Consider the following 54,809-nt stretch of genomic DNA (forward strand, 5'->3'; position numbering starts at 1 on the left):
AGGGATGGGTGTGGGGTGGGTGGATGGATAGATGGATGGGTGGGGTTATGGTGATAGATAGATAGATAGATAGATAGATAGATAGATAGATAGATAGATAGATAGATAGATAGATAGATAAACTGTCTTTGGAAGAAGGGAGGGAGAGGCAGATGGCTGGATTGGGGTTATGGCAATGGAAGGCTAGCTTAAGGGCGATATTTGGAGAGGGATGGATGACTGATTTTCATTCTGTCTGTGGGAGAAGGGATGGAGGGTGGATGGATACGAGATTGGTAGGTGGAGACGGGTGGGTGGATAAAGGGGCTGCCGGGAGGTGGGTGGATGCACAGGTAGGCCTGTGCCCAGTCCCGCATCTGTGCCGGCGCGGGCTGTCCGGTGACGGAAGCCGACAGCGCTCCCCGGGCCGCGGGCGGGCAGGCACCGGGCGCGCTGGGCAGGATGTGGCCCGGAGGTGGCTGAGTCAGCGGGCCGGCCGTGCTGAGCCAGGAGCAGGCAGGGAATCCCAGGCAGCCTGGCCCGCGGCCACCCCGACCCCCCGCCCCGCTCTAACCACTACCCCCGCCCCGCTCCCCTCCCCTCTCAGCACTGGGAAAGAGCCCAGGCGTCCCGGCTGCTCTAAGCACTACCCGCCGCCTCCCTCCCACGGCTGAGAAGGAACCCAGGCGGGCAGGCGGCGGCCCCGCAAACCGCACCGGCTCCCCACGTGGGAGGGAGAGGGGGAGGCGGGGCCACGGGTAGCCCCGCCCCCGGTAGCCCCCCCCCCCCGCGTTCTTCACTGAACCACAAGGTGGCAGCAAAGTCTGTGACGTGGAAGGTCGGGGGGCGGGCGTGGCCTAGGTATTCTTAAAGTGACCGCGTCATTGTGGGTGGACACCCCCCCCATGGGCTTTTAAAGGGGCGGCGCCCCCAATTCTATGACATCCCCCTTCACGCTTAAAGAAACAACGTCTATCTGGGACGCCCCCCGGGGTTCTTAAAGGGACACCACTCCAACTCTGAGACCCTCCCCCCACCCACACAATCTTAAAGGGAAAACTTCCCGATTCTGCAACGCCCTCTGGCGTTCTTAATAGGGCAGGATCGGGATTCTGGAAACCCTCCACTGCGGGACTCTTAAAGGGGCAGAGCCTCGATTCTGAATCCCCCCCACCAACACAGGCAGACAAGGTTCCTTGGATGAATACCTGAGAAGTCAGATGTCAGGCAGGTATAATGTGTCATAAATCCAATGTCTATATTTAGCCCCCCCCCCATTTGGTGATGAGGTTGGCAAGGTTCGGTGCTTGTTTGAAGGCTAGGATGGGTGGCTCTGGGAAGATCTTTTTATTGTATATTGTTAGGGAAGATGATTGGATTTCTGTCTTTTAAGTTGTTGTAGTTCATCCTCACACACAACAATTTCACTTTTAATAATCAACACTTCCTCCAGATGATGGGAACAGCTATGGGCACTAAAATGGCCCCACAGTATGCCAACCTTTTTATGAGCCACCTGAAGAAGACTTCCTCAAGAACTGCACCATCAAACCCTTGCTGTACTTACATCGATGACATCTTCATCATTTGGACTGAAAACCTGCAATCTCTGACTGAGTTCCACCAGAAATTCAACAATCACCATCCCTCCATCGGACTATCTCTTGAATACTCCAGCACCAACATCTCCGTTTTAGACACGATGATCAGTATCCAGAAGGGTAAAATACAGACCACAGTATACAAGAAACCCACAGACCAACATACATATCTGCACAGAACCAGCAATCACCCTAAACACACGAAAAAACCTGTGATATACAGCCAAGCCCTCAGATACCACCGCATTTGCACTGAAGAGAACACCCGGGATCGCCACCTCGCCAATCTTAAAAAGGCTTTCGCCCAGCAAGGACACTCGTCCAGAGAGGTAGATCGCACGTTTGAAAGAGCCACCCGAATACCACGTGAAGAACTGCTGCAGTAGAGAAGAAATGCCTCACAAGTCGCACACCGCTGGTGATGATGTATCACCCCTCCCTCGAACTTGTACGGAAAATCCTCAAACAACTGCAACCCATACTAGAAAGAGACGCTATTCTTAAAAAGATCTTCTCAGAGCCACCCATCCTAGCCTTCAAACAAGCACCGAACCTCTCTAACCTCATCACCAGAAGCAAACTTCCTCCAGCCCAGAACACACCAAAAGGATCCAGACAGTGCCAGGACAAGAGATGCAAAACCTGCCAACCCATCTCCACCACCCCCACTATGACTACACCCCACAACAGAGCCATCAGCATCCCTGGATCTCACAGCTGCACCTCCAGAAATGTAATATACCTCATCCAATGCACCAAATGCCCTGATGGAAGATACGTAGGAGAGACCAAACAACAACTGCGCACCAGAATGAACGCACACCGGAAATCCATCAAAGACAGAAATACCCAGTTACCGGTGGGGGCACATTTTTCCAAGAAAACCACTCTCTCTCCAATCTCTCAGTCCTGATCCTCAAAGGAAACATACAAACGACTTCCCAGAGACGAGCCTATGAACTCCACGTCATCAACCTCCTGGATACTAAAAATCATGGACTAAATATAGACATTGGATTTATGACACATTATAACCTGCCTGACATCTGACTCCCCAGGTATCTCTCCACTATTCATCCCCCTTCTCCCTCTTCCCCCCCCCCCAGCCTGTCTCTCACCCATTGACTCCTCAATCTACATCTTCACTGCCCACCTGTCTTGTGTGCACACCAGCCCGGCCGCTGGCTTCTTTACTTGTCACTCCATGCAGGAAGAGCACACACCGACTGCTGACACTGCCTCAGCCTGACAAAGGGTTTTTGAACCCAAAAGCTTACCTAATTACTATTTTCCAGCTATTTAAGTTGGTCTAATAAAAGATACCAGGTTCACCCAAGGAACCTTGTCTGCCTGTGTCCTTAGACCAACAGCGCTACAACCTACACACCCCCCAACACACATACTTTTAAAGGAGCAGCGCCTCATTTCTGAACCACGCCTGCCCGCCCCGCCCGCCCCGACTCTCTTAAAAGGGCAGCGACACCCGGTTGGGGGCACCGCCTCCCCCAGGCTCTAGAAGAGATGATGGCATAATGCCGGGAATCCCCACCCCCACCCCCACCGGGGTGTTCTTAACACGCGGGCGGAGGGACACACGCACACCCCGGAAGCCTCTTAAAAGGGGCCGCACTCCCTTCCCCGGGCTGTGACGTCACCACGATGGGCGTGGCGCTGGGCGGGGTTAGCAGGGGCGGGGCCACCTGACGGCCCAGAGCCGGAAGTGGAGCCGGGGCTGGCATCGGGACCCGCGGCGGGGTCGAGGTCCGCGATGGCGGCGCTGGGGCTGCTCTTGCTCTTGCTGCTGCCGGGGCCGGGGCCGGGGCCGGGGCCGGCCGGGGCGGAGGAGGCGGGGGGCGAGGCGTGCCGGGACAGCCCGGAGGTGCTGGTGGCGCCGCAGGGCCGGATCCGCAGCCCGCCCCACGGGCGCCCCCCGCCCGCTGTCTGCGCCTGGCACATCCCGGCCGCGCCCGGCGACGTCGTCACGCTCCGGTGAGACCCCCGGAAATGGGGGTGTGGGCCCTTTAAGGGCTTCCAGGGGGAGGACAAAGCCCCAATCTGGGACACTGGCCCTTTAAGAGTCCTGAGCGACAGACAGGGAGGGTCCCGGAATGGTGGTGCGGGCCCTTTAAGAGCTGGCAGGGTGAGGTTGGGGCAGGAAAGGCCCCAAATAGGGGCATTGGCCTCCTGAGAGTCCTGAGGTGCTGGGTACCAGAATGAGTGTGGGACCTTTAGCAGCTCACTGGGGGGGCGCTTAGGAAGTGTTGTGGGAGACCCCCAGTTTGCGGTACTGGCCCTTTAAGAGTCTTGAAAGACAGGGTGTCCCAGATTGAAAATGTAGCCCCTTTAAGAACTCGTGGGGAGGGGGGCTTAGGCCCCAAATTGGGGTACTGGCCCTTAAAGTGTCCCTGGGAACAGGAGGGATCCCAGGATAGTGGTGCTTCCCCTATAAGGGCTCATGGGGTGGAGTGTATTGGCAGGGGATTAAGGCTCCAAATTGGGGTACTGGCCCTTTAAGAGCCATAAGGGACAGGAAGGGGACCAGAAACACCCCGCCCCTGCATGGGAGTGAAATGTGTCACCCTTATTAGCCCCGCGGGGATCAGGGCTGGGATCCAGGCCAGGGTTGGGTCACTGGACTGGGCGAGGATACATCTGCGCCCTCCGCAGGTTCAAGCGCCTGGTGGTGCCATGTGGGGCAGAGCTGTTGACCGTGCGGGCGCGAGGACAGCTCCCCCGGCCGCTGTGTGGAACCCACCCGCCACCCCCCCTGCACTACCGGGGCACCAACATCACCCTGACCTACCTCCACCCCTACCATCCGAGCACCGGCTTCCAGCTCACCTACGACCGAGGTAGGGGACACGTGTCAGTCTTTCCGCCACCTCCCCGGCCCTCTGTCTGGCCATCCCCCACGCCTCCCTCTGTCTGTCCCTGTGTCCATTCAGCCCCCCAGCATGGCCCGCCATCTCTTTGTCCGTCTGTCCATCCCTTCCCTGCCGCACACGCACACTGCCCCTTGTGTCCATCTTGCCCCCCACCCCCCCCATTCATGCCAGCGTTTGTTCATCCATCTATCTCTCCCCCATCATCAACCACTGTCCATCCAGCCGTCCCCCTCTGCCAGGCCCTTTGCTCTGCCATGTCTGTCCATCCCGGTCACTCAGCCTGATCACACCAGCCTGATCACACACTCTGTCTGCCCTCACCAGGCCCATTCACGCTTCCCTTTGTCCATCTGTGCAACCATTCTCGGCCCCATTCATGCTGCCTTCCAGGCAGACGTCTGCCCAGAGCTCCCCCACCCCATTCATGCATCTGTCCGGTCAACCCTCCTCTAACCTGTTCCCACCTCTCTCTGTCCGTCTATCTGTCCAACTGTCCCCTGCCCCATTTGCACTGCCCTCTGTCTGTCTGTCTGTGCAGCCTTCCTCCCCCCAGTCACACCTCCTGTCTGTTTGTCTGTCCAACCCTCACCCTTCCCTCCATCCGTCTATCCAACCCTCCCACTCCCCATCCACACTGCCTTGTCCGTCCATCTGTTTGACCCTTGCCCACTCCATTCATGCCACCCTTTGTCCATTCATCCAGTTCTCCCACTCCCCATACCCATCTGTCTGTCCAACCCTCCCCTGCCTGCTTCTCACCTCCTTCCATCAGTCCAGCTCCCTCCCATTCCCTTCATACCTTCCTTCAGCTCCTCCTCCCCCCATATCCGTCTGTCTGTCCATCCCTCTCATTCCTGCTACCCGCCCCCCAGGTCGCCAGCCCCCCCCGGCCTGCAATGTCACCCTGGATGACTTCTATGGCGTCTTTGGGCCACCGCCCACCCCTGCCCGCTGCCGCTGGGCCCTGGACCCCCACGCCAGCCGCCCACTCACCGTGGCCTTCACCTGGCTGGACCTGGCACCGGGCGATGCCCTGACAGTCTATGAGGGGCACCCAGGGGTGCCAGCTCAGCCCCTGCGACACCTGGACTCCACCTCCAACGGGCGCCGGGTGACAGTGGAGGCATCTTCCAGCCGGGCCTGGGTGTCCTGGGCTGGACTGGGTTCCTTCAATGCAACCTACCACGTGCGTGGCTTCTGTGTGCCCTGGACGCGGCCCTGCGGTGATGGCGGCGGCTGCTACAGCGACACTCAGCGCTGTGATGGCACCTGGGACTGTGCCGACGGTGCTGACGAGGCGGGCTGTCCTGGGTGCCCGCCTGGGCATTACCCCTGCAGCGGAACTGGTGGCGAGCCCTGCTACAGCCCCAGCGACCGCTGCAACTACCAGACGCTGTGCCCAGGCGGGGCGGATGAGCGGGGCTGCTGGCGCTGCCAGCCAGGGCACTTCCGCTGTGGCGATGGGCGCTGCGTGTACGAGGCCTGGCGCTGCGACGGGCAGCCCGACTGTGCGGATGCCTCTGATGAGGCCGCCTGCCCTGCCACCCCACCCCGCAAGGTGGTGGCTGCTGCTGCCATCGGCAGCCTGGTCTGCGGCCTCCTGCTGGTTGTGGCACTTGGCTGCACCTGCCGCCTCTACGCTGTCCGCGCCCGAGAATACAGGTGCGAGGGGGCGAGGCCTGGGGAGGGAATTATGGGCGGGGCTTGCGGATGGGGGGCAGGAGCTGCTCCACTGTCTCCATGCTCTCTGGGACAAGGGGTAGAGGCTAGGGCAGGGCATATTATACAGCCTACATGCTCACTCCCCCTGACTTGTATGCCTGGGGATGAGGTGGGGCCAATGGTTTGTGGGTGGGGCCCAGGAGCACAGGTGAGAGCAGGGTTGGAGGATAAGGTGCAGAGCCCATGGGACTGGGGCGGGGCAAAGGGGTTTGAGAGGCAGGGCCTCTCTGTTGCCCTGGGCAGCCCCTGTTGCCCCTGTGCATCCAGGGGTGGGGCTACCGGGAAGTGAGGTTTGTTGCGGAGGGGCTAGGGTATGCGGGTGAGGCTAAGCGCTGAAGGTAGGCCTCTAACACCTGCTGCCATCCCTCCCTGGCAGCCTGTTTGCACCCCTGTCGCGGGGCGATGCACGGCTGGTGCGGCAGGAGGCGCCTCCATCCTACGGGCAGCTTATCGCACAAGGCGCCATCCCGCCCCTTGACGACTTCCCCACTGAAAGCCCTGGGCAGGTGAGACCTCCCCGCACCCACCACAGAAACCCTCCCCCCCTCCTTTTTCGGACCCCCTCAGCCCTCCAACCTGCCTTTTCTCCTTCCTCTCCCCACAGACGTCGCTGCTGGCCAACCTGCGCTCGGTGCTGCACGTGCTGCGCCAGGATGCCGCGGGCACTGGGGGCCGCCGTGCCCGCCGCCCGCCCCGTCCACTGCGCCGCCTCCTGCGCCGCCTTCGCCGCTGGGGGCTTCTGCCCCGTCCCAGTCCTGCACCTCGGGCTCCTGCTGCTGCCCCCTCACCTCCAGAAGGGGGTGCGGCTACCGCAGATGCTGACACCACCACCGCCAGCCAAGCTGAGGAGCAGGCCCCGCCCCTGCCACAGAAAGCACCGCCCCCTGGGGCCGAATCAACAGCAGCTCCACCCCAGGCTCTGCCCCCAGCCCCACAGCCTTCTGGGGGGGTGCTGCGGGCTCTGCGGGGCCGGCTCTTCCCTGTCGGAGATGCCCCAGGCCCATCACCCTCAGTGGAGGAGGAGGACGACGTGCTGCTGCTGCCCCTGGCTGAGCCCCGGCCTTGCCTCTCCCTCCCCACCTCAGATGCTGATGATGAACCCCTACTCACCTGACCAAATCTGCCACAGGAATTTTTATATCGGCCCTGCTTCATTGCCTTTAAGAGCCCATCAGGAGCAGCAAAGGAATGTTTATGTGGCAGTCAAAAACAAAAGAAAAGCCCAGACATCTCTTAAAGGGATTGGTATGGCATAGCTTTCTCTTTAAAGTCCTAGTGCTGGCAGAAAGGGAGGTGTATATAGCTGGCAATCTTAAAAGGATGGCACTGTCACACATTTCCTTTAAGGATCTGCCTCTAGTAGAGGGGGAATATTGGTGTGGCTGTTAACAGTGGTTCTTAAAGGGGTGTGTATATGTTTTTCAAAACCTAGCAGCTAATGGGCGAGCAGGATTGAGCCCACTGTGACACCACATTCCTCCAGGCGTTACCAGAGATGACCTTTGGCTTGGCATGAAAGAGATCTTTTGTATGGAAGTTGACAAAAGAGTCTTGATGCATTAGTTGGCCATACCTTTATAGCGGTTTAAAGGTACCGGCTCAAGATCACAGCAGAAAATAAATAATTGCATGGCAGTCAAAAAGGCTCTTAAAGGCAAACGCCAGAGTTGTTCCTCAGTTAAAGAAACCTTAAGGGCAGTGGCCCAATTGAAATTGTTTCTAGGGGCATTAAAATGATTCTTTAGGGCAGTGGCTTTGTTAGAGATAGGAGGTGCAAAGAGGCCTCTTAAAGGCAATGGCTTGGTTGACAATATTTTTTTCTATTTTGGCTGATTTTTTTGATTTTTTTTTTGTAAATAATGTATTTTTCCAATGGCAAGTAAGGGAAGCATTCAAAGCCCTTTGCATTTCTTGCAGCGCCTGATGCAGACAAGCCTCTGCAGCCATTTTGTGCATGGAGGATTTTTATATGGTGGTTTCTTAAAGGTGAGGCAAATAAAATTAAAAAAAAAAAATTAGTTGCCCGTTGGCCATGCTTAGGGCTCATTCGAATAAATAACACATGCAAAATCTCCATGCCTGGACAAGATTCTCTGTGCCAAATATTGGCATGGCTGGGTCAGAAACCCAAGACAACTTTCTTAAAGCAATACCTGCCTTATTTCCTCCTTGAGACTGTTGCAAAGGATTCTCATGCTTAAGGGCAAATTAGCAGGGGTGATTTAATATGTGTGTTTGTACTTGCTTGGCAAGTTTTATTCTTGATAACAAAGCCTATGTATGTTAGTTAAATAGAGAGAGATGTATATTCTTATAGGCAGTGGCCAAATCTAAAAGACTTAGCTATTTTTGGAGAAACCTTTAATATATATGTATGTGTGTGCGTGCACACGTGTGTACCTTTTGTTAAAAAAGTGAGAGATTGATGTATGACTCACTGTATATAGGGAATTAAGTGGGAATTGGCCTCAAACATTTGTGTTTTATGGTGTTTTAAAGGTACCCTGGAAATAAAACCTGAAGTACTAAAGTAACAAAAGTACTTATCCAGCTCTAAATAGAGGGGAGGTTATAATTATAGAGGGAAGGTGGAGGGTATAATTTTCTGGGTTTTATTTAAATATATAGGCACCATAAAATTGTACAAGTCAGGTGGAACAGTAGGTCATAAACTTAACCTAGAATATTTGCGTGGCTGGCTTCCCCTGCCCCTTTCGGAAACCTCTTAAAGGAGAAGGTGAGACCAAGAAAACATTCCCCAGCTTTTTCCTTCACCGTCATTGGTAGTGTTATCTGGTGTGGGGCAGGGGGAGAAAACTCCATTTGGAAAGCTGTCTCCCTCCACAAAAAAAAAAAAATAGTGGGGGTGTGCAGCCTTGAATATTTATCTGACAAAAAATAATAAAAGGCTTTTCAAATCAAGGACCAAATGCTAAAATTCCTGTTCACGCCACCAATCCCCACTTTACAGAAATCTTTCCTTATTATTTTTTTTTTTAATGATATTGGTGATTCTTGATGGAAAAGAAGTGTTTGTATGGCAGTTAAAAATGTTCTTCAATGCAATGGCAATTTTGAAACATAATTGATAGTTATCGGTCAGGGAGTCATTTTTAATTCCTTTAAGGTCCAAAGTAAGAAGATGATATGATTTATCTGTCTACAAAACCAAGCCACCATAAAACAACCCCAAAATAATTGTGGCAGTCAAAAAATAAATAAAAGCTTCTTAAAGGCAGCTTTTTTATTGGAAAAATGTAACCCAATTAAGGGAGGTGTGGGGGGTGTTGGATATTCTGGGTTTTGTTTTGCTTTGAAAATGCTGAAAGGCAAGGTAGAAGAAGCAGGGGCAGCTACTTTAGACAAGGCTCAGAATATTTATGTGACTGTCAAAAATGTGGGTTCTTTAAAGGAAATGGCCAAGTGGAAAAATGAAACCAATGTTGGTTTTGGAAGTTGTTGGGGAGAGGGTTGATCTTTTAGTTTGTGTGGCCGGCTCTTGAAGGCCATTGACAAGACCCTTGAGCAGTAACTTAAAGGAGCAAAATATATTAGCCTGGCTGTCAAAAAAGCCTGAAAGGTTCTTAAAGGCAATGGCCAGGTGGAAGATTTTAGCTGCCTTTTACTGGCAAGTGGCATGTTTCACTGGGTGGTTTCTAGGCTATGACATGGTGGAGGGGGAGCGTTTTGGGGTTGCATTGGCTCTTGGGTTCTCTGCTCTGTGACCTATTTCCTGTTGAACTCTTCGTTGCCTCTTTCTCAAATTGACGTGGGAAATTAAAGCAATTTTTAAGGGACAAAAAGGCAGAAAATGGTTGGTTTTTTCCTCCCCCCTCCACTTCTCCCCACCCTGACCCAAACTCTGGGGCCCTGGGTGGAGGGGGAAAGGTAGCTCCGATGAGCCTTTGCAGCTCTGGTCCTGGTGGGTTGGCCTTCCTTGGCTCTGCCCATTCCCCCCCCCCCCCCCGAGACAGGTGAATTCACATTCTCCTGCTTCCCCATCACCAACAGCCCCTGACCAGAGCGGGGGTCTACTGTTGCTGCTGGCAGGAGGGAGCCTCCCCCTGGAGGTGGCTGGGCCCCTGGGCAGTGCAGGGCAAGTGTGGGTTCAAGTCCTGTTCCTGGCAGGGGCCGAGGGTGGGGGGCAGGAGCAGCTCCCTGGGCCTTAGCATCTTCCCTTCCCCCTCCCTCTTCACCGCAGCAGGCGGTAATTACAGCCTGGAGCTGTGACTAATGGGATAATGGGCCCCTTGGCAGCGCCAGGCGGGTGACTTATTAGCAGAGATGAGGGGGAAAACCGCCCCATCCAACCCCCATCCCCACAGCCCCCCATGCATTAATGCCCCAGCTGGGCTGGCTGGTCCCGTGGCCCTTTCATCCACCCATCAATCTGTCCTTCCCCAGACAGTCCGTCTCTCTCCTTTTATCCTTCATCCATCCCCACCCCCTCTATTCATGTATACCCTCCTACTCTCTGCTTTCTGTCTGCACATCTCCCCTATCCATCCCTCCCTGCATCCCACCCCCCAGCTCTCTACCTTCTGCCAACCTATTGCTTGCACTCTCCTTTCCTTCACCCACCATCCATCCATCCATCCATCCACCCATCCATCCAGCTGTCTGCATATTCTGTCTCTATCTATCTATCTATCTATCTATCTATCTATCTATCTATCTATCTATCTATCCTCATACACTTCCTCTCTCTATCCATTCTCAGATCAGCCCATTTCTCGCTCTCATTTCTTTCATCCATCCTCCACCCCCATACACCATCTATTGGTCCCGCTGTCTATCCACACATTCCTCCTCTGTCCATCCCACACCCCTTGAGTTCCCCATCCGCAGATAAACCATCTTGCTGTCTTCTTTCTTTCTTCATCCATCTGTCTGTCCATCCATCCATCCACACCATCTTGTCTAGCTCTGTCTGCACATGCCCACCACTGGATGCCATGATGTCCAACCACAGATCCCAACTGTCCAGCCATCTCCACACCCTCTATCTACCCAGCCATCCATCCTTCCCTTCCTATCCTAGGACTCCTCCATGAATGGATTGATCTCCGCCTCCCATTTTCAGATAGAAAACATGAGGAAGAGAAATGGGCTTTCTTCCCTCCTTCCATCCCTGTCTCCCCATCCACCCCCTGTATCCATCCATCCGGCTCTGGGGTGCATGCGCTGTCACTGCACACACCATCCCTCTATCTGCATATTCTTCCTCCATTCATCTTGTACCTCCTCTCCCCCAGCTCTCTATCTATGCCCAGAGCCCATCACTTTCTCATTTCTTTCTTTCTCCACCCGTCCGTCCAGCTGCTGGAAACTCCCACCATCTCTCTATTGCAGTCTCTAGCCACAGTCCCCATCCATCCGGCCATCCTCACACTATCTATGCAGCTATCTATCCCCATATCCCTCCATCCATTCCCTCTTGCACAAGAAGGGTCCAAGAGAGGAGTTGAAGAATTGGAGGCCCATTACCCTCCTGAATTTTTACTATAAATTGCTGGCCAAAGTCTTGGCCAAGTGATTTAAATCTGTCCTAGGTGCCATCATCAATGAGGACCAGTTGTGTGTAGAACCAGCATGACAGATCCACAGGGCCCTGCTACAACTGAGAGATGTGTTCCAGCTGGAACAAGACAGCGGACAGAAGATGGGGGTGTTGAGCCTGGACCTGGAAAAAGCCTACGACAGACTGTCACACCGGTTTCTCTTCGAGACCCTGCAGCGGATGGGTGTCCCTCTGACTTTCACCAGACAGATAAGGACGCTGTACATGGACATAAGCAGCGAGGTGCTGGTAAACGATTTCTTGAGTGAGCAGCTCATGATAGAGTCGGGGGTCCGCCAGGGCTGCCCACTTTCCCCAGTCTTCTTCATCTGCACCATCAAACCCCTGGCTCAGCACATCAGGCAGGACCCCGGGATGCACAGAGTCCAGATCCCTGGAGGAAGTAAGGAACAAGCCAAGCCTGTATGAACAGCTTGAACATCTTGTATAGGAATAAGTGTGCAGTAGAAAGAGTCCTGTGGCACAAACACATTTATGAAGTGGCAGCAGGGCAAAGCTCAATGTGAGCAAAAGCACCTGCCTGACCCTGGGCGAGCTCAGGGACCTGGAGTCTCTGGGGGGGTCTCAGTTCCCCGCAAAGGGGTCAAGATCCTTGGGGTAGAGTTTACCCAGAGCTGAGTGGAAGGAGGGTCTGGGAGAAGGAGGCCAAGGTGAAGCAAAGGTTGAGTATGTGGCACAGGCATCACTTCTCCATGGGTGGGTGCATGGCAGTCATAAAGGCAGCATTGCTTCTATACACTGTACTGGTCTCCCCCCAGTGTATCATCCACAGAAGCCAGAGAGCTGTTGAGCATCATCTTCTGGGGATCCTGAATGGAGAAGGTGGCAAGGAAGACCCTGTACAAAAAGAAACAGGATGGGGGCAGGGGGAAGCCAGACATCCACCTTTGCCTGTGGGCATAGTACATGAGTCAGATTTGCAAGCTGGTGACCAGGGCAGAGGCCAAAACAGCCTGTCTAGTAAAGTTTTTTTTGCAGGTCACCTCCTCAGATAGTGCAGGCTGTACACACCAACCAATGGGAGACCGCGGACCATGGAGCAGCCCTGGCTCTACAGGGTCCTGATTGAGTTCCAGAGCAAGTATGGGCTACAGAAGGAAAGCCCAGTGACTATGTCCGACCACAAAAAGATACAGAAGGCAGTCAGGGACAGAGATAGACTATCAACCATGGAGACGCTCCCCAATGAGGACTGCCAAGCCATCTGGAACCGGATTTTCCACAAGGACCTCCACAAGGACCACGGAGACCTGAGTTGGTTGCTAGTGCACTGAGTACTCCCAGTGAGGGTGTGGAAGTACAGGGAGGGATGAGGGAGTCAACCCAATTGCCTCAGGGAAACCTGCCAAGAAGGAACAGAGACCGTTGACTACCTCCTATGGCACTGCCCATATGTCGAGGGCGTGTGGAGAAAGGTAAGCCGGCTCCTTGAAGGAGTGACAGGAGTCGGGTTGATGACAAGGAAGGCAGTGCTGTACAGACACCTGGCTGAGCAGAAGGGGTCTCAGACAACGCGCTTCAACCAGCTTGTGTCCTGTGTCAGAAGTGCCCCGTGGCAATGCAGGAACCTCCTGTTGTACCGGCACGCCACGCTCGAGGAGCCAGACAGTGTTGGACTGTGTCTGAGTGATCTCTAGTCCTACCGCCGGAAGTCGGCGAGTGAGGACGGAGAAGACGCAGCCAACTCTACCTGGAAAAGCAACGCCTGGCACAGGTTGTTCAAAACCCCTGTGGGAGTGGAAATGGACAGGGAGAACAAAGGACAGAGATGCAACTGGACCCGGAGCCAGGGAGAAGGACTACAACAGGCTCAGCAGCAGCGGAAGTGACAGCAACCCCAACAAGGACAGTGAATGAACTGTCCTAACCCCTAACCGGGGCTTGGACTGAGGCACTGTGTTTGGGTTAGGGGAGGGTAGAGGGTGGGGGCGCAGGGGCATGGGTGCATTTATTGTAACGGGAATGCAGGCTTCTTAATGCAGTTTCAGATGTGTAATGGAAAGTTTATAATAGAAGATGTGTGTGTAAATAAATAAATCCATTCCCAGAGCAGCCTATCTCTCTCATACACATCTTTCATCCCTTCCTTCTTCTCATTGTTCAGTCACACCTTCCCTGTCCATCTATTCATCCCTACCACACTATTTATCCACCTGTCTCTCTATGCCTATGTGCCTGTCTGTCCCCACATCTCTATCTGTTCCCACATCCCACTCTCTCGCCATCCGGTCTTGACCAGTCCGTCTGTCTCACATTTTCTTTCACTCGTCCCTAAACGCTCTCTCCATCTATGTCTCCCTCATCCACCCAATTGTCCCCCCACTTTATCCATCCCTCTCTCCCCACTTGCCCCCACTCTCTGTCTCTCTCTTTCCATCCATTCTTAAGCAGCTCGCTCCTCTCTTGCTTTCTCTCACATTTTTTTTCATCCCATCCCTTCATCCCGCTGCCTGGACACATCTTCTCTGTCCATCCATCCCCCATGCCCACTATTTATCCCTCTCTCTCTCTCTTGCTCTTTCTCATGGTGGTCAGACTGTCTGTCTGTCTGTCTATCCATCCATCCGTCTATTCCTTGCCTGCCCCCCCCCATTCCCAGACACCTCATCTCTCTCTATTTCTTTGTCTGTTTTGGGGGTCATGGCTGTAGCCAGGTGGTCTCTCTCTCTCCCATATGACCTATCTCTGTATCAATCCATCCATCCCCATATTATCCCTGTCTGTCTCTCTGTCTTTCTATCTGTACATTCATCCATCCCCAAAGCACCCCTCTATTGTCTATCTATACATCTATCCATCCTCTCCCAAATTATCTATTTATCTATCTATCTATCCCCACAGCCCCATTCCCTCCCTTCTCCCTCCATTCCCAGCCAGCCCCTCTCTCTCTCCCTCTCATTTTCTCCCATCCCTCCCTCCATCCTCACATCTTCCCTCCATCCCACTGCATCCAGCCGCCCCCGTGTGTCTGCGCTACCAGGGGTTGGGGAGGGGGGGAACCCCCCGCACCCCATCGTGACCTCATGGGGGTGTGGCCTCTCCCCCCCCCCAAAGTGTGTGTGTTGGGGGGGATTTAAAGGGCGAGGCTTCGGGCTGCGGGGAGGCAGAGCCGGAGCCGGCACGCAGGAGGCAGGAGCCGGAGGACACACTGGGGGGTCCTTACCCCGCACCAGCAGGTGTGGGGGCTGATGGGGGGGTAGGGGGCATCTGAGAGGAGAGGAGAAGATGAGGAAAGGGGGGCTGATGGTGGTAGGTGCAGGGCAGTGGGGCAGGGGTCCCAGGGAATGTGGGGGGCGGGGCTGATAGGAGGTGGGGAAGATCTTGGGAGGAGGGGGGAGATGAGGGGAGGAGGTGAGGGGGAGGGAGGCTGATGAGGGGCAGGGCAGTGGGGCGGGGGTGCAGAGAGGGGGGCCGATAGGGTGAGGGAAGGGCTCAGGGTGCATAGGCTGGAGTGAGAGGTCATGGGTCAAGGGATGGGGGCAGAGTTTGGGGGCGCTGGGGTCCTGGCTCTCAGCCCCTGCCCCCATCTATGCCATGGAGCTGGTGAAGGTGTAGGGGGGTGAGGCCAGGTTTTTGGGGGGAATGAAGTTGGGGGGCTGGAGGGTGGGTCCATGGGGGGGGGGGGGCATAGTGCCTCAGGTCCCTGCTCTCAGCCCCTGCCCTGGCCTGATGATGATGGGGAGTATGCAGGGGGCCGGGGTGGGGCTGAACTGTGGCGATGATGGGGGGGCAGTGGGGCAGGGCTAGGAGATTGTGGGTGTCTTCAGGGCTTGCGGGGTGGTGTCTGACCCCAACCCCCTCCCCCCTGCCCCCAGGCAATGGCGCTGACACGGGGCCCGGGGGCGCAGGGGCGCCGGGGGAGCCTTCCACTGCCCCCCAAGCCCCAGCTGCGGCGCGAGGCAGCAGTGGAGGAGCCGGACACAGGCCCGGGACCTGGGGGCCGTGGGGGCCCCTACCGCCTGGTACTGCTGGGGGAGCGTGGCGTGGGCAAGACAGCGCTCGCCACGGCCTTTGCAGGGACCCCACCTGGGCCCCCCGCTGATGACGAGCCCCATGGTGAGTGACAGCCCTTGCCTCCCCCCCCGGCCTGGGGAACAGGGGGCAATTATGGGGGGAATTGTTGGGTGGGCAGTTTTAGTGGGGGCACTTCCCCATCTTGTTCTATTTTAGGGGCTATTGGGAGGGTATTTTGGGTGGTTTATTGTTGGGGAGGCTTTGAGGAGGACTGCTTTTGAGGGCAACTGTTGTGAGGTTGTGGGGAGAGCAATTAAGTGGGGGTAATTGAGGGGCATTTGGGGGAGTAATTGTGGGGGGACACTTTTAGGGGGGCAAATAAGGGGTGGTGATTGTAGGGGCTGCTGTCTCCTCTTAACGGGCCAGTGCTTTCCTCATTGAGGGGGACATGGGGGCAATGGTTGGGGGGGGTTGATGTGGTGGGTGGTCTGGGGGTACGGCATGGCTGCCTGATGGGGTTGGGGGTGCAAATGCAGCGGGGTGGGGGGCTTTTTCCCTATGGGTTTTGGGCACGGGATTAGTTAGGACCACATTTGGAAGACTCTGGGGGGGGGGGCGCTCCTTGGGCCCCATGATATTGGGTGAGTCCCATCTGCTGCCCCAGGACATATGGGGGGATTCGGCACCACCCTAATGCTCCTCTTGCCCCCACCAGAGGACTCCTATGAGCGGCGCCTCTCAGTGGACGACGAGGAAGTGACCCTCATCGTCTATGACATTGGGGACCAGGTGGGTGGGGATAATGAATGCAAAACAGATATGAGTAGACAGGGTCAGTGTTGGTGCAAGCAGGGAACCCATGGGGCAGCATGGAGGACATGGCATGCAGATTAATGCAAATGAAGGGGTGGGGTATGAAAATTAGCACCACAGATAATAATTAACAGGTTAACTGTTGTGGGGTGAGGGGGAGATGTTTCCTGGCCCCAGTGGGGTTAATCGCATGCAACTTTATGGAAACAGTTGCATGTTTATGCCACCCTGCTGGGGAACAGATTTCTTTTTTTTGGGGGGGGGCAAAAAAAAAATAAAAAGGGGAGTGGGTGATGGGGGGGATGTATTAAAGGCACAACCATACTATGCAAATGCACGCACACCTGCAGGCAACTTATGCAAAGGTAAGTTGTATCTGCAAGTGCTTGCAAAATGATGCAGATCTCGGGTGAAAAAAAAAATTGTGCAGGGGAGAACTGCTGAGTGAATAATGTATGCAAATGCCTGCTGCAGAGGCGGGGGAACTTATGCAAATGCACGCACATGAACAAGAGGAGGCCAAGGTGCCTGACAACACTTGGTCTGGCAATGGAGGGGATTTTGGGGGTGGTAATGACATAGCACAGGGAACATCCCCATCCCCAAGTATGCAAGTATATTTGGGGGGAGGGGGAAGGGACTGTATGCAAATGAGCATCAGGAGGCCAAGGTGCAACACTTGGTCAGGCCACGCAGGATGAGGTTGGATCCAGGGCTGGGGCAGGGGAGGATTAATGTGCACCCTAATGTATGCAAATGTGTGCAAATACAGGGCGAGGCAGGCGGGTGGCTGCAGGAGTCCTGTGTGCGCACAGGTGATGCCTTCCTCCTTGTCTTCTCCGTGACCGACCGCGGCAGCTTCTCCCGCCTGGCACCTGCCCTACGCCGTCTCCGCGCAGACAGCCCCCGGCCCGACCCGCCCATCATCCTCGTGGCCAACAAGAGTGACCTGGCTCGTGCGCGCGAGGTCTCCCTTGAGGGTAAGCCAGGACCCCCACTCCCTGCCCCTCCCCCTCCTCCCTGCAGGGGCTAGTGGGGCAGGAAGTGCCCCTTTAAGAGAGACCAGGGATGTGCAGGAACTACACCCTTTAAGAGCAAGGTGGGGCAAACAGGGACCGGCCCTTTAAGAGCAGAGGCTGGCAGAGGGTGCAGATGGGTAAACAGGAATTGATCCTTCCAGAGAGGAAGCAGGGGAAGTGCAGGAACTGCCCCTTTAAGAGTGGAGGCAAGCCCTACAAGCCCCTCCCCCTCCCCCCCATACTGCCACACATGCTCCCATCACTCCCTTTTACTTCTGCCCTGTCAAACCCACCCGGCCACCCCTACGACTCCCCCCCCCCCCACACACACATTTCCTGAGGCCCGTTAAGTCTGCATCTACTAGTACTTCCCCTTTAAGAGAGTCTTAAAGGCACAGGTGATTTTTTTTCCTGGACGAGTTAGCAGGGGGCACTGACAGGGTTTTTGCTGCTCCCCCGTCCCCCACAGAGGGCCGGAGCATGGCAGTGATGCTGAGCTGCAAGCACATCGAGACCTCAGCCGCGCTGCAGCACAACACACAGGAGCTCTTTGAGGGTGCCGTGCGCCAGATCCGCCTTCGCCGTGGCCATCTGGGGGGTGATGCTGCCGGCGGGCGCCGCGAGAGCCTCACCGAAAAGGCCAAGCGCTTCCTGTCCAGCCTAGTGCCTCGCAACGGGCGCTTCTTCAAGCAGCGCTCCAAGTCCTGCAATGACCTCTCTGTGCTGTGATGCTGGCCCTTTAAGGGCAAGCCAGCAGTTGCAGTCCCCTTTGAGAGGAGTGGGTGGATGGAAGCCACTCCTTTAAGAGAGGTGGATGGGCAGAAGCCACACCTCTGGAATGCTACCCACTGCCACTCTCTCAGGAGAGGAGTGGTGTGGGGGAAGGCACTGTCCCTTTAAGAGGTGGTCTTGCCCCAAAGCCCCTTTTGCCTCCACACCCCACCCTCCCCCTGGGCACCTGCCAGCTACTACTCGATTGTTCTCCTCCAGCGTTCTGTTTCACCTTCAACAGATCTTAACCACACCGTGGCTGCTGGATGTTAAAGACAGTAGGGCCTGCTCTGTTCAGTGTCTGCCATACCCAAGCACTTCACCTTTAAGATGTTAAAGGCACCTGGTCAATCTGGTTTGCCAGGTAATCACAGCCTTGCATTAATCTTGGACCCTTCTTTTTTGTCCTCCAGTCCTCTGCTTCTCCTCTTGGAGACTTAAGGGGGCTGTGACAGTTGGACACTCATGAAAGTCTGGGTTCATGTAACTTACCTTTAAGGGGGTCTTAAATGAACCATGGCACTTAAGAAGCCAGCGCACTGGATTTAGATGTGGCCTCTGTAGGTATGCGCTGCCCCCTTAAGGGGTCCTAAAGGCATTGCATCAGACACACTGGAAGGCCTTTTTTTGTCCTGGGTGTGTTTATTTTTAAGCTACCGTTTCACTTTTATGAGAAAGTTAAAGGAAAGCTCCAAGTTACCTACTCTTTTTCACTTTTGTATCCTTCCCCTTTAAGAGATTGCTGCTGTTTTTGTGCTGGATTAATATCCTCCTGCCTTTTTAAAGGGTTCCTTACTTTATTTTTTGTACCCCTCATCTTTAAGAGGGTTTTAAAGACACAGGGCCTATTTCATATGGGTGTTTGCAACCCCTCACCTCTGAGGGCTTTTGCACAGGACACTTACAGCCAGCTCTATGCCCCGCAACTTTAAGAGGATTTATTCTTGTCCTCTGCACTCAGACTCCCTTTTAAGGGGGCATTTAAAGGCACCGACTTCAGAATGTTTTTTGGGACACTGAAAGCTGTTTTAAACATTAGTTCTAACTCTTTACCTTGGACACTTGTGCATTTCTCCTTTAAGAGTCTTAAAGTCACTAACTTTGGTCTCCTTTATGAGGAAATTGATTACTTTTTAGCACCCGCCAGGTATGTGCGACTTCCCTTTAAAGAACCCTTTAAGGCCATCATCTTGATCCACCCTTAAGTGCCACTTTCCAATAAAGGGAGAATGGTAGATTTGTTGTTTGTGGCCCCCCACTTTAAGGCCATTCTTTAAGGCACACGGATGGGAGGAGATGGCCGTGGATGACTTCCCGCTGGACTGTTTGTCTGTTAAACTTGTGACTCTCCTTTCCGAGAGACTCTTAAAAGCACCAAACCAGGATCACCTCCTTTGACTACTTCTGCATCATCTGTCCTGGAAAACAGACCTGCCCTGCAGGAGCTCTTAAAGTCACAGACTCAAGGACGGACAGCTGTGGAAGGACAAAAAGACTTTCTGCTAATTTTGGAACTAGCTGCCTGCTGTTTTGAACATCACCTTTTAAGAGAGTCCTAAAAGGTGTGGACCTGGGAGTTTTCCTCCACAACCTGAGCAGCTCTATGCCATGCTCTTTTAAGGGACAACTCCATGGGATACCCCAGCCTTCACTCAACTCCCCTTTAGAGACTCTTAAAGTCACAGGCGCTTTTTTTCTACACGGTTCTCTGCTTTAATGTCTAACAGGTGGTGGGAGCCAGGCCAGGGCTGGCTGGACATCCCCTCACCCCAGCACCTTGGTGGGGACTTCAGTGCCCCCCACAAGCTATTGCAGGACTGGCAGCCATAATGGCTTCCTGCTCTTAATAAAAAGCCATTTTCTACAGGAGTCCTGCCTTGCCTCTTTCTAGGGCTGGGGGGGGCATAGACTTGGGAAAAAAATCGAGAGCATCCTATCACCATAGAAACAGCCTTGGAGCTGTGGTTTCCATGGAAATGGGAAGCATATCAGGCTGCCATAGCAACAGAACTGGCTCCAAAAATGGGTGGGGGTGGGGGGCGGATGGGCCCTATGGGAGCCCCAGGTCAGTGGGGCAGGGATGACTCAGGCTGACGCATGAAGATGCTATTGGGGCTGGGGGGAACACATAAAGGATGTGTCATTACTGAGGGGCAGGAGTGAGGGGCATTGGCACAACTGGCAGGGTAGCGGGGGCCACAGGTTGGCAGTAAGGGGCCCCAGCAGGGCAGAAGGAGCCCAGGGGTATGGGACATCCCAGGTGCAACAAATAGAAACAAAGAAGCCTGGGGATACCATGATCCCTGCTCCCACAGCAGTGCCCCCCCCCCTCCCCCTCCCCCCGGTCTAGTCCAATTCATGCCCCTCCCCACACAGGAGACCCCGACACCCTGGTGGGTTTTTGTGACTTTTTTTTATTATTATTTGTTTCGATAAAGAAAAAAACAAAAATAAATGAAGAAAAGATCAAAAGAAGAAAACAATTTGTCGGCAGGGGGAGGGGCATGGGGGAGGGTGGCCAGGCTGGGGTCCATACCAGCCCCTCACAGGGGGGAGGTGGGGGCAGGGCTAGGGTAGGCCCTGCCCCCTGAGGGGCAGGGCTATGATGGGCCCTGCCCCTGCCCCCCCTTAACCCCCCCCCTGCTGGCCATACCCTTAAATTCTGTCCCCTGGAGGGGAGTGGGGGAGGGCAGGACCCCGGACTGGAGAAGGGGCATCTGTCCATCTGCAGGGGAGGGGCAGCCTTACCTGAAATGGAAGAGAGGGGTTAGAGGAGAGAGCCTGTCTGCACCCACTGCCCTGGACCCTCCCCATCCCACCGCCCCTAACTCTGCTCCCACACACCCCGACCCCACATAATGGGGTCCCACCCACCACTGCCTTGGCCTTGCCCCTTCCCCCATAGTCACTAGGCTCCGCCCTAGCCCCAACCCTCACTCACATGGTCTGGGGGGTGAAGAGCCCCGAGAGCTGGAAGCACTGGGAGGCCAGCGTCTGCGAGGCCAGGTTCAGTGCTGGGCTCAGGGCTGGAGCAGAGAAGGGAGTAGTCAGACGGTCCCGCAGGGACTCCTTGTACCCTGTCACCACCCCCCAGGGCCCCCACAGCCTATACATGGCCCTTCCCCATACCCACAAGACCCCCCAGAGCACCTATACAAAGTGCCACAACCCCCTCTCCACTCCCAATGGTCCCCCAGAGCCCCCTGCCCAACCCCACAGGGGACCCCTGCATCCCCCTCCCCAGAGCCCCTACATGAAACCCTCACCAAAGCACCCATGGAACCCCCTCCCCCACCACTGCCTTGACACCCCAGAGCTGCCCCTCTCCCCCCCCCCCCCCCCAACAAGGGAACTGACTGCACTCCCCTCCCCAGTACCTGTGAGAGCAGCGGGGTTCAAGGCCCCCAGGGGGATGGCGCCATTGAGCTGCAGGGCAGCCTGGGCCGCAGCTGTGCCAGGCAGCTGGAGCCCGGAGCCTGCAGTGTTGGGGGAAGGAGAAAGAAACATCACGGACCCTCTCAGCCTACCATCCAGCTGGGGAGCTGGGACTGGCCTAACATGCTCCACCTCCAGATGCTATTGGGAGGAGCAGTCTTGCAGCAAGGCAGCACTAATACTGCAAGTCCCACCCCTGCATGCTGGGGGTGACCAGGACTCACCCTCAGCGAGCTTGGCCATGAGCTGTAGGCGGCCAGAGGCACCAGCCGGATCAGGCTCATCGGCGCCATCGGGGAAGGCGACGTCAGTGGTGCCGTCCAGCCGCTCTGTTACCTGCCCCACGCGCATCGGGCGTCCAGCCAACTCGAAGCCATGCAGCTGCTCCAGCGCCCGGCGTGCGCACTCTGCCTCTGCAAACTGGGGGGCGGGGGGGGGGGCCAGGGAGGAGGGGTTAGTGGTGATCAGCAGGGCTGCAGGGACCTGTGGCTGGGAAGGGGGGGGGCCCCACTGGCTCCCCTAAATTGGGTGTTGGTATGGCTGGAACCAGAACCATGCAAGGAACCCGCAGGCACTCAGCCCATGGGCACCCCTGGCCCAGACAGAGCTTGGGTGGGAAGGCAGAGACCCATGGGCACCCCCTGGCCCACAAATGGGGAAGTGGTAGAGCTTAGTCTGTATGGGGGCTGTCCAAGAAAGGGGTGAAGGAGCTGTAAGGACCCCACTGGTTCTTGGCCTGGGGTATAAGGGCTTAGTGGGGCTGGGCCAGAAGAGGAAGGGGCCTGTGGGGCCCCAGGTTGGGGAGGGGTGAACCCCCAGTTACCCACTGACCCCCAAGTAGGATGTTGGTGGAGCTGAAGCCACATGGGGGCTTGTTTCATGGCATGAGTGCAGAAGTGTGACATCACAGGCACCCCATGCCTGTCCCTAGATGGCAGAGCACAGGGGAACCCTGTGAGCACTTTACTTGGGGTCTGGTGTGTTGGGAATTCTAGGGCAGGCCACAGGACCTTGGCCTACAGATGGGCACTCGTGGTTCCACATGGGTTGTGGGGGCTGAGCATCTGAGGGGGCAGGGAGGGATGTAGGGACCCCACAGCTGCTTTGCCCAACACCCAGGGTGTTGCCAGTACTTGGGGGTGCCATGGTGGGGGAGGCCCTCAGGCACCTCATTTACCGTAATGAAACCGTAGCCCTTGGACTGGCCAGTGTCTGGGTCCCGCATCAGCACAATGCTGTCAATCTGGGGAGAGAAAAAACCACCTGGGTCACACCAAGGCTAAGAGCTGCACATACCCCCAGTGTCAAAAAGGCTTGGAACCCTGACCAGAGGACACCCCCCCCCCACCAGCCCAGCCTGTGAATGGTGATGATCCAGGTTGGTCCTGCACCCGAGGGATGAAGCCCCTTCCTAGCCCTCCCCACCCAAGGTCAGGCCTTGCCCCACCCTCACCCACCTTGCCAAAGGGCTCAAAGATGCCCCGCAGCATCTCCTTGGTGATATTGCAGTGCAGGGCGCCCACGTAGAGGCGCATCGGTCCCCCACTGCCTTTCTGCAGGTTATTGGCCATGGCCGCCAGCCGGTTCTTCTCCGCCTGTCGTGTTGAACGGGGCAAGAGCTTCATCAATAGCCCTCAGTGCCCCCCAGCTCCAAGCACCCCAAGGCCCAGCCCTCCACAATCCCCAGCCCCTATCATTCCAAGCCCCCACAACCCCACTGCTCCCCCTGCCCCACAGATCCAAGAACTGGGGATATGGAGGCTCCCTTGAAAGGGGACCAATCAGCTGGGAGCCCCAGGGCTGCCCCACAAAGCCCCTTGTCCCGTCTCCTCTCTGGATAGAATCGAACTGTGGATCAAGCCTTGCCCGAGTCATTCCCTCTCTCCTACCCCAATGCCCCCTGGCAGGTCAGGGCTCACCTGGGAGGCCTGGACAATGATGGGCACCCCCAGTAGGCGTTGTCCCGTGAGCCCGATGGCCAGCGGCACAGCCTGGATGTCACAGAACTCCACATAGGCGATGCCCTTGGAGCGGCGTGAGTTGCGGTCCGAGATGATGCGCACATCCCGCACCTGCAGAGAAAGGAGAAGGTATGTGAGGAGGGGGCATGGCCAGCATGGAGGGGGGAGAGTCAGCACCTGCCTCCCCAAGACTAGGGTTCCAGAAGGCAGAACCTGGACCAAAGCAGCCCCTATTGCAGGGGTGGGAGAGAGCCTAAAATCCCAATATCTTGGTGACTGGGGGCAGGGCCTGCTGCCCACAACAAAGATGTTCCTCAAGCCCAGAAAGCCAGAGGTGGACTCATGCTGCATAGGGTAGAGCCCTGGACAAAAAGCCACCATAGAAGCAATAAGGGTGAGGCCTGGGGAAAGGAAGCAAAGCCAGGCAAGGAATTCAAAGTGGGCCCTGGGACAGTGGCACCCACCCCGCCTGGGGAACTAAGCAAGGCTAATCGGGGGGGGGAGCAGCGAGGTTGGTGCCATCCTGGAGGCAGAGCCTGTGCTTACCTTGCCAACAGCAGAAAAGAAGTCCTCAAGGTCACGGGGGCGGATGCGAGCAGCCAGCTGCATGCAGAAGACTGTGCGGGCATCCCGCTCCTCAGGGCTCAGACTGCCCAGCGGCTCCCTGTGGGGGATGAAGTGGGTGTAACACACCAGGGAAACTCATCCTCCGCCCCCACCTCCTAAATCCACTACCCACCTCCCAAGCTCCTAACCACTCTTAGCTTCCCCCTTCTACTCACCGCACAGGGCTCTTCTCTCGGTACAGGGGACTCTTGCTGTGGCCAAAGCGACGCCTGAGGACAGACACAATGGGTCAGGGCCAAGGGAGGGCTGGATGATATCCAAGCAGCACAGAGTGGGCAGGGCGACGGGGGAAGGGTCACAGAAGGCACTGGGGGGGGTGGGCAAATCACACAGCAGCAGGCAATGGGTGGAGACCTACAGTCAGGACACCCACCGCACCAAGCATCCATGATAGGGGAAGCCAAACCAGCCCAGGGAATAGGCCTTGCAAGTGGGTGGGGACTGAAGAGGGTGAAGCTTCTCCAGGGGGCAGGGCAAACTCACCCCGAAGGTGGAGGGCTGCGGTAGCGGGAACGCTCCTCACGCCGGCGCTCACGGCTTCGAGACCGGCTGCCCCCCCGCCGGCGCTCCCGGCTCCGGCTCCTGTGGCGGCTCCGGCGCTCCCGGCTCCGACTGCGGCGCCGCCGTTCCCTGTCTCGGTCCCGGCTCCGGTTGGGTGGGGGCGAGGGAGGGTGTCAGAGACCTGCTGAGTACCCCGACCCAACCTCCAATTCCAGCCAATCCCGGTCCCTGCTAAACACCCACCCTAGCCAATTTCAAGCCTCCTGCTCTACCTGAGCACCCAACCCTGGCCAGTCAAAACCCACCCCAGCCAATCCTAGCTTTCTGTCCTGCCCTAATCCCCCAAACTCTAGCCAATTCCAGCTGCTTACTGAACCATAGCCAATCCCAGCCCCCTACCTGTGTCTGTGGTCACGGCTGCGGCTGCGGCTCCGACTCTTCTTCTTCTTGCTGGGGTAAAGCAGGAGAAAAAAAGCATCAGGAGGAGGGAGGGTGTCAGAGACCTGCTGAGTACCCCAACCCAACCTCCAATTCCAGCCAGTCCCAGTCCCTGCTAACACCCACCCCAGCCAATTTCAAGCCTCCTGCTCTGCTTGAGCACTCAACCCTGGCCAATCAAAACCCACCCCGCCAATCCTAGCCTGCTGTCCTGCCCTAACCCCCCAAACTCCAGCCAATTCCAGCCACATACTGAACCACAACCACAGTCAATCCCAGCCCCCTACCTGTGTCCCCCACCTCCCCCAATCATGCCTCCTTCCAGGCTGCCTCCTGTCCCCACCCAGTACCTGCTGCTGGAGCTCTCTTTCTTGGCCTCCTTGCTTGGCTCCTCCGGAGGCTGCTGCTGCCCAAGGAAGGGAAGACAGCAGAGACAAATGAGTCCTGAACCCCCCCACCCCCAGTGTCTCCCCCTCACACAAGTGCCCCCCCTCCCCAAAAGTTACCTGAGCTGCCGGGGGTTCAGCTGGTGCCTTTGAGGGTCCCGGCTGGGCCTGGGGGAAACAGGGACAGGGGAGTGGAAGGATTACCAGCAGCAGCAGATGCCGCACCCCAAAACTCTGATGCACAAATTCTTCCAGGGAAGATTACACTGATCTACTGAACCGTTAAAAATTGCCAAACCCACAACCCGGGCTGCAAAAGACCTCAAACATCCACAAACAGCACCGAAAATGACCCAAAATTCCCCAAATCCCACCCTAAAGGGAGTCCAATCACAAGCTCACTGTGCTCTGTCAGCTGAGACCATCCCAGAGGTCCAGCTGATTCTACAAGCATCTCCTGCCTTGGAGCCCAAACCCCATCTTCCTTTCCTTAGCTCGTTAGCTAACGTCCCTCATTAACCAGCAGTTCCCCTGCAAAGCCTCACCTCCTCTTTCTTGTAGGGAGCCTCCAGCATTGCCTCAATGACAATGTCAAAGTCATCTGATGACATGGCATCCACCTGGGCCTGCAAGGGGGAGACAGGATTAGTTGAGAACCCTGACCATAGTCCCAGCTCGGCCAACCCTGTCCCCACAAGCTCGGCAGAGAGAGGAATGCACTCACTGGGTCCTGCAGTGGGTTTGAGCCCCCCGGCTCCATGCTGGCCCAGCTGGGGGCGCCCCCAGAAGGGCGGGCGCTGGGTGCAAGCGGATTCCTGGCACCGACTTAACTGGGTTCCAAGTGTTTCCTGGCAGGGGAGAGAAATAGGAGAGTATGAGGCCATGGTTCTAGAGCATAGACCATGCTGTGCTCTAGAACCAGGCTGGTTCCCAGGTTCTCCCTGCAGCCGCTGTGATTCTGGGCATCCAACCAGGCTTCCGCAGGCACTGGAGACTCGAGAATCCCCCTCCTGGCCACCCTCCAACTCCAGAAAGCTCAGGTCCCTCCAAATCAAAAGCCCGTACCATCACCAGGTTGCAGACACGACCCTCTAATGTCTCCACCTCATGGCATGTACCGGACTAAGATCTAAAACAGTAACTCATTCTAGAGCCTTCGCTCCCAAAGCAGTTGCAAAAAATGATCAAGAACAAGCACCCATCCTCAGTCCAGCCCTGGCCCCAAGCTTCAGTCCCACTCTGCTCTAGATGCTTAAAGATCTGCCTCTCTTCCTGTTTGAAGTCTGTTCTAGAAAACACCTGCCTCAGACCTGTTCTAGAACAATACAACAACCTGCCCCATCATGGAGCAGCCCCACTTAGAAACTGTAATGCTTCTAGGTCACACAAGGCCTCCCTGATCTAGAACCCACCACGCTCCTGGGGCAACCCAGAACTTGGCTCCAGACTCTTGTTTGTGACCGCCGCAGACTGTGGAAGGCTCTGGTTTAGAAGCCAGATACAGCCTCAGTTTTGAATCAGCTATTCTCAGCCTTTTTTGTACCAAGACTCATTTATAAACATCAATGGCCAGTCATGGCCTAATGCCCCTCCCGACCTGCTGCCCCCCCCTCCCCCACATGTGGGGCAGGGGGCAAGTGTGTGGGGCAAAGGAGACCCCATGCAGCCCCTTGGCAAGCTGGAACTCTGCCACCTGGCAAGGGAAAAGCCACCGCTTCCCATATTTTTAAATACATTTTTAAAGTTTATTCACAACCCATATATCCTTGTGAATTCTTCCATATAGCACCCCTGCAGATACTGGCAGAGAGAGCACAGGGACAGTGGGAAGTACTGGGAAAACTAGGATCCCTCAAGGCAGGGGTATGATGACGGGCACTGATGAGGAGAAATGCTACCTGTTCATTCAGGTAGCTACTGATGGGCACCCAGTGACACTGGTTGCAACCCACAGGTTGAGAAACGCTGTTCTAGATCACACAAAGCCACCTTGCTCTAGAACCCAGGAACCCCCCCCCAGGATAATCTAGAACCACCCCTTGGCTTTAGACCCTCATTCTTGATCCACAGAGACCACCAGCCCCCTGCGCAGGGCTCCTTCTCTGGAACTAATTTAGAGCCTAATGGTTCTAGGTCACCCAAAGGATCCCAGCTCTAGAACCCACCTAACCAGAGCCCTCCTCCAGTTCTAGACTTTCATTCTGGGCCCATACAGAGGCCTGCCCTGACCAAGCACCATTGCTCTATCGAGAATCTAGAGCACCATAGGTTCTAGATCACTCAAAACCTGCCCAGTCCAGAACCCACCAGGCCCCCAGAACCCACAGACACCCCCAGGACCGAACCCCATTAGCCCCCACCCACCCTGGGCCTGTTCTAGACTCCCTCCAGGGCTGCTCTAGAACGCCCTGACCGGCCCCGCCCCCCCACGCCCATTGGCCAACTCAAGTCCCGCCCCCGGGGGCAGCCTCCCACTCGTCCCGCCCACTCCAAGCCCCGTCCACCCCCCCAACATTCTGTCTGGCCCCTGCCTCAAGCCCTGCGCGCCCCCCCTCAGTTGACGTCACCGCTCGGGCTCCGTGACGGCCCCCCCGCCGCTCTGACGTCACGGCTCGGGCCCGAGACGGGCCCGTGCTCACCCTCCCCCGCCGGCGGCGGCTCCGCGCGCGGCTCCGGGTCTCCCCGCGGCCGGACGCGGCGCTAAGATGGCGGCAGCCGCGGCTCCCTCCAGAACCTTCCCCCTCCCCCTCCCGGCGGGGCCCACTACGCACGCGCGGGTGGGGGGCGAAGTCGTGTGCTTATTGGCCCAGCCGGCGGAAAGGGGTGGAGCGTCCGCAAAGATGCGGCGCTGAATGGCGACGCGGGTGTAGGGGGAGGGGCTAGCCTTGCAGATCGGCGCTGGTTGGCGCAGAGGAAGGGAGGGCGGGATGTTTACCGCACAGCCGGCGCGGATTGGTGGAGCGCGCGGAAGAGGCGGGCTTTCGGCCCAGCCGCTGCACTGATTGGGCCGGAGCCAGGCCGCGGCGAAGCCGGTTTGCCGACATTCCAGGGAGGAGGCGGGCTCTTCCCGCAGGGGGACGACGCCCATTGGCCCACAACGCGGAACTGCGCGAGGCCTTGTTCACAACAGCGACCCCTATTGGGTGAAGAGAGATCGAGCGGCCGGCTCGCAGTCGCCGATTGGTGGATACTAACAGGGGCGGAGTAAGGCTGGCTAGGGACCCCTGGGATTGGTGGGAACGACCCACAGGCTCGGTGAGATTGGCTGAAACCCCGGAAGAGGCCAAACCCCCGTGGGCTGATTGGTCAAACGTGTTGCTATGGCCGGCGGGGGGTTCAAGGTTCAAACGGGGACCTCTGGCCCGGGCAAGCGGGGAGCGGTTACCATGACAACACCCGACCGGGGGTGTCCAAGGCCCCGCCCATCCCGGAGCTAAGATGGCTCCTCTCACCCCTCAGCTGAGGGGGCCCTGCCTCACGCCAAGCTGAGCCCAGGGGTTTCACCCCACAGCAGCCAAGCTGCCCTCCCTCCCAGCAACCCACCAAGCTGAGGATAAATGGCTGCTCTCACACCACAGTGGGCCACGACAGCTGCCCTCATATTCATCCAAGCCTGGGGAGAAGCGGGCCCTGCTCAGGTTCCAGTGACGCCAATCCAGCCGCCTCCCTTCCCCCAACCCACAGCCAAGACGGCCGCCCCCATTCGCCCGCCCAAGCCAGTTTAGCCCCCTGGAGAACGCGGAGGGAGGGGTCCCTGAAATACCGAGGGGGACGAGACGTCCCGGCATGATACCAGGATCCCTCAACCTACGCCAAAATGGCTGCCCTTTGCCCACCTGTGCCAGGGGCTCTCCTCCATCATTCCCCGTATTGGGGTGGCAGTGGCAAAGCTGCCCCCCGACCCGCCCCAGGCCACGATGTAGCCACATGGAGGGCGGAGGTGACTGAGACCCGCCTTCCCCACACACGTGGGCCCCCCAAAATGGCCAGGCAAAGCAGGGAAGCTGCTAAACTCCATTTTATTCAAATCCACAAACTGGGGAACAGGGAAGCGTGGGACGGGGCAGCGGGGGAGGAGGCCCCTGGCCCCCGAGAAGGCTCAGAGGCCGATGGTGTAGGAGCGCCCAGTCGGGTTGTGCAGGGCCGAACAGGCAGGCGCCGTCACGGCCCACTCATACCACACCTTCTTGGCGTTGGTGCAGCGCCAGAAGGACACGCGCACCCGCTCGCCCGCCTGCACGGCCAGCGGCTGCTGTGAGGAGACAGGGGCGGAGGACAGGTTAGCTCCAGGGACCCGAGATCCACCCCCCCACGACCCCAGTGCCGGGGGCAGCAAGGGGAAGAGATGATGCCATGAACCAGCCCTGCCCCTCGGCATCTCCCCACACCCCCTGGAGCAACATGGCCAGAAGGAGGGGCGCTGGCAGTGAACAGAACCCAGGCATCATAAGTGTGGGATTTGCCCCTCCATGATTCAGTGGGGACCCAGGCATCCTAAGTACTGGGATGTGCTCCCCCATGACTGAACAGGAACCCAGGCATCCTAGATATGGGATATGCCCCCCCATGATTGAATGGAGGACCTCCATGACTGAATGGGAACCCAGGTGTCCCATATATAGGAGTGACCCCTTTGCTAACAAGGGCTCGGGTGGAACCCAGGCATCCAGGAGCCTTACCTTGATGGGGAAGAAGATGGGGAACCAGGAGAACATGCCTGGGGAATGCGTCTCAGGGCGGATGCCTGCAGGAAGCAGGGAGAGGGGTAAGTGGCACGTGGGGTCCCTGCCCCCCATCCATTCCCCACCCTGCCCCTGGCACTGACTGAGCATGATGTCGCCATAGAGGGTGGTCTCGAAGTAGCCGGCAAAGCCATGTAGCACCGTGTTCACCTCCACACTGAACTCCAGCATCCGGTACCTGCTGTTGTCCCGCTCTGTATCTGCCCATGAAGCATAGTTAGGGGTATGGCCAAGGCAGGCCCTGCCCCCTGTCTTGGGAGGCGGGGTCAGCACAAATCCCACCCGTTTTGCCGCTGGGGGAGCGGCCTGCTCAAGCCCTGCCCACTGCAATGCCCAATCAGGTGGTTGACTTGAGAGGGTGGGGCTAATATAGGCCCCACCCACTGTGCTGCAGGTAGGTGGGGCTAACCCAGGCCACACCCCCTCCCCATAGGGAGGGAACACTGCCCTGGGGAGGGGCAGGGCCAGGCCAGGCCACACCCTCTTCTAGGAGGAGCGGGGCTGGGGGGACCTACCTGAGTTAGGGTGGTGGAAGGAGAAGCAGGGCTGGGGCGGTGCCAGCTGGTGGAAGTTGTGGAGCCGCACGACATAGGGCATCTCAAACTGTGCCTGTGTGGACAGACGAGAAGACGGACAGGGGACAGATCTGGTCAGCAATCCGCCCATCCCGCAGCGCCCCATGTGCACCCCAAGGTGGCTCCCCTAGGCCCGGGCCAGGGTGCAGTGGGTAGGGCTATGTGGCAGCGGCCAAGGCTCACCTCAGGGTCACGGTCCTTCTCGCGGCAGGCCCGCACCTCGTTGTAGAGCTTGGAGGAGCTGATGGGTGCCAGGAAGGACGTGTAGTCACAAGGGATGCTCACACCACCCTCTGGAAGGGGTCAGGAGGGGGTCAGATGGAGGGCAGGGGGCATCCCATGGCTGCTGCCCTCCCCCACAGCCTCCCCCTCATACCTCTCAACCCTATAGCCACACCATACCTAGCCCCCTCCATGACCTCTGACCCAGTCAGCCCCAACTATACCCCAATCGCCTCCCATATGCCACCCCCCTCTCAAACTCTAAACCCCCTGACCCCTGCTATAGCCTTGCCCCACCATATCCCACCCTCCTCCAAAACCCTAACTCACCCAGGCCTCTGCTGTAGGTTCCCCAACCCCCAATGCTGAGCTCTGCCCCACCTCATCTCCCCCCTGCCGCCCCGCACCCTTGAGGCAGTGCTGGGCCCCGTCCAGGCACTCCGGCGACAGCTCGTTGTCAGCGAAGGAGCCCAGCAGCTCCGAGACCACCACGTCGGCCTGCTCGGGCGCCGCCCACTCCCGCATGTCCCGCGACACCACTGTCACCTGCGAGCCCCACTCCTCATATTGCCAGCTCTCCAGCCTGCGGCACAGCATGCCAGAGGTTAACCCAGCAGCCCCATCAACTGGTAGCCCACTCCCCACCCCCCAAGCTCGCAGCACCCAAGGGGTTAACCTGGGGAACCTGCCCCCCTCCCTCAGCTTGCCAGTCCATGGAAGAGTAATTTCCGACAGCTCCCCAGCCCATGGCACACAAGGGGTTAACCATGCCCCCTCCACCCCACCACCAGGCCTATGGCACTCAAGGGGTTAATCCAAGAAGCCCCCACCCCCTACCTGGTCTCCAAGGGGGGGGGAATTAAACCAAGAGCCCTGCCCCCCAACATCTGCAGCACATGGCACCCAAGGGGTTAACACAGGGCTGAGGACACTGGCACAGGGAGTATGGAGACACTGGGAAGTACTGGGAGACCTCGAGGCAGGGGGATGGAAGCACTGATGGGAGAAAACACTACCCATTTATTCTGGTACCTGCTGATGGGCACCCAGTGACACTCCACCACAGGGCTGAGGGTTCTGGGGGAGAGTGTATCATCACTGGGATGTACTGGGAGAACTGGGCCACTCCAGGATATGGAGATAGGGATACTGATGGGAGGAAACCCACCATCTGATCACTCCGGTCCCTACTGATGGACGCTCAGCCAAACCCAGCCACCGAGCAGAGACTACAGGAGTACAGAGTCACTGGGATGTACTAGGAAAACTGGGGCAACCCCGGACATGAAGACAGGCACTGATGCAGGACCAATACTGTCCATATAACTCTAGTTCCTACTGATGGACGCATGGCAACATGCCCCCATGGGGCTGGGGATTCTGAGGCAGGGGATACTGGGATACTGGGATGTTCTGGGAGAACTAGGACACCCCAGGGTAGCAAGACAGAAACACCGATAGGGGAAAATTAACTGCTCGTTCGCTCTACTCCCTACTAATAGACACTTTTTGACACTCCATCACAGGTCTGGGGCAGGAAGCTGGGGGTCACTGGTATGTACCGGAGCACCCCAGGGCAGTGGAAAAAGGGCACTGATGGGGGAAAGCCATGGCCTATTCATTCTGGCCCCTACTGACGGACACAAAGGCAGAGAGCGCAGGGTTTCCTGCAGACACTCACGTGACGATGGCATTGGGATTCTTCTCAACAGCGTAGACACGGACCCGGCGAGCAGCCTGGCGCGAGGCCCGGAGCGTGGCATGCACCAGGGGCCCCCGCCCTGCTCCCAGAACCATCACCACCCTGTGTGCACATGGGGAGGCACCGCTCAGGGACTGAGCAAAACAGGATGGCACTGGGGTCCTGCACCAGGTGGATGGGGGCACAAGAGACATGTTTACTCTGGCCCCTACCGATGAACCCTCAGCTAGACTCTGGCTGAGCTAAGGATACTGAAGCAGGGGGGGAAAGAGGGAGGCACACTGGAGCTGGGAGATGAGAGGCACCAGGGTACCTCAGGGTACGGGCACTGCTGAGGGGAGACTATGTCTGTTCACTCTGGTCCCTACTGAGGGACACTTGACTGCATTCTGCCTCAGGGCTGGGGATAATGGGGCAGGAAGCAGGGGGAAACTGGGGAGGTACTGGGTCTAGCAGGCGCAAAGCATAGTGATATCCCAAGGCAGAAGTTTCATTGGCAGGGAAAACGTTATCCGTTCACTCTGGTCCCCTACTGAGGGACACTCGGCTGCACTCTGCTGGGGACAGTGAGGCAGGCAGCAGGGGGAAGGTAGAGAGATACTGGGAAAAGGAAGAGGGCACTGGCAGAAGGAACTGGGTAGCACTGGGATGGCCCAGGGCATGAGGCACTGGGAGGCACTCACTGCACATTAGTGTCCTTCTCTTCCTCGGGTACCCGGTCCAGCAAGCATCTGTAGATAGCCTGAGGAGTGACAAGTGAGGGTGAGATGCAACTGAAGCCCCACCCCTTTCTAAAAGCCCCTCCTACCCCATACCTCCCATTCTGTCTTGGCCAATACCAACCCCATACCAGGTAGATCCCCTATTCCTCAGGCCCCACCCAGCTCCTAAAGACTGGCCCTCTTTTTGCACCCCGCCCCTTACCCTGCCCCCTCCTTGCAGGCCACACCCACCTGCTGGTACTGTGAGTATTTGATAGGGTCCTTCTCAAAGACCTCATAAGTCTGTGACTCCAGGTTGTCCATCAGGGGCTGGGGGTAGAGCACAGAGTCAGCATGGCCCTGCCCCTGCCTCCCACCGTTCACTCTGGTCCCTACTGATGGCTGCTGAGTTGTGATCTGGCCCAGAGCAAGAGCATGCAAAAGGGGGGAGGGGAAGATGAGCCCACAAGAGCCCCCAGCACAGATCCAATTCATCTCCTCCTCCCCTGGGCTAGGGTAATAACACCCCCCAGCCCAACTGCCCCACAACAAGCTCCCCAATTAAGTCGATGGACCCCCACCCCAGCTCCATGATACCCCTTGCCTGCCACCCAACACCCCATCCAAGCCACAATGCCCCTCCCCCACCACCCAATGTCCCTTCCCTGCCTCAAAGCCCCCTGGCCGCCCCCCCTCCCCCCCCACCTGGAGGGGAGACTGGAGGTAGTCCTCGTAGCCCTTGGCAAAGAGCTCGTAGGCGGAGGGCGGGGGCCGGTTCTGGCTCAGGTACTCCAAGTACTGCAGGTAGGAGCAAAACTCCTTCTCCGGATGGTGGTGGGCGCCCCACACGATGAACTGCACCTCCAGCTGAGGGAAGGGCCAAGAGGGAGGCTCAGCATGCCCCAGGCAGCCCCCACCTCCCTGGGGGAAGGGTGGGCAGGACCTGGGAGGAGAGGGCAAGGCAGCTGGGCCCAGCTCAGAGGCTTGTGGGTAGGACTCAGTGCCAGCGGGCCAGGCCAGGCCAGGGGGAAATCAGGAGGCAGGGCGAAAATTAAGGGGCAGGACCAGGTTCCTGGGAATAGGCAGAGCCAGGGCCAGTGGCTGTGGCTCCTGAGCCTGTATGTGGAGCCAGGACAGGGGGCAAGGTCTGCAGGAGGAGCTGACCTTGAGGAGGCGGAAGATGAGGCGCTGGTGCCCCTTGGAGAGCACGGGGAAGCCCTTCTTGTTGGTGAGGAAGATGGAAGTCGGCAAGATGGCGGCCTTGACTGGCTCCCCCAGCCAGCGGTCGATGACGTGACCGGAAGGCAGGTCGGCCCCCACCTCCAGCGCTGCGGGGGCAAGGGGTCAGTAGGGCTACCAGCGCTCCGAGAGGAGGGGGCGGGGCCTACAAGGCTGCAAGCTTCTTGCAGCAGTGCCCCTGGCTGAGGGAGCAGAGCCAATAGGGCTGTGAGCTTCTCCCAGCAGTGCCCCCCCCCCCCGGGTGAGGGGGAGGGGCCTACTGGGCCGCAAGCTTCCCCAACAATGCCCTCAGCTGAGGGGGTGGCACCTACTGGGCTTCAAGCTTCCCTCCGGCAGCAGCCCCAGCTACAGGGTGAGGCCAACCAGGCTGCAAGCTTCCCCCATCAGTGCCCCCAGCTGAGTGGCTGGAGACTATTGCTGCAAGCTTCCCCAGCAGTGCCCCTGTACTCACCCACACCAATGCGCTTGTTGTAGTCACACAGGGTGCGGAAGTTGTGCCACCTGCCAAGAGATGAGGGGAGGGGATGGTGAGCCAAAGGGGTAGGGCTCTGGGATTGCTCCCCCACCCAGACTCTGAAGCTCAGGTGGGGAACGGGGATACATGCTGTGAACTTTCTGCTGGCAGTGCCGCCCCTCACCAGGTCCAGGTTTTCTCCTCACCAGCCTCATTGGGCTGCTCATCCAGTGGCTCGTTAGTGATGAGGTCGTCCCGCAGGTCTTCGGGGGCCAATAGGGGCACCCGCATCCATACCTGGAGGAAGGGGGCGGAGATCAGGCTGGGGGGGAGGGGAGGGGAGGGATGAAAGGGCCCACCCTTCCCGTCCCGCTCAGCTCACCATGGCGCTGTGGTGCCCGGTGTGCAGGTGGGTGCTCAGCACCCGTGCCAGGTTCGGGTTCTCAGCCTGCGTCAGTGGCACCAGGAAGGCGGGAAGGCCCAGGTAGGCCCCGAACGTAAGTTCCTGCAGCATTGCCTAGGGGGCAGGGAGGAGAGCGGGGTCAGCCTGACTTCTTGGGCCTGTCCAAAGCCCCTTCCCAGGCTCCAGGTCATGCCCACAGCCCCAGGCCTTGCAACCTGGGCCCTGCCCAAGCTGGCAACTACACCCTGTCCCCACCCCATTCCAGGCCCCACCCCCAGCCCCTACCTGGGCACACAGACCCCACTCCCAGCCCCATTCTTGGGTTCCAGGCTCCGCCCACAGCCCCCTCCTGCCCCCAACCCCCAGGGTCTGCCCCACCTTTTGCCCCCACAGGAATGGCCGAGCCCCACCTGCCCCCGCTCACCGCCTCTGAGTTGCGGCGGATGGTCTCCACCGCAGAGTCAGGGCGGATCCAGGGCGAGAGCTTCCCCACGATCAGTGTGTTCCAGTCTGGGGGATGCAGAGCTGGTGAGGGGGGAGGAGGGTCCAGCAGCGGGTACTGTGCCCAAGGCAGAGATGCCATTGGGGGTCAGAGGGTGGGGGGTCTGGCAGAGGGTAGAGATGGGGGGTGAGGAGTTCAGCAGGGAGCAACAGTGGGCGGGGGGCACAGTTTGGCTGGGGGGGCAGCAACAGCTGCGGAGAGGCGGGCAGGCCATGCTGTGCCCAGGGCATGAGGAACAATGGTAGGGCAAGGTGCTGAGGCAGCAATGGGGCAGGGAGGTCCAGCAGAGACCATTCGTAGCAGTGGGTAGGAGGTCCAGCAGGCCCTGGGGGGTGGCAGTGTGATGGGAGTGGGCACCCAGCAGGGAGTGCCATGTCCAGTGAAGGGGGCAGCAATGGTGGGGGGGGGTCCAGTAGGGAACAGCGATGGAGGTGGGGGGCTCCAGCAGGCAGCGTGGTGCCCTGGGCAGGGGGCTGTGATGGGTGTAGGTTGGAGTGGGGACAGTAGGGGGCAGCCACTGCAGATGGGGGGGTGGGGCAGAGCGTCCAGCAGGCCACGCTGGGCCAGAGGCCAGGGACAGCAAGGGGGGCTTGGCAGAGACAGCAAAGGAGGAAGAGGCTAGCAGGGTACAGGGGCAGCAGTAGAGGGGGTGGGGGGTTTGGCAAGGGGCAGCCATGGAGTGCAGGTGGAGATGCAGGGGGTTGCCCCCAGGGGCAGCGATGGGGGTGGGGCCCGTCTCACCTCTCCCGGAGAGCAGCAGGTCGGAACGGGTCTGGGGACCTGGGCGGCTCCGCGCCGGCTCTCTCGTGAACTCCCGTTTGTAGCGCGGGTGGAAGACAGGCATACAAAGGAAGTCAAACCTGCGGGATGGGGATGCAGGGCATGAGGGAGCTCTGCCTCCATCACCTCTGACCCCTGGAGACCCTCCGTGGCGCCCGCCTGCCCCTTCCCCACTGCCAGTGGGAAGGGACAATCCTGCCTTCACCACCGAGGTCAGAGGTTGTAGAGGACGGTGCCACCCCCACCCGCCAGGTCAGTCAGAGGCCATAGGTAGGCTGGGGATGGAGGCCACATGGGGTTGCAGGCCCATCTGAAGTCAGGGGCAAGGGGATTTTCTGGGGTGTCACTGCCACTTGGCAGGGTCAGAGGTTAAAGGTCATTAGAGTAAGCACCAAGCATGATGGATGACCCGAGGGAGCTCTTGCTGGAGTCAGAGATCAAGGCTAGGGTCAGAGTTCAAAGATTACACACAAAGACCAGCTCCAAACTGGAGTCAAAGGTCGACTGGATGGGCCACCAGAACCCTGGGGGGCTGATCACCTCGTTAGGGTCAGAGGTCAAAGGTCACCACGTGGCTCTGGCCCCCACTATTGCTAATGTCACCAGCCCCAGGTCAGAGATCAAAGGCCGCCTATAAGGGCTCCCAGGATCAGAGGTCAAAGGGCACCACAGGGCACTGGCCTCCACCAGCCCAGGCCCCGCTGGGGTCATCTTTCAAAGGACATGGAGACCCCTCGCTAAGGGCATGTGGGTGGGGTACACTCCCCGTCGCCAGAGGTGAAACGTCACCCACGTGGTGCCGCCCAGCGGGGTCGGAGGTGGCCCGCGGGGCAGACCGGGTCACCCACGTGGCCTCTCCCCGCCAGGCTCCCACGTGGGGCCGGGTCCCGCGACCTCACCCCTGCCGGGCCACGGCGCCCAGGGTCCCTGCCACCTCCGGCACGCAGCTCAGGTCGCGGCCGCTGGACACGCGCGCCACCCCCGCCGCGCCCGGCCCGGCAGCCGCCGCTGCCACTGCTGCCGCCGCCGCCATCGCCACCGGACCCACCCCCAACCCCGCCCGCCAATCACGGTGGAGCCCTGCGCCCCGCCCGCCAATCACGGCACACATCCGGCCCCGGCGCTGCTCTTCTGGTCGGCTGCGAGAGAGGGCGGGCCCTTCTAGTAGCAAGCCAATCAGGTCGCGGGGGCGGGAAGAAGAGGCTGAGGACAAGGAGGACAAGGACTCCAGTTCCCAGCATGCCACGCGGCGGCATTGCTACGGGGGCCGGGCCGCTTTTGTGAAGGTGTAAGTGAGAGTCAGTGGGTGAGAGAGGCTGGGCAGGGGGAATGAATATAGCTAGTAAATAGTGAAGAGGCGGGTCACATGTGTCATCAATCCACTGTCTGGAAAGGGTGTAGCTGTGTTAGGCTAAGGACAGAGGGAGACAAGAGTTTTTGAGTAAATCCTGTATTTTGTATTAGACAAGGTTCTTTGGGTAAATCCGATATCTTTTTTAGATCAACTTAAATACTTGGAAAACAAAATTTCAGCAAGCTCTTGGCTTTAAAAACATTTAATCAGGTGGAAGAAGCCTCTGCAGGTGGTGTATGATCTTCCTCGATGGAATGAACAGTGAAGAAGCCAGAGGCTGGGCGGGTATGCGTGCAAGATACGCAGTCAGTGAAGTTGTAAATTGAGGAGTCCATTTAGTAGATTTAATCCATAATTTTTTGCATCCAAGAGACTGATGAAATGAAGTTCAGAGACTCGCCTGTGAAAGGTGTTTTGTAAGTTCCCCTTGGCTATGTGAAGAGAGAAACTGGAGAGAGTGGTTTTCCTGTGAGAAATGTGCCCCCACAGGGCAGACAGCCAAGCTCTCCGATCCCACAAGTTTGCACTGAGAACACCCACGAGCTCACTTCACCCATCTCAAAAGGGCTTTTGCTCAACAAGGACACTCCGCCAGGGAGATCGATCACACTTTTGAAAGAGCCACCCGGCTACCACGTTTTGCTGCAGTACAGAAGGAAGACCCGCACGAATGGCACACCACTGATTATGACATGACTCCTCCCTCAAACAATTGCAACCCCTAGTAGAAGGAGACCCAACGCTCAAAGCGATCTTCCCAGAACCACCCATCCTCGCCTTCAAATAAGCACCGAACCTCACCAACTTCATCACCAGAAGCAAGCTTCCTGCAGCCCAAAACACCCCAGCTGGATAAAGACCATGCCAGGACAAGAAGTGCAAAACCTGCCAAAACAATCTGCACCACCCCCACAATCAACCTGACAAGGGGTATTTTATACCTGAAAGCTTGCAAAGAAGAGAGCTTTTCCAACTATTTGAGTTGTACTAATAAAAAATATGGGATTTACCTAAAGAACCTTTTCTGCCTCTGTCCTTAGACCAACACAGCTGCAACCTATACCCCAGTCCATGCATATTTATTGATTTTCCTGGACATTAGCATAAATCTGGTTCCCAAGCCAAGCTGCCTGGGCCTCCTTAACACAGGGAAGGGGAGATCTAGGTTCTCTCCCACTAGCAGACTGGGTGGAGGGCATCCCCAGATGCCTGGGGTCCCCCTGCTCTGAAAAGGAAGGGGCAGGTGCACAGCAGAGTTCCCTTGCAGCTCCAGGCAAAAGGGGGCCATAAGGTGCCCGGACCCCTAGGTTCCTTCCCAGCTCTAGGACCAGGGGAGAGCCCAGGCACCTGAGCTCCCTCCCTGCTCTAGGAACAGAAGCTGGGGACCGCCCTGGCACTCCTGTCAAGAAATAGGGAGCCTAGACACCTGGGCTCCCTCCCCGCCCGGAAGCAGGAGAGGGTAGGGTGCCCAGAGCCCTGGGTTCACAGCAGCAGGTGCCCGAGTTCCTCCCTGGCTCTGGGCCATGGGGCACCCAGACACCTGGGTTCATAGCATCAGCAAAGAAAAGGACGGAGAGATAGGATAGGTGCAGTACAAAGGTCAGAGCTGATTTATTGTGGGGAGCCCCCCGCCAGCTCACGGAGGGCCCAACGCCGGTTATCAGCTTGTGCCTGGAGCTGCGCGTACTCCTCAGCCAGGGCAGCAAAGTCAGGGCCCAGCGTCTCATAGGCAGCCAGCAGCTCTAGTGCCTGTGCCAGCTCCTTCTCCTGCCGCTCTACGGCCACCTGCAACTCTGCCCTGCAGGGAGGAAGGGATGAGGTTTAGGGGCAGGAGGGCACATGACTGGCCCCACTTGCCCCACCCCACACACCAAGCAGCAGCCCTACTTGATGGCTCGGTGCACCTCCACCTTCTCCGGAGGGTAGGTGTCCAGCAGTATGCTCAGCTCCTCCAGCCTGCAGGCACAGACACATCCAGTGACCTCTTACCCCAGAGCCACCCAGTTCCATCCCTTACCCCAAGCCCTCCTATCCTGCTGGCAAAAGGTGACCTGGGACTTCTACCCTGGTGACCTCTGAATCAGGTTCCCCCTCCTCAGAGTTGCTGTGGATGCAGCGACCTGTGACCCTCCTTCACCTTGCTTGTCCACCTTGCTCTGACCTCTGGTCCATCCCTTGGAAGAGAGAGGTGGGGGCTTGCCCAGACACCCTGGTTCTCTCCAAGCTCTGGGAAGAAGGTTGTGTGGGGAGCCTGGGATGAGCAGGGACCCCTGGTTCATCCAAGCGACCTCTCACCTCTCCCATCCAGGGCAAGGACTAGAATAACTCAAGTGACCTCTGACTCCCCACCCTGACCTGCCACTATGGGCAGAGATGCCCACCCACTACATATCCTCCATGACCTTCAACCCTGGCTTATGACCTCTGACCTCTCCCCTACTGGGGGTGGAAAAAACCCAATCCCCATGCTCTTCTGTAACCTCAGACCTGTACCTTCACAGGGGGGTGGCATGACCAGAGAAGCCCCAACCACTGCTGCCTACCCCATGCCCACACTCTGGGGCTGGCGTAATTGCCCCCAGCCCCTCCCCTGCTCACCGGGCCTTGAGCAACATGGCGCTGCACTTGGTCTCCAGGTACTGGGCATTGCTTTGGTCCAGCTCAGCCTGAGTGCCTAGGCGATACTCTTGCGCCAGCTGGCACAGCAGGCCCCGGCACTGCTCCAGCGCCTGGTGAAGGGGAACAGGGCAAGGATGAGTGGCACTAGGGCTTCCCCCCAACCCTTCCTCTACCCCATACCCGTATCTGCACTGTACCTGGCCATAGGCTGCCCGCTGCCTCTCCAGCAGGCCAATGAGGTCCCGGCGCTGGACCCGTGCCTCCCGGAGACGTCGCTGCTCAGCAGCCAGCACCTCAGCCAGCATCCCCAGCTGGGCTGCACGCTCTGCCGCTCCTGCCCCATCTGTTGGAGACATGTCAGTGCTGTGCACCCTGGACCCCCACCTTGTCACCCCCACAACCCACCCCTCACAGATCTCCCCCAACTGTCCTCCATGATTCCTTGTGCCCTTTCACCACCCTCACCTCCCCCCCCAAATCCATCCCTCATGACTCCATCACCCTATCACCCTCCACCCTCCCCTAGTCCACCTCATGATTCCCCCATCCCTTCACAACCCACCCCCAAAGTACCTCCCACAGGTCCCCCATCCACCCCCTATCCTACCCCACCACAGACCTTCTTCTCTATCCATCCCCCATGATTCCCTACCCACAGCCACCTGGGACTCCCCCAATCTGCAGCCTGCCCAGTTCTCCCCTCCCCAACCATCACCACCCTTGCGGCCTCCCTCCCATCCAAGTTTCCTCCTACCCCATCCCCTGCCCCCACCCCCCATTTCACAACCCCCACCCCCAGACCTTCCCTTCTCCACCCTGCAGCCCCCATGCCCTATAAAGCTTCTTTCAATTCAGTGACGCCCACAGGCTCCACTCCCTGAGTCCCGCCAGGGCCCCTTGACCCCTCCCTGGGCAATGGACAACTCCCAGATCTCACCGCTCTCCGGCCAGTAGTAGCTGAGCAAGGCCAGTGCCCTGTGCTGCAGCCGCTCCTCCAAGTCTGGTGGGAGGCACTCCCGCAGCAGTGCCAGATCCTGGGGGGCATGGAGGGGTGAGTCCCTGATGCCTGGGTTTCTTCCCACTTCCCCCCTCCCCCGCTAAGGGAGTGGGGGTTACCTGGCTTGGGGGCAGCAGCTCCTGCAGGTCAGAGACCTCCAGGCCGAGCAGGATGGGGCTGGCGGCACAGGGCGCAGGGCCGAGGCCCACAATAAGTCTCAGCTCCCCCAACCGCAGGCACCGCTCCAAGGTCTCCAGAAACTGGGGGGTGGAGAGGAAGAAATGATTGAGAAGGGGACTATAAGGGGACAGGGGAGCGGAGTGACCTTTAACCTGACTCCCCCCCCACACACACACACACACTCAGGATCCCCAAACTGGTTTCCCTCTAGGGGTGGCATAAGTCAAGTGACACCCCGCCACCCTCCCCCCCCCCAGGATTCCCCTACCTGCCTTCCCTCTGGGGGTTGACGTGAGGGGGAGCAACCTTTGACCTTGAGCCCCTCTCCCACTCCCCCCCGGGGTTGACCTCCAAACCCCAGTCTCACCTTCTTGTCCCGGGGGGCAGAGCCGGTGTCCGCCTTCAAGAGCGCCTCCTGCAGAAGCCGGTGTAGGCACTCCCAGCGCAGCCAGGCTACCCGCTGCAGCTGCAGCTCCCTCTGCACCTGCAAAGGAGGGACCCATGGGGTCAGCTTTACCCTTATCTTGGGCTCCCCTTCCCCCACACCCAACCCCTGTACCTGCTGTAGTTGGCGGGCCAGGCCAGTGCTGAGTCCACTGGCATCCATGTGCCCAGCCAGACCCTGCAGCAGGGTGGCCAAGCCAGGGTTGGCTGTCAGGTCCTCCTCTGTCACCTGGCATGGGGGCAAGGAGGCACCACTGTTGCCTGCAGAGAGGGAAGACAGTGACAGACAATAAGAGGAGCCCCCTGCATATCCTGTCCCCCCCAGCTCCCCTCCTGGTACCTTGCTGGGGCAGCTCACATCCTAGATCCCCCAAAGGCCCCCGATCAGATGCCATCACTGCTGGACACAACCTGGGGAGCACACAGAGGTGGGAGGTACAACGCCAGTCTAAAGCAGGGTGGGGAGCTCGTGCCATCCCTGAGCCACCTATGGGAAAGGCATGCTGCATGTCCCAGCCACAGGGGGGCACAGGAAACACTTTTTTTAGGGGGGGTCATGACAACTAGGGGGGCTATAGTCACCCTAACAGTGTTGGTGTGAGAAGAGGGACCTTTGACCTCCCCCCACAACTCACACCAATACAAGGCCAACGTCTGTCATTTCTGGGGGCGCCGAAGAGACAGGCACCCAACTCACAGCCTCCTAAGGGGTCCCAACAACTCTGGCCAGGTGCCAGCCAGCTGTGGGGGGGAGGGGGAACCCAGGGGGTGCCCCCCTGCTCCCCAACAGGCATTGGGCACCAAACTCATGCCAATTTTAGTGAACTCCCCAGCTTATGGCACACTGACCCCCACCCCGCAACCAGCCATGCCAAGCTGAGAGCAGCCTCCCCAGTCATGCCAAGCTGAAGGTGACCCCCCCAGCCAGCTATGCCAAGCTGATGGCAATGCAGCCCTCACAGAGCTTGCACCAAGCTGAGATCAGCCCCCAGCCACTCACACCACCCCCTCAGCCTCCCCAAGGCCCCTGGCTCCCAGGGCCCAGATGCCATCTTGTTCACCCCTCAGCCCAGATCCCTCAGGGCACGCACCCAAGTGGCAGGTACCCAACACAACCACCCTGAGGGGGCGGACCGCCGCGAGAACAGGCCACGCCTAGAGAGGAGCGCACGTGACGTTTGCGCCACTTCCCGCCTTTTTCACTCCTGGGGAAGGTGGTGGGCGGAGGAGGGGCGGGGCCGGGAAGCTCGAAGAGCCAATGGGAGAGGGGAGGGGGCGGGCTTTGGGCCGGGCAAGCAATGGGAAACCAGGAAGGGAAAGGCGGGACAGGGACAGAAGGGAGGAGCCGGGGGAGGGCAGCCAATGGGCAATTAAGAAAAGCGGGGCTCGGGCGGGGCTGGACAGAGGTAGACAAAAGGAGGGAAAGCGGTGGGCGGAGGAGGGGCGGGGCCGGGAAGTGCGGAGAGCCAATGGGAGAGGGGAGGGGGCGGGCAGCCAATGGGCAAACAAAAAGGCGGGGCTAGGGGAGTGGGTGGGCCTGGAAGAGAAGAAAGGAGGGGCTGGCAGCTCGGGGCCAGTGGGAGAGCTGGGGGGCGGGGCTCGCTGAGCCGCGGGAGAAGCTGGGCGGGGGCGCGCTTACTGCGGGCTGTGGGCTCGTCTGCCGGGGCGTTCACTCTGACCACGAACGACGACACCGCTAAGCCAAGAGTTCCCAGCAGCCCCAAGGCCCCTTGTCCCCCCGAACATGGGGGCAAGTTCCCACCCCAGACAGAGTCAGGGCCCAGCGCGGGCATATGTGCAAGTCCCCAATTTGTATATGTCAGATACATCCACCAGAGGGCAAGGTGAGGGGGGTCACCCCTGACACCCCCACTTACCCTGCAGCAGTGCCCAGAGCAGCCATCAGGGTACAAGTCTTGGCTAGATATGGTTCCCACGCCCGGGGCCAAGGGCAGGACTTGGGGATCTCACAGCCCCTGTCCAAAACCCAGTGGCCCCACAGCCTCTCCTCCCTGCTCCCCAGACCTCCCCCCCACAGGACTGTATCCCCCTTCCTCTGGCTCCTGGTGTCTGTGCACTAGGCCCCCAGCTCCCTCCCAGGGCGGGGGTCTGAACTGCCAGCCCTGCCCCTGCTCTCTATATCCCACTGCGCTCCCCTAGCTGGGGAGACCCCAGCCAGCCAGAGGCACCGGCCTCCTTTCCCTGAGAAGAAAAATGAGACACGAGACAGCAATGGTGAAAAACACACTGTATTGTGGGGGATCCCCCCTTGCACTTTGTCCACTGCCTGGCTCTCCAGCCCTCCCCCCCAACCCCAGGGAATGGGGTACCCTATACCCCACCCTCCCCAAAGCTTCCCAGTGTTTTCCACCTCATCTCAAAACTCCAACGGACCTGTTTTCCCTCGTCTTCAGGATGGCCGTCTGTCGTAGGAAGTGGCCGTCGTGGCTGGAGGGGGTCACCCTCGTGCCAGTGCCCTCTCTCCCTTGAGATGACAGAAGCTAATGGGGGCTGCAGTTCCTGCCCGCCCCGAGTCTCTAGGGTGAAATTCCCCATGGGGGCCATCTCGGCTATCTTGGTTCACTTGACTTCCTCATCCAGTGTGAGGGCCGTGGTGGCCCGAAGGGGCCTTCTCCATTCATGCCACCCCCCAAGCCACCTTGGAGGTGTGGTGGCCATATTGGTTCGACCTCAATCTCGCTCCTGAGCTGGGGGGTCGCTAATCCCATCTCCATCACCCCATGGCAGCCATCTTGGAGATGTAGCATCCATCTTTGGTGACCTGTTGTTTTTTTTTCCACCTTGGTCGTGGGTCCGTGGGGTGAGCCGCACGCTGTTTTCCGTCCCCCCTTCTCCCACGCCTCTCATGGGCCCTCTTAGGTGCATGGATGCAGGGCAGCCCTCTCGGCTCACTCATCCTTCTCCACTTTGATCTCAATGAAGGAGCTGAGGTTGGGGCAGAAAGCCTTATTGCTCGGGGTGTAGGGAGGGGTGCCCGTGTCCCCCTCCTCCTCATGCTCTTGGAAGTGAGGGTCGTAGAGGTGGGGGGGCAGCAGCTGGACCTCAGCTGAGGGCAGCCGCTCTGAGGGCGGCCCATACACCCTATTGGCCTTAGCGCCGTGCTTGGAGTTGATGTCCAGGCGGTAGCAGAGCTGGGTGAGGGGAGAAGCGCGGAAGCGGGGGGGCCGCGCCACCCACACCCCCGGCTCGCTGAGGCTGTCCTCCTCGTCTGACATGAGCTCCTCCGTCACCCCCTCCCACAGCCGCTGCTCCTCTGGGCCCAGCAGCCGTGCCACCCCTGAGCGGTTGGCAAAGAGCTGGGGTTGGAGGGACATAAAAGAGCCAGTCAATGTAGTTACCCCCAGAATGTCATCCAACCCCCATCACCCCTGCACTCTGCTGGAGCATCGAGGGCACCCCCTTACCCGGTAGCGCCGGCTCCGTAACTTCTTCTCCTCCTTCTCCTTCAACCCCTTGAAAGGGTTCAAGGAGTTGCGGTATTCCCGCCGCTTGGTGAGGAAGTAGGCCACACAAGCACCTGGGGGGGGGCACAAAAGGGTCAAAGGTCAATGCAGGACAGAGGTGTTACCCAGTAGGCACAGAGCGGGGTCAAGGGTCAGAGTGCAAGGCAGGAACTCCCCCGAGTGGGCACCTGGCAGGACACCGAGGTCAGGCTGCAGCCCACCACAGAGGGGCCTCACCCTTCAGCTCCTTGTCAGTGTAGTTGTGCTGACTTGTCACCAGCTCCTGCCTCAGTTTCTCCAGCAGGAATTTCACCACCGCGATGTTCCAGGAGGACTTGATGCTGGGAGAAGACACGAGGGCGGGAGTCATCCCAGAGCCCCGGCCCTGCCAACACACCCCCAGCACCAAGTGGCTTGAGCAGGAGGCAGGGATCCGGGACACCTGGGCTCTTTCCCAGCTCTCAGAAGGGGAATAAGGTCTAGTGGGTTCGAGCAGAGGAGCCAGACGCCAGGACTCCAGGGTTCTCTCCCCAGCGCCGGGAAAGAGCGTGGAGTCCAGTGGATTAGCACAGGACTCCTGGGTCCACGGGAGTGACCTCACCTCTCGGAGCCGTTGAATCTCTTCTCGTTGGTGATGTGGTTGTGAACATTATGGACAAGTTTCTGTGGGGACACAGAAACTGTGGTGACAGGACCCCCCCAGCACCCCTGCCCTGCCTCCAACCGGCCCTGGAGGCCCCAGCTTACCGACAGCACCAGGTCCCTCTTGCGCCGGGCGTTCTTGGGCCCATTGCCCCGGCTCCGGCAAGGGACACTGGCGAAGCCCAGTGAGAACCGGGGTTCCCCCCGGCTGGCAACCTCAAAGGCGGCGCTGTGGGGCAGCTCCTCAGAGTAGGAGGGCGAGGGTGAGGGCTCCCCCATCAGCTGGGCGGGAGGGGAGGGGGCGACGGAGTAGGTTGGCACCACTGCTCGCTGTGGGGGCACATCTGAAGGAGGCAGGTCATCCAGCACCTGGGAGAGAGAGGGAGAGATCAGCCCTGCTGACACCACTCAACCCTGCGCTATCCCAGCCCCCCCTGCCCCAACGCCATGCAGCCCCCGAGCCAAGCTGCGGTTGGCGTGACTCCCAGAATGCATCTCTGCTGTCCTGAGCAGCTCTTTGGCAGGGAGGCAAGAGCAGCCATCAAATATGCATGATCCATCTGCGCCTGGTCAGAGGCCAAGATGGAGCTTCATTTTCCCCTCACTTACCCCACTGAGACTGCCGTCTGCAGGCTGCGTGGGCGAGAAAGCCAGGCGTCCAGGCGGCCCTGCCGCCGCCCCCAGCTGCCTCAACTCCTCGATCACCACTTGGACGCCGTTTCGCAGGCCTTCAGCCTCCTCTTCCTCCTCCTCCTCCTCCTCCAGGAGCTCCTCGGGGGCTGGTGTGGGGCTGGCTTTGACAGCGGCAGGGGCTCCTCTCCTTAGTGCCCCCACTTCCTCCTCTAGGCGCCTCAAGGCCTCGTTGTTGGCCTTGGCCAAAGCCAGGGCTGCCTCGGCCAGCCCCACCGCCTTGTCCACACGCTGGTAGATGACATGGAGGAGCTGCTCCGAGTTCTGCACTGCCAGGCCGTGACCAGAGACGGTGATGGGGGTGCAGGGGGGTGGCGGGCCCCCCGAGGCCGCCTCCACCCCCGGCTCCTTCTTGCAAGTGCAGCAGCAGCACTTGGCCTCGTTGGCATTGGGAGGCGAGAACAAGATGGTGGCACTGAACGACATGACGGACCGGCGGGAGAGGCGCAAAGGAGCTCCTCAGCTAATGCTCCACATGTGGGCAAACCCGGACCCGGTGCCTCCTGGGAGAGGCCTGCGAAGAGAGATGGGAGGCCATGGCGCTGCCAGGAGGAAGGTGGCACTGGGGTGTTTGAGCTGGGGTTAAGGAAGGCAAGGAGCTCCAGACAACCTGCAACGAAGGGCAAACCGGGACTGCGCGGCAGGTCGCGAAGGGACTGGAGCTAGCCAGACCCATGAGACAGCTGTCATGGCAGGCCGGGGGTCAGCCTATTTAAGGGGCAGTCATGAAGCAGGGCTGGCAAGATAAAGGGCTGAATAAACCCAGGGGACAGCACAACCCAGGGGTCGCCATGACCCAGGCCCTTGTCAAGACCTGGGTGTGACCCAGCACTGCCTGGCATGGGATAGTGGTGGGCTCCAGTAGGGCCGGAGGAGGATTGCAAGGGGGCCAAGCCAAGGTGATCTGAAGGCGGGCAGTTGCGGGGCAGCAGGGGCTGGTGGGACTGGCAACAGGGCATTGGCGTGACCAAGACCACGTGACCATAGGGGTTGATGCGACCCCAGAGCAGGAAACCGCAGCACAGGCTTGGGGGAGGGCGGGGGGTCGTGCCATAACACACGGGCTGTGCCTGTTGTTAGTTTCCCGTGCGCTTCATCGAAGCGAAAACCTCCTTGTCACATATGCTAATGCGCGCCCGCGCGGGGCCAACAGCTCGGAACACCGCGCTCCCTAACGTTCCATGCCGCGTGTGCAGCGCGCGCCGCGGGGGGGGCGGAAGGGATGCGGGCACCGCGGCCGTGTACAAAGCACCCCGCCCCCTCTCCCCCCGCGCACCCATTGGCCAGCGCCTCAGGAGCCGGGGGAAGCCGATTGGCTGGAGCGGGCTGTTGCTCAGCAGGCCCTGGAGGGAGGGGGAGGAAGGAGTGAGCCAAGAGGAGGGCGGGGCGGGGCGGGGCCCCTGCCAGGGGGGACGTCGAGGCCGGGCCTTTTTCACGGCCGTCTGGCAGCCATCTTGGATGGCAGGGCTGCCCCGACGGCTCAGTGACCTCCAGGCCTGGCCTGTACCAGCCCCTGCCCTGGTTCAGTCAGGCGAGGACACGCCAACCCCATCCTGCCAACCTGTGTCCTGCTTTCCATCATGCCCTGCCAGTCCCACACTACCAATCCTTGCCCCCCACCTGCACACACCAACCCCTCTCCTCCGTCACCAGGCCACGCTGGTCTCAACACAGCCATATCTCCCCTCGCATCCGCTCCGGTGCCCCAGAGACCCTCGTGCCAGCATCTGCCATGCCCATGCCAGCCTGGCCCCTTGTACCGCTGACCTGCCCAGGTCACGCCAAACCCGCTTGTTATCTATCACCTTCCATGGTCTTCCCTTTACAAGCCACACACTCGACGCCTGCTGCCCCTTTACTCCTAGCAACCCTCCCGCTAGCCTCTGCCTGACCACACACCCTGGCCCGTCTTGCCCCTGACATGCACAGGCTCTGCCAACCCTACTCCTTGTTAACACCCTCCATGGCCTCCTGGTAGCAGGCACAGCAGTCCAAACATGGCCACACACTCCCACCACACTGACCCCTTTACCCCAGCGACCCTCATGCCAGCTTCCACCATGACCCTGCCATCCCGGCCCACTTGCCCCCAGCCTCTCAGGGTCACACCAGCCAGATCTCAGCTGCCACATCTCTCCACCATGCCATTGTGTGAGGCTTATGCAAGATACAGCCCCATTGTGGACCAGCAGGCCTGGGGGCGGGCAGTCATCACCCCCTGCCTGACTCGGGGTCATCTTTCACAGGCTCCAAAATATTCCCCCGGCTGCTAAAGACCCATGCAAGGGAGCCAGAAAAACACAATCCCAGGCAGGATCATACTAGCTGTTGGTCCTATGGCACTCAGTCTGCCCCACAGCCATCCCTCTGTCCCGACTTACCTCTCTATCCATCCCTGCACACTCCTTCACCCACCCACCCGTCCACTCCACCCATCCAAGGCCTCTTCCACATACTGGTCTATCCAGCCATCCCTATCCCCGATACGCAGCCTCCCTTCCCCATGCACCCATTCATCTATCCATCCATCTACACACTTCTCTGCTAATCCCCCTGTATTTCCAGATGCATCCCTTCATCCATCCACACAGGTAACCCTCTCTCAAGACATCCCTACTTTCTTATCTCCATGTCCCTTCCTCACTCTGTCCATCCAAATACAACCCCTGTGTGCCCACGTACGCTTGCATCTCCCTATCCACTCATCCCTCAGAGGGTTTCCTATCTCTGCTCATCCTCATGTCCATCTGTCTTCTATCCCTCCGTCACAACCACACCCCCCACACTTCCCCCCCTTGTTGTACACGCACCCCTCCAACCTCTCTGTGGCCCCAGGCAGGGCAGAACTGGGGGGGCAGGGGCAGAAGGGGCCGCCCCCCACCCCCACGCCCCTGGGTAAAGGATACGGGAAGGTCGCGCGGGTGCCTCTTTGTATTCGTGTGGCCGTGTGTGCACAAGGGGGGGGGCTAGGCCCCCGCGCTCTGCCCCACCCCCGCCTGCTCCCATTGGCCGAGGCCGTGGCACGCGGGCACACACACGCAAGCACACGCCCCAGCTGCACACGCATTCCTGAGCAGGGCCCTGCCAGGGGGCCCTGCGTCAGGCCCACGCCATAGCGCAACTTCTACCCAGGCTCCAGCCAGGGCCTTCCCCCTACCTGCCTCATACCACACGCCCCCAGCAAGGCCTGCCTTTGCCCAGTGCCCCCTCCACCCCCTCTGTCCCAGCCAAGGCCTGCTGCCGTCCCACACCTGCTCCCCCAACCTGTCAAACACCCGTTAACCTCCCCAGGTCTGCCCCAGACCCCATCTGCCCTGCCATGCCCACTCAGACACTCCCCCAGGCCTGCCCCAGCCACCTGCCTCCTGCTCAGACACCTACCCCCCCAATCCCGCCCCCACTCAGACACCCAGCACCTACCTCCCACCTGGCCCTTCCTTCCCCACCCCCTCACCAACACCCCCCAATCTAGCCCCAGCTCCCACAGACCCCTCTGAAGTCTGGCCCCAGAACCCCCTCCATCTTCAGATACCTCCAAGGTCTCTGCTCCCCTTGCACCAGATCAATGCCATGGCCTGCCTGCCACAGATAACCCCCTCCAAGGTCTACCCCAGCCCCAAGTACACCCCTCCAAGGCCTGCCCCCACCCCAGATGCACACCCAGACCTGCCCCTGCCCCTCCTCCTGGCCAAGGCCCCAATCCCCTCCACACACCCCTGCTCAGACCCCACACACTGGCCCTTTGTCCCACCACAAGTGGTCAATGGGACCCAGGGAGAGACCAGGGCTATTCTGCATCAGGCACAAGCCCCTAGCCAACCCCACGCAGGCAAGATGGAGGGGAAAAGCTAAACCCTGCTGCTCCACTGGTACTCTGCAGGAAGTTAGGAGACACCAGAGTTGCACAGGTTGGAGGGGCCTGTAGAGTGGGAATGAGGAAAGCCCGTTAGCCAACACCCGCCAACCGGCACAGTGCATCTGCAGCCAGGAACTGTGCTCTGTGGCCAGCACTCACTCTTGTCCCATGGACCCACCGTGCCTCCTGTTGGGGCTGCAGCAGGAGGGGCAACTTCTGCCTGCACCATTGCCCTATGGCCCCCCACAGCTCCCTCATGAAAGACAGGGCACAACCAGGAATAAGGAGACAAGATTTATATGTAACCCCCCATGTAACCAGTGGCGCCACAGCAGGCTGCCCCCTCCCACTCCATAGCACCCCCTACCCATCTGTAGCCCCAGGCCTTCCCCTAGTGGGTGAGGCATTATCCTAGTAGCCCTAATGTCCCACCCCTGTAGCCAATACATGTCACTTAATCTCATCCATACCCCACGCCATTCCTGTCACCAGTTAAACCACACCCACTTCCACACCAATGCCACTCCCCGTCTTGGATAAGCCACGCCCACAGTCTGTGCCCTCAGGCAGATGTGCCCTCTGTGGCACCGTGATATTGGTCATGCAGGTCAGCCACGTTGTCGCTGGAGACACGGACCCAGCCATCCTGGCGCACGTGGTAGAGGTTGACTATGCCCCCAGAGTAGGCATCACGGTACGTGGCCTGGTAGATGGCGCGCCGGGCCAGGTTGTAGGCCTCCTCCACCGTCATGTCGGGAGCATAACCACGGTCCATCACCCCATAGGCATACACCGAGCCCGAGCCGACAGAGAAGGCTGTGCCTGAGATGCGGTTCCCCTCGCTGTCTACATAGTAGAGGCCTGCGGGAGTGGTAACAGAGCAGGGGCGTCATTGCCCTGGATGCCCCCATATCCCCGTGGGCCCTCTTGCTTTCCACAGATAGGGCCTGCCACTGGACACCTCTCATCTCACCAAGGGGGAGATCACCCCTGAGGACCTGGGGCATCAGGGAGAAAGGTGGGAAGTGAGGGTGAATATGGGAGCACCAGAGCCGGGGGGGGGGACGGCAGCAAGGAAGGGGTGAATTTGGAGGTGCCAGGAGGAGTGAATGGTTTGGCCCATTCGCTCTATAGTGGCTGGCTACCAGGTTGGGTGAGAATCCCCACCAAATGGATACCTAGCATCAGCCATTTTGGGGAGGGCAGCCAGGTTTAACCCCTTATCAGATGGCTGGAGCCTGGCTACCATGTTAAGTGAGGGCAGAGCATGACTCACGGACCACAGCTGCCATCTTGGAGATGGATTCACTTTCAGTCAGATACACAAGGGTCATTTGCCCTATTTAGTGATGGGAGCACGTAGAACCACTTGGCTTCTGTGCCATTGGGACTAATGGGCCCATGTTTGATGAGGGAAAAGTAGGGGGGGGCAGCAGCTATATTGGAAAGGGGAAAGAAGCCATCACCCATCAGGGTGGTCTGCCCAAGTAAAGACTGTGTGACATATGCTTTGCTTCCTACGTTGTGCATGAGAGGGTTTTGGCCCCAGGGGGTAGAATGGGGTGAGGAGGAGTCACCTACCTGGCCCCCGCTTGTCCCAGCCACAGATCATGGTGCCCATACTGAGCCCCATGCCCTTGTACTGGTAGACCATGTTGGCCAGCAGCTTGGAGGCAGCTGCCACGGAGATGCGCTCCTTGTTGCGGAGCTCGTAGATGCGGCACTGCCGGGCCAGCAGGCGCTCCCAGAAGCTGCAGTCAGCTGCGCCACCTGCCATGGTGCCCAGCAGGTATGCATTGATCTCGATCACTTTCTTCACCGTTTGTGAGGCCACGTAGGAGCCAGCTGTGGCCCGCGAATCCACGGCCACCACCACGCCATGCTGGAACTGGAAGGGAACAGAGATGTCAGAGGCCACCCACGCCAAGCAAGAGGCAGCAGCCTCAACCACGTGGCCAGCCAACGGACCCTGGGCCAAGATGGCTGCTCAGGCTTGTGACACCAATTTCGGCTAAGGGGCAGGCCCGCAGATGCCAGCTCAAGGTGGCATCTCTTCCCGGTCTGGGAAGCTAAGGGATGCCACCCACAATGGCTTCCCACCACCTGTGCGAGAGACCGACCTCAGCCAGGCAGACACGACAATGGACGGCACGCAAGACGGCTGCAATGCCAAAAGACGTTACCGAGCGTGGGCACCCAGAACGCGAGAGATGCCAACCTCAGCCAATGCACACAGGGCCAAGACGGCTGCCCACGCCTGTCAGACACCAACTGTGGCCAATAAGAGGGCCCAGGCATTGCCAAGTCAAGGTGGCTCCTCACGCCACTTAGTAGTGATGCCAACCTCAGCCAACGGGACAGACCAGCGGACCGGGGCCAAGACGGACGCCCAGGCTGAGGCGTGAGTGACGCCAACCTCAGCCAACAGGTCGGGGCCAAGACGGCTGCCCACCCCTCAGTCCTGTCCTGCCCCACTGAGTGCCTGAGGGGCTCCCCCATGACCCTGCTCCCCGTGGGCGGGGCTCTCCCCTCCCCCACCTTGAAGCCCAGCGTGGTGGTCCCGTGGAGCAGCTCGATCCCGGCATCTTCCGCGGCAGGGACCCCGCAGGCGGCGGTGGCCAGGCCGGGAGGGCCCAGGGGCTCGCGGGGCGCCGGTACATGGAGGTCGCAGGCACCGCCGAGCCCGAAGAAGCCGGCTTGGTTAACGGGGAGCTCCGGCGGCAACAGGCTGGCCAGCGCCATCTTGGATGAGGGCGCTAGGCGAGGGGGCGGGGCTTCACCCTGCGTCATATAGCGCCGTCCGCCACGTTGGGTGAGGGCCGAGCATGACTCGGCGGCCGCGAGACGGCCATTGTTGTGGGCGGCCGGGCTTCACTGCCCATCGGGGGCTTTGAAGCCGGCTGCCATCTTATGTGAGGGCACATGTGAGAGCGTGGCGGCCATATTGGTGACGGCTGTGAAGCACATATGGGTCAGTCGCCATGTTTGGTGTTGGCAGAGCCTCGCTGCTTCTTTCCCGTTAACGTGAGCGGGGTTTGAACGGGCCATGTGTAGTGAGGGAGGAGGAGGGGCAGCTCGGCATGGGCACTGGTCCATGGGCACCGGGCCTCCATCTTTCGTAAGGGCAGGGTGCTGCTCCTCCACCCCTCCTCAGGCCAGTGCCCCATCGCCCTCTGGTGGGGAAGGTGAGAGAGTGCACGAGCCCCCACCCTGCCTCGCACGTGTGCAAAGCCTGTGTCATGTACAACATTCTGCACGTGCCAGCAAAACCCCTCACCTTGCAAAGTCCCTCACACACAGGCAAGGTCCCTCACACGTGTAAAACCCCTCACATGCATGCAAAGCCCCTCGCACATGTGCACGTGTTCACGCTTGCTTCAGTTTCCCCTTCAGTCAGCCCTCCCTCACGTGAGTGTGTAACACCTCAGGCAGACAAGGTTCCTTGGGTGAATCTGATATCTTTTATTAGACCAACCCAAATAGTTGGAGAATAGTTATTAAGCAAGCTTTCGGGTTCAAAAACCCTTCGTCAGGCTAAGGAAGTGTCAGCAGTCGGTGTGTGCTCTTCCT

At 58.9% G+C, this 54,809-nt stretch overlaps 7 protein-coding genes across 14 annotated transcripts; 2 read left to right on the forward strand and 5 right to left on the reverse strand.

Annotated features, from left to right (window-relative positions):
* Nucleotides 1–3,267: 3,267 nt before the first annotated feature.
* Nucleotides 3,268–9,990, forward strand: LRP10 (LDL receptor related protein 10). The gene is made up of 5 exons (XM_019494480.2): nucleotides 3,268–3,569; nucleotides 4,248–4,432; nucleotides 5,338–6,127; nucleotides 6,564–6,693; nucleotides 6,792–9,990. The coding sequence occupies exons 1-5, from the start codon at nucleotides 3,349–3,351 to the stop codon at nucleotides 7,299–7,301; spliced, it is 1,836 nt and encodes a 611-aa protein (XP_019350025.1). The 5' UTR covers nucleotides 3,268–3,348; the 3' UTR covers nucleotides 7,302–9,990.
* A 5,426-nt stretch (nucleotides 9,991–15,416) lies between these two features.
* REM2 (RRAD and GEM like GTPase 2) lies at nucleotides 15,417–20,189 on the forward strand. The gene is made up of 4 exons (XM_019494479.2): nucleotides 15,417–15,824; nucleotides 16,438–16,511; nucleotides 17,308–17,515; nucleotides 18,024–20,189. The coding sequence occupies exons 1-4, from the start codon at nucleotides 15,587–15,589 to the stop codon at nucleotides 18,281–18,283; spliced, it is 780 nt and encodes a 259-aa protein (XP_019350024.2). The 5' UTR covers nucleotides 15,417–15,586; the 3' UTR covers nucleotides 18,284–20,189.
* A 530-nt stretch (nucleotides 20,190–20,719) lies between these two features.
* On the reverse strand, nucleotides 20,720–28,419 carry RBM23 (RNA binding motif protein 23). 4 transcript variants are annotated; one of them, XM_006261176.4, is made up of 17 exons: nucleotides 28,313–28,411; nucleotides 26,739–26,802; nucleotides 26,398–26,521; nucleotides 26,219–26,299; nucleotides 25,794–25,841; nucleotides 25,638–25,693; nucleotides 25,249–25,299; nucleotides 24,832–24,993; nucleotides 24,504–24,557; nucleotides 24,268–24,385; nucleotides 23,680–23,832; nucleotides 23,218–23,355; nucleotides 22,938–23,003; nucleotides 21,985–22,180; nucleotides 21,703–21,801; nucleotides 21,267–21,351; nucleotides 20,720–21,073 (listed from the first exon to the last, which is right to left on the reverse strand). In XM_006261176.4, the coding sequence occupies exons 3-17, from the start codon at nucleotides 26,431–26,433 to the stop codon at nucleotides 21,070–21,072; spliced, it is 1,347 nt and encodes a 448-aa protein (XP_006261238.1). In that variant the 5' UTR covers nucleotides 26,434–26,521; nucleotides 26,739–26,802; nucleotides 28,313–28,411; the 3' UTR covers nucleotides 20,720–21,069. The 4 variants fall into 4 exon arrangements, with proteins under 4 accessions (XP_006261238.1, XP_014462835.1, XP_014462833.1 ...); XM_014607349.3 differs by lacking the exon at nucleotides 26,739–26,802 and having other exon boundaries at nucleotides 25,638–25,690; nucleotides 28,313–28,419; XM_014607347.3 differs by lacking the exon at nucleotides 26,739–26,802 and having other exon boundaries at nucleotides 28,313–28,419.
* Nucleotides 28,420–29,675: 1,256 nt separating this feature from the next.
* PRMT5 (protein arginine methyltransferase 5) lies at nucleotides 29,676–38,025 on the reverse strand. Of its 4 annotated transcripts, none has more exons than XM_059730438.1 (17): nucleotides 37,893–38,025; nucleotides 36,955–37,073; nucleotides 36,136–36,236; nucleotides 35,691–35,825; nucleotides 35,493–35,605; nucleotides 35,306–35,355; nucleotides 34,780–34,943; nucleotides 34,321–34,482; nucleotides 33,868–33,945; nucleotides 33,598–33,656; nucleotides 32,894–33,016; nucleotides 31,620–31,795; nucleotides 31,174–31,283; nucleotides 30,931–31,024; nucleotides 30,499–30,609; nucleotides 30,353–30,417; nucleotides 29,676–29,925 (listed from the first exon to the last, which is right to left on the reverse strand). In XM_059730438.1, exons 2-17 carry the CDS (start codon nucleotides 37,055–37,057, stop codon nucleotides 29,773–29,775), a joined length of 1,797 nt encoding a protein of 598 aa, XP_059586421.1. In that variant the 5' UTR covers nucleotides 37,058–37,073; nucleotides 37,893–38,025; the 3' UTR covers nucleotides 29,676–29,772. The 4 variants fall into 4 exon arrangements, with proteins under 4 accessions (XP_059586421.1, XP_059586422.1, XP_059586420.1 ...); XM_059730439.1 differs by having other exon boundaries at nucleotides 30,499–30,615; nucleotides 36,136–36,221; nucleotides 37,893–38,024; XM_059730437.1 differs by having other exon boundaries at nucleotides 30,499–30,615; nucleotides 37,893–38,024.
* Nucleotides 38,026–39,934: 1,909 nt separating this feature from the next.
* On the reverse strand, nucleotides 39,935–43,790 carry HAUS4 (HAUS augmin like complex subunit 4). 2 transcript variants are annotated; one of them, XM_019487176.2, is made up of 10 exons: nucleotides 43,679–43,790; nucleotides 42,928–43,074; nucleotides 42,703–42,848; nucleotides 42,511–42,627; nucleotides 42,083–42,223; nucleotides 41,904–42,000; nucleotides 41,164–41,309; nucleotides 40,946–41,076; nucleotides 40,235–40,303; nucleotides 39,935–40,145 (listed from the first exon to the last, which is right to left on the reverse strand). In XM_019487176.2, exons 2-10 carry the CDS (start codon nucleotides 43,061–43,063, stop codon nucleotides 39,959–39,961), a joined length of 1,170 nt encoding a protein of 389 aa, XP_019342721.1. In that variant the 5' UTR covers nucleotides 43,064–43,074; nucleotides 43,679–43,790; the 3' UTR covers nucleotides 39,935–39,958. The 2 variants fall into 2 exon arrangements, with proteins under 2 accessions (XP_019342721.1, XP_019342722.1); XM_019487177.2 differs by having other exon boundaries at nucleotides 42,928–42,998; nucleotides 43,679–43,789.
* A 1,030-nt stretch (nucleotides 43,791–44,820) lies between these two features.
* On the reverse strand, nucleotides 44,821–50,542 carry C7H14orf93 (chromosome 7 C14orf93 homolog). Its single transcript, XM_014605338.3, has 7 exons — nucleotides 50,290–50,542; nucleotides 47,303–47,945; nucleotides 46,799–47,062; nucleotides 46,653–46,714; nucleotides 46,289–46,392; nucleotides 46,013–46,125; nucleotides 44,821–45,904 (listed from the first exon to the last, which is right to left on the reverse strand). The coding sequence occupies exons 2-7, from the start codon at nucleotides 47,807–47,809 to the stop codon at nucleotides 45,497–45,499; spliced, it is 1,458 nt and encodes a 485-aa protein (XP_014460824.1). The 5' UTR covers nucleotides 47,810–47,945; nucleotides 50,290–50,542; the 3' UTR covers nucleotides 44,821–45,496.
* Nucleotides 50,543–51,520: 978 nt separating this feature from the next.
* On the reverse strand, nucleotides 51,521–54,015 carry PSMB5 (proteasome 20S subunit beta 5). Its single transcript, XM_019487178.2, has 3 exons — nucleotides 53,778–54,015; nucleotides 52,821–53,127; nucleotides 51,521–52,100 (listed from the first exon to the last, which is right to left on the reverse strand). The coding sequence occupies exons 1-3, from the start codon at nucleotides 53,979–53,981 to the stop codon at nucleotides 51,802–51,804; spliced, it is 810 nt and encodes a 269-aa protein (XP_019342723.2). The 5' UTR covers nucleotides 53,982–54,015; the 3' UTR covers nucleotides 51,521–51,801.
* Nucleotides 54,016–54,809: the final 794 nt, after the last annotated feature.

Source organism: Alligator mississippiensis, chromosome 7, assembly GCF_030867095.1.
Source record: "Alligator mississippiensis isolate rAllMis1 chromosome 7, rAllMis1, whole genome shotgun sequence".
Classification (NCBI taxonomy): Eukaryota; Metazoa; Chordata; order Crocodylia; family Alligatoridae; genus Alligator; species Alligator mississippiensis.

What these genes read in the sequence shown, in the direction of transcription:
- LRP10 (XM_019494480.2), top strand. Translation starts at nt 3,349, where the DNA reads ATGGCGGCGCTGGGGCTGCTCTTGCTCTTGCTGCTGCCGGGGCCGGGG. An exon ending in CCAGCTCACCTACGACCGAG is followed by an intron (nt 4,433 to 5,337) that starts GTAGGGGACACG and finishes CCCGCCCCCCAG; the next exon opens with GTCGCCAGCCCCCCCCGGCC. An exon ending in GTCCGCGCCCGAGAATACAG is followed by an intron (nt 6,128 to 6,563) that starts GTGCGAGGGGGC and finishes CCTCCCTGGCAG; the next exon opens with CCTGTTTGCACCCCTGTCGC.
- REM2 (XM_019494479.2), top strand. Translation starts at nt 15,587, where the DNA reads ATGGCGCTGACACGGGGCCCGGGGGCGCAGGGGCGCCGGGGGAGCCTT. An exon ending in CGCTGATGACGAGCCCCATG is followed by an intron (nt 15,825 to 16,437) that starts GTGAGTGACAGC and finishes TGCCCCCACCAG; the next exon opens with AGGACTCCTATGAGCGGCGC. An exon ending in TCTATGACATTGGGGACCAG is followed by an intron (nt 16,512 to 17,307) that starts GTGGGTGGGGAT and finishes GTGCAAATACAG; the next exon opens with GGCGAGGCAGGCGGGTGGCT.
- RBM23 (XM_014607347.3), bottom strand. Translation starts at nt 26,433, where the DNA reads ATGGAGCCGGGGGGCTCAAACCCACTGCAGGACCCA. An exon ending in AAAGAGAGCTCCAGCAGCAG is followed by an intron (nt 25,300 to 25,637) that starts GTACTGGGTGGG and finishes GCTTTACCCCAG; the next exon opens with CAAGAAGAAGAAGAGTCGGA. An exon ending in TCTTTTCTGCTGTTGGCAAG is followed by an intron (nt 23,833 to 24,267) that starts GTAAGCACAGGC and finishes CTTTCTCTGCAG; the next exon opens with GTGCGGGATGTGCGCATCAT.
- PRMT5 (XM_059730437.1), bottom strand. Translation starts at nt 37,057, where the DNA reads ATGCCTGTCTTCCACCCGCGCTACAAACGGGAGTTCACGAGAGAGCCG. An exon ending in GAGAAGGACACTAATGTGCA is followed by an intron (nt 33,017 to 33,597) that starts GTGAGTGCCTCC and finishes ATGTGCACACAG; the next exon opens with GGTGGTGATGGTTCTGGGAG. An exon ending in CTATGGCGACATCATGCTCA is followed by an intron (nt 30,418 to 30,498) that starts GTCAGTGCCAGG and finishes TGCTTCCTGCAG; the next exon opens with GCATCCGCCCTGAGACGCAT.
- HAUS4 (XM_019487176.2), bottom strand. Translation starts at nt 43,063, where the DNA reads ATGGCACGAGCTCCCCACCCTGCTTTAGACTGGCGTTGTACCTCCCAC. An exon ending in AGCGGGCAGCCTATGGCCAG is followed by an intron (nt 41,077 to 41,163) that starts GTACAGTGCAGA and finishes CCCCTTCACCAG; the next exon opens with GCGCTGGAGCAGTGCCGGGG. An exon ending in GCCATGTTGCTCAAGGCCCG is followed by an intron (nt 40,304 to 40,945) that starts GTGAGCAGGGGA and finishes CTGTGCCTGCAG; the next exon opens with GCTGGAGGAGCTGAGCATAC.
- C7H14orf93 (XM_014605338.3), bottom strand. Translation starts at nt 47,809, where the DNA reads ATGTCGTTCAGTGCCACCATCTTGTTCTCGCCTCCCAATGCCAACGAG. An exon ending in AGAGGGACCTGGTGCTGTCG is followed by an intron (nt 46,715 to 46,798) that starts GTAAGCTGGGGC and finishes GTGTCCCCACAG; the next exon opens with AAACTTGTCCATAATGTTCA. An exon ending in TACGGAGCCGGCGCTACCGG is followed by an intron (nt 45,905 to 46,012) that starts GTAAGGGGGTGC and finishes CTCCAACCCCAG; the next exon opens with CTCTTTGCCAACCGCTCAGG.
- PSMB5 (XM_019487178.2), bottom strand. Translation starts at nt 53,981, where the DNA reads ATGGCGCTGGCCAGCCTGTTGCCGCCGGAGCTCCCCGTTAACCAAGCC. An exon ending in CCACCACGCTGGGCTTCAAG is followed by an intron (nt 53,128 to 53,777) that starts GTGGGGGAGGGG and finishes GTTCCCTTCCAG; the next exon opens with TTCCAGCATGGCGTGGTGGT. An exon ending in CTGGGACAAGCGGGGGCCAG is followed by an intron (nt 52,101 to 52,820) that starts GTAGGTGACTCC and finishes CCACTCCCGCAG; the next exon opens with GCCTCTACTATGTAGACAGC.